This window comes from Propithecus coquereli, unplaced genomic scaffold (genome assembly GCF_000956105.1).
Source record: "Propithecus coquereli isolate 6110/MARCELLA unplaced genomic scaffold, Pcoq_1.0 Scaffold12, whole genome shotgun sequence".
Taxonomy (NCBI): Eukaryota; Metazoa; Chordata; class Mammalia; order Primates; family Indriidae; genus Propithecus; species Propithecus coquereli.
The window spans coordinates 15226192-15282632 of NW_012136080.1; the positions used below are offsets into that span (position 1 = coordinate 15226192).

General features: G+C 49.0%; 3 protein-coding genes across 3 annotated transcripts; 1 reads left to right on the forward strand and 2 right to left on the reverse strand.

Annotated features, from left to right (window-relative positions):
• Positions 1-10523: 10523 nt before the first annotated feature.
• Positions 10524-12819, reverse strand: FOXL2 (forkhead box L2). The gene has a single exon (XM_012663936.1). The coding sequence runs from the start codon at positions 12419-12421 to the stop codon at positions 11291-11293; it is 1131 nt and encodes a 376-aa protein (XP_012519390.1). The 5' UTR covers positions 12422-12819; the 3' UTR covers positions 10524-11290.
• On the forward strand, positions 12629-24163 carry FOXL2NB (FOXL2 neighbor). Its single transcript, XM_012663450.1, is given in 7 exon segments — positions 12629-12700; positions 12878-12966; positions 13044-13156; positions 15065-15098; positions 15316-15419; positions 15997-16256; positions 24059-24163. Coding segments are annotated over 7 exon segments (777 nt in total).
• Positions 24164-53671: 29508 nt separating this feature from the next.
• On the reverse strand, positions 53672-54463 carry LOC105826089 (proline-rich protein 23C-like). The gene has a single exon (XM_012664003.1). The coding sequence runs from the start codon at positions 54461-54463 to the stop codon at positions 53672-53674; it is 792 nt and encodes a 263-aa protein (XP_012519457.1).
• Positions 54464-56441: the final 1978 nt, after the last annotated feature.

Below are 56441 nucleotides of genomic sequence, written 5' to 3' on the forward strand. Positions count from 1 at the left end.
TAAACATTCATTGAAAATCATTATGGTGACATTTTAAAACAATTAGAACACAAAACTGCAAATTCTATTTATAGTTTATTAATTCTGAGAATTAGACTTATTTTTGCTAAAATACATAAAGACTGGAGGAATGTCACCAAAATGTTAACTGTGGTTACCTTGTGGGGGATGGGTGGGATTATTGTAATCTTTGTGGGCTTTTTTTGTACATCTTAATTTTTTCTATTTTTGGTAGAGACGGGATCTCGCTCTTACTCAGGATGGTCTGGATCTTTTCACCTCAAGTGACCCTCCCGCCTCAGCCTCCCAGGGTGCTAGGATTACAGGCGTGAGCCACCGCTCCAGCCATCTTAATGTTTTATTTTCCTCATTTTCTTCAATTTGAATTATCTTTCTAAGGGGGAGGAAAGTGACAATGTGAACAGTCCTAATACATAGCACTGAAAAAGCACAGGTATGGTTACTTATTAATTTTTACCTCACTTTGTCTAGAAAGGATTTCAGCAGGCAGAAGTATATCTTCCCCTCACTGCCTAAGGCTTATTTCAAGAGCAAGGAGCAGTTTTGTCGGGCCGGCCGCTGAGTGCGGCCCTGTCAGGTGCGGGTGGGGTGCGGGGCCCCTTGCTGTTGTTGAGACGCTCTTAATGTGGTTGGGGAGACGAGTGCACTGCAAGAAACACAGGCAGCCGAGCGCCAAGGCGACCGTCGAAAGGAGTTGGAAGTGGACCGGTGGGGAAGGGCAGGCTTTTCTGGGCGCAGGCCGGGACCCATAGGCGCCAGTGACTACTATGCTGGCTGAGAGCAAAGGGGCCGGAGCACAGCCCGAGGCTCTCCCCGGAGTCCCCCAGAGTCCGCCAGTGGCCTGCCTGGAACGGCATGGCGGGCGCCTGCGGATTGCGGCCGCCTACGCCCCGCCCCGCATTTCCTCAAGGGATTGCCAGGGCCGAGCTCAGGCTCTATACGCAGTCCCGGGGTCCGAGCACCCAAGTCTTTGGTGCCGGCGGGAGCAGAAGTTACGGACGGGAAATACGCGAGGCTCTCGGCAGTGGTTGAAGGTGCGGCAGCCACTCCGGGGATGCAGCGAGGGTGGGGTCGCCTTGCTCTGCTACTCCAGTAGGTGCAGCTCCGGGGCGGCCCAGAGGGGGCGGCGGCGATGTCGCTCCGTGCCGGCAGAGGGCAGCCTCGAGGCTGTGAGACCGCAGGGCGACCTCGCCAAACCGCGGGCTCCCTTCCAGCGCCCGGACTCCGCGGGGTGTGGGGGTGGCCTTGGAGCCCGGAGCCCAGAGACCTCAGTCTGCAGGAGCCGGGCGCCCAGGCCCAAGGGCGCTTCGCGAGATGTGATCAAGCTACATACAGCCTTTGGGCAACCTCACCGTGCGACTGCAAGGGCTTGCGCGGGGCGGGGTGGGGGGGCGCAAAATATCTCAGGAGAGAAAGCAAGAAAGAAGCAAAACCCAGCGCACACAGGGAATATGTTTATAAGCAACAGATTCCAAGGGTGTAGAAATCTTTTTAATGCTGCTGGTGAGAGAGAGCTAGGGTAGTCTTCGCGTCCTTGGCAAGAGAAGTCGGAAGCTAGGCGTGTGATGGCTTCCAAGCCGCGTGTGGCAGACAGGGAGCGGGCAGGAGCCAGGCGATCCGTGCCGGGAGCGGAGGGATCCTGGGCTGGGGATACAGACACCCCTAATTGAGGATTCCAGCCCCGACCCTGGCCACTTTCTGGTTATTGAACTTGGGCAACTCACAGTACCCCTCTAGCCTGCGATTAATCACTTCTGTAAAATGGGAATGGTGGGTTCCAGGTCTTGTAGGGGCGTTAGGGATTCAAGACAGCAGGAGCTCAATGAATTCAACTTTCGTCACTGCTCCAGTTCTGGCGAACGCGGGGCTCCTGGGTTTGTGGCTGGGGTGAAAAGTTCCTTCCATTGCGCGTTTGCCTGACGTGGCTGCCTTGCAGACCCAGGTCCAACAAGCTTCAGGATCCAGTTGCGCATGGGCAGCCACTGCCCTGGAACCAACCGTCAGGAGCGCCTCCTTGGTACTCAGTGGGTTCCGAACTCTTCAGTTCTGGGCACTAGGGTTACCAGGCTCTAGAAGAGAGCGTTTATCAGCAAACGAATGAGACCCTCACTCCAGGCGCGGTGGGTCTTCAAGAAAGCCTGGCGAAGGGCCAAGGCCAGACGGACTCGAGGTCGCTTGCGGCGCTAAACAGACCCACCTATGAGCAGTTTCGGCAAACACAACCACGTTAAACAGCGGCAGGACCTTTGTATGGCCTAGATCTCTCACAGAGTGTGTGCAAATGAGCACCAATTTACTTCTCTTGGCTTGTTTCCTCATCTGTAAAATTCTGTACTCACCATCAAATTGGTATTAACTGACTTAACTGACCAACACTGAAGTGCACATATAGTAGTAACATTCATCTGGTGTCGGGCAGGTGGGAGGGGGGACGAGGGGATGGGTATTTACATATGTAATGGGTGCAGTGCGCACCGTCTGGGGGATGGACATGCTTGAAGCTCTGACTCGGGTGGGGCAAAGGCAATATATGTAACCTAAACTTTTGTACTCGCGTAATATGCTGAAATAAAAAAATATTCGAAAGAACAGCATTTCCCGGGGTAGTTGTGAAAATCATGCTTGAGGCCGGGCGCGGTGGCTCACGGCTGTAATCCTAGCTCTCTGCGAGGCCAAGGCGGGCGGATTGTTTGAGCTCAGGAGTTCGAAACCAGCTTGAGCAAGAGCGAGACCCCGTCTCTACTAAAAATAGAAAGAAATTAATTGGACAACTAAAAATATATAGAAAAAATTAGCCGGGCATGGTGGCGCATGCCTGTAGTCCCAGCTACTCGGGAGGCTGAGGCAGGAGGATCGCTTGAGCCCAGGAGTGTGAGGTTGCTGTGAGCTAGGCTGACGCCACGGCACTCTAGCCCGGGCAACACAGTGAAACTCTGTCTCAAAAAAAAAAAAATAATAATGCTTGAAAACTGTAAAGGCTTGTGTAAATGTGAGGCATAATTATGCCACATCAACCCTATTTGTACCTGTGCCCGAGCCAACAGGATAGATGCTAGAACAGTCTACAAATGTGTGCACATACACATCACGCATGTGTAAATGTGCATGCCTGTCACCTTAGACACACGTATGCATGTACACGCACACAGATACAGGACATCCTCCTGCAGTCGTGTGCATGCACACTACATATGCGAACATAACTGTCTGTGTTTGGAGACACATCGTGCACACCGCTCAGCCGACGCGTTTCTCCCGAGGTGGGTCAGTGCCACCCAGGGAAGTCGGGTCTCGGGTGCCGCTCTGGAGCGCCGAAAAGCCCGGATCCGGGTCTGTCGGTCAGCGCCTCGGCGCCGACGGGCTCCTTTATCTCTCATCTGCCGGCCGGTGGCAGCTCCAGTTTCAGTGGGGACTGAGACCTCTGGTGGGGGCAGGGAGGAGAGGAGGTGGTGGAGGCCGCTCCGCTCCGGGTAATTGAGGCTGCAGGGCCTCACTTCCTAGGTCTGTCGCGGTTTCTTTGCCTCCCTAGGTCACGCCCCCACTGAAGATAAAGGAAGGTCCCTGACCCATTCAGCTCTGGGAAGGCGGCGGGTGCCGGGTGTCGGGAGCGGGAGGTCGGGGGTAGGGGGATGTCTTACCCTCACAAGCCACCACCAAGGATTCGCCCACAGCCGGGGAGAATATGCTGTTGCTGGGTCCCTATGGGCTGTAGCGCTGGCCAGTGGCCCCAGGACACAGCAAGGTGTGCATGGGAGGCGCGCAGCAGCGTGGCTCCTGAAAAGCCCTCCACCACCGTACCCGCAGACCACTGGGCTCGTCCTCTTTCGAAGGGATTCTGAGCTGCGCAGAGCTTGCATGGTCCAGGTGTGTCTGCGGAGAAAGCGATCTCGTGCGTATCCCGGGAAGCCCAAGGCCGACGCCTGCAAGGGCAACTCTGCGGAGGCTTGAGTTCCACAGCGACCTGGGTTTCTAGATCACAGAAAGCGATAGAGTAAGGGTCACGAACGCTCTCCCGCCTTTTCTGCAGACCCGTTTGCCCAACAGGAGGGCGTTGCGCAGGTAATTTCAGACGCAGCGCTGGAGGAGACTTCTCCACCGCCACTAGAAGGCACAGAAGCGCCGCTGGGACTGACAGACACTACGCAGGTTCGGATCTTGCAGACAAACCGAGCCCAACGGTCGCGAACGCCAGAGTCGTAGCAAAGGTTAAGCACAGATTCCACTTCTAGGGATCGGGTCCGGTGGGGAGCCACAGCCCCTCATCCCTCCCCGAGGCTTTAAACAGGAAACATAATGCTGATGTGAACCGGGTCCAAGGAATTTAGTGGCAGAAGACTCTCAGGGGAAACGCAGATCCAAGCCTTATTTAGGCCCCTGGCTGGGGACAGCCGCTGGCTTTGTAGCCCCTGCTGCGGGTCCCGACGCCCACCAGTTGGAAGCCTCCCAATACGTCGTTTAAAGTGGCCAGTGAGACAACTCCCGCTGCCCACTCCCTCGGGATTCCACCGGGCCCTGACCCGGCCTTTATCTCCACGGTCAGCAGTCGTGGGGGCTTCAGGAAAGAGGACAAAGGCCCGGTGTCACTACGGGCGGGGGCTGGGTTTCCTGGCTCTCTGCTCACACAGCCTTTAGCGGTTGTTGGGGGGGGGGTAAAAAATGTGTTGAATTTCCTTTTTTCTCCCCTAGAACAAACAAAAAGCAAAAGGAATATTCCTCTTCCCTCCCCGTCCATAGAGATTAAAGTTTCCTGGGATCCTGCCCTTTTTTTTTTTTTTTTTTTTGCCTGCCTAGACAAGTAGTTTTCCTTCGTACACAAGGGAAAATACTGCGAAAGGTTTTATTTTATTCGATTTGATAGTAACATCACTAAGGACAACCCGGCAGGCTGAGGTCCCAACTTGGAGAATCCGAGTCCGCCTCCCAGGATGGCTGGAGCTTTGGCGGCCACTGACTTGTGCGTCTGGCGCCTCTGGGCGCGATCAGAGCCTCCTGCACTTCCTCCTGCCACCCCGCCGTCGAGAGCACCCTGTGCTCAGACTGGGCGAGTCATTCTCCCTCGAATTTTGTTTAGAGCTGGCAGGAGGGGCTGAGCCCACGCCCAAGGATCTGGGCTGGAGGTGCCGCCGACAGGCCAGAGAACGAGAGGCTAGAGGTGCGGGCGGCCCAGGCCTGGGTCTTCCCAGCGGCTGGCCCCGCACCGCCCTCGCTCCCCACCCGCGGGCGGAGCCTCTGCCGGCTGCAGCTCGGCCCAACCCGCTTCCTGCGTTTGCCCCGCAGGTTTCCCGTTTCTCCACAAAGGCCTAGGGGAACCTCGCCCACAGGCTGACCCCCGCAACCTCCCGCCCAGTGGCTGTCTTCTGCTTTTCTGAAAAAGAAAGAAAAAAATTCAAACAGTCCCTCGGCCCCGAGGGAGGCGCCGGAGGTCTGGGGGTGCCTGCTGGAGATCGGTGGCTGTGGCTGGGCCCAAGCGCCTGGGTCCGTGCCGCTTTGATTTGCGGGTGAGCCGGCCCTTTCTCAGAGAAAACCTAGTAAACCCGGGAAGACGGGTTGGGGGAGACCCCGACTGGGTCCCAGTGCCCACCGTCTTGTGCGTGCAGAGTTCCGGTGTTTACTGCGACAGCAACAGAGTGCACCTCACTCCCGCAGCCACGGAGTTAGGGCAGGGTGGATGCAATCGCGTGGGCCTGGACCCGGGCTCTTGGGGCGCGCGCAAGAGTGGCCGTGGCCGTGGCCGTGGCCGCGGCTGTTGGGTTAGGATGTCGAACCCTCAGAGTTACTACTAAAGGCTTTTCCTTCTTTCCTTTTTTTCTTTCAATAGAGGAAGGGTAACCATTATTGAACAACTACTATAAAATGGGCACTTTAACATTAGAACATTTATTTTGATAATCCCAATATATATACAATTATTTCTATTTTATAGATGAGAAAACTGAATTTCGAATGGATACTTTGCCCAAGCTTACAGTTATTACTGGGGTTTTGGCTTCATAGCAGTTCTTCCTGGCTGAACAGGCCCTGTCTTTGCCCCATCCTGCACAGGCCACCTCCTAGGAGTGACATGGTCCCAGAACAAGCTTGTCACAGCTCATCAGCAAGCATCCTATGCCAAAAACAGCCCGCACAGCTGCAGTTTCTGTGGCACAATGTGCCCGCAGCTCAGACCCAGACCTGTGCTTCTTTCTCCTCCCAGCAGGCTCCCCTTTGACCCACGAAGCTCCCTCACACATCAGGGAGCAGGGCCTGTGCCACCCTAAGACTGCAAGCAGGCAACTAGGCTCAGCTGCTCTCAGGTCTCTCCTTAAAATTTCTGAGGATGTTTGTCCCATAGATAGTTGGATGGCCTCTGGCTGGCCCTTATCTTTTCTTAGGACCTCAGGTTCCTCACATGTAACGTAATTTTGGGTTTGTGGGACCAAGACACTCTTTTTCTGACAGCCTGGAGCCTTCTCTCCAGAAAGCAGAAAGTTGCTAAGACTACTTGGTTTTAAGAATCCTTAATTTCTGGTTGTTCTTAAGGTAGAACTGGAGACATGAAGGGCACTCCCGCAGGCTCCATGCCCTGGTCTCCATCACATGGGAGAGAGGTAAGAGTTTTTGGTCCCGTCCTTTCGTACCAGTCCCATAGGCTACTCCAAGGAGCAGGGGCTGCCACACAGTGTCAGGGCCCCAGGGTCACCACTGGGTTAGATCCACAGAGTGGGGATAGTGCAGGGCTCCCGAATCTGACCAAACCGATTCCTGGCCCCAGACCTCCATCCCGGAGGCCAAGAGCCTGGCCAGTGATTCTGGTGCTCCAGGCCTTCATAAAGGGAAGAGCTCAGTAGAAAGCAAATTGTCTTAGGCCCGACCCAGATTTCTGGCCCATCCTTTCCTGCCTGTTAGAGGGCATGAAGCCTATGTCTGCCCCCAATTTCCACCCACCACTAGGGGGTGCCTCTTGGCCCAACTTCTAGCCTTGGCTTTTGGTAGACCTGAGCAAAGGCTGGATGCACCTAACCTCAGGTGAAAAGTCCCTTCTGCTGGGACACTGGGCAGTGAACTCTTTACTGATGATAAGGAAACAGGCCAGTGACACCCTCTGGAGTGCGGTGTGGGGCCATTCCCAGAACTCCCTAGGTCTCTATCCCACAGTCCCTTGGTGCATGTACTTCACTGGAAAATAATTCACCCAGTCTCCCTTGAGAACAGGACACCCACTCCCCAAACCACTTACTCTGACTGCGCAGTTTTAGGAGGGCAGAGGTGACTATGAGAATTGGTGTGTAAATGTGAGGAGGGGGCTCATCCCATCAGCCGTGAGTGTGAGGATGTTTACACCCCACTCCATACTCTTCCTTTATTCAATACCATGTGTAGTACTCATTACCCAGGACATTCAGAAATTGGCAAGGAATTTGTATCAAATTCTATTTACACCATATTTACAGCATACACTGGCAGACATACATACTTACACCAACGTGGGCTGGCCATCTAGACCAAACTGTATGCTTAGGCATAATTGCTACATATCAAAAACTCTCCGAAATACTTTTACCCTTTCTTAGGGAATTCCTTAAATCAGCTTCTTCAACAGAAACTCAAAAGTGCAAAGAGGGAGAGAAGAGAGAGGAAGTGAGAGATGAAGATAGTCTGCTATTGCCCCAAACTTTTAGCACTGGGGAAAATGACCAAAATTTAGAGCACTAGAGAAACCTATAGGGCTGGAATTAGACAGATGTCTTCCCGTGGGCATCCATGGGGAGGTGGGGTATGATTTGGCCCCCTTCTCTCACCTCCTCCAATCCCTGTGTAGACCCAGAAAGCCCCCACGGATTCCTTCATTTCGTCCTCCTTACTTGGTGAGGCTGCTGCTCTCCTTCCAGCCTTGGGTGCCTCTTGCCTTTCAGTTCTCAGAGGCAGAGTCTCTGTCCTGTATTGCTGGCCCAGGCCAACTTCCTCACCTCACTGGAGGTAGGCTGCTACCTGCTCACCAGGGCTCTGTCGGGAAGGCTTCCCTCCCCTGCTTTCTCTTTTCAGGAGAGCAGTTAGGGGAACACTGACAGCCAGCCTCAGAACAGGGAGCCTCTGCCAGATGAAGCAAAGGCTCTGTATGTATTTTGTTATCATTCAGCAAACCAGGAATATACACCCAGACCATAACTGCACACATTACCAATGAGGTATAAATGCAACATACACTGTGGTCCCAAAGTGTTAGCCATATGATTACTACAATGCCACAATCAGGGGCGGGGAACCTGTGGCCTTATGGCTACTTGTGGCTCTCAAGATCCCCAACTATGGCCCCTCGACAGAATCCAAACTTCACAGAACAAATCCCTTTATTAAAAGTATTTGTTCTGTAAAATTTGGATTCAGTCAAAAGTCCGCACTCAAGGATCCAGAAGGCCACATGTGGCCCTCAGGCCACAGGTTCCCCACCCCTGCGAGGTGAATGACAGATAGATACTTCCTATCCTGTCACCAATACACAACTGACACTGTGCACACACATTTGCAGCAGGTACAGACTACACAACTGCTCATGGGATACATGTTCACACCACAGAAAGCACAAACAGACAAGCACACAGCAGCACTCTTTCTTTTCTGCAACTCGCCTTAGCCAGCCAGACACAGTGTAGCAGTGGGGCACCAGAAGCACCCAGACACCAGGCCTCACCAGCCTCTTGGGCTTCCAGCCCCAGCTGAGCCTCCCTCTCCAGCCTGCTCATGCTCGTTCCTGGCCAGCTCCAGTCTCATTCTGAGGGTGATGCCACTGAGAATCCCCATGGCCGTGTCTTCCATCTGCTCTCTGTCCACAGTCTGGGGGTGGGAAATGACTCAGGGAGCAGGGGGCATCCTGAGCAGAAGCCACTTCTCCTTGGACTCAACTACAAATAACAGGGCTATCATCCTGAGGTTTCCATGGTCTGACCATAGGTCAGGGGAAGCCTTCAGTGCTCCCTGCCACGCACAACCACATGCCGAGATCTGTGCCATTGCTGTCCAGGGTAGGAGATGGAGGGGGCCGTGAGAGACAGTGGCTGGGCATGAGGTCTAGCCCCAGCTGCGCAGCAGCCTGTGAGAGCAGGCTGATACCTGTCATCCCACCAGAAGACAGAAGGCTGATCACCCCTAATCTGCCTGGGGGAACAAGACAGTAACTGTGTCAAACACCCGTGTACATGAGCAGAAGGATGAATCTTAATTCGTTATTTGAAGATCTCATTGAAGGAAAAGAAAGAAAAAAGATTCAATTTCTGCAGCCATGCAGTATGTTCAATCCTCTGTGGAACCTCCAAATCACTTATCCATATCTTAAGGTAGGTGAATTCTGATTATTAAAAATAATAAAGCAATCAGTCACTTGTTGCATTTGTACATAGGTTTGCAGCTTACGGCATATTTCCACAACCAGGATTTTATCTATTTGGAATAAACCCTTTAGGCTGTTATATTTGACTTGAAAAATTTAAAAGTATGAGAATAATAATGAAAACACAGCCCATACACCTAATACAATTGTGTAAGAGGTAAAATACAAACTTGCACGGATGCAAAAATAGAACAAGTCCTACCTTGTGAAAGTCGCACCTTGTGAATGAACCACGGCAGATAAAGTCTCTCTGCTGAAGTTAAACAGCCGCAACACAGCAGTGATGACACAGAAAACAAACGATCCCTGGGAAAACAAAGCGGCAGCGGCAGCCACAACGCCCCAACATCCCCGTTGCCCTAAACCTTTGTTTGGCTCACTCTGAAAAAAGATAAAATTTTGCTGAAAATCTCCCTCTTTTAAACTAGCTGCTGAACTGACGCGCAACGGAAATAATACAAGTCCGTGCTAAAAGATAGAACAAAAAATTTATTCGAAAATTGACAAGGCAAAAAAAAAAAAAAAACCAACCCAAAAAACCAAAACAAACAAATAAAAAACAAACAAACCAAAAAAAAAAAAAAAAACCAAAACAACAAAAGTGCTCTAGTTCTCTCTAGCAAATTTGGTCCCCCAAACGACAAACTACAGGACAACCAGGTCTAGGGTTTTTTGGCCAGCCGGCTCCCGGCTACAAGCCCGCGTTGGCCGGCCGCTGCCGGGTTTCACATTTCTCTTTCGGAAGGTGGGAGAAGCAAGATGTTTGAAAAACAAAAACCAGGGAGGGACTAACCATTCCTGCAGCGTGTGTCTGGCAGGCAGTGATCTCCCGGCATCGCGGGCTTGCATCGGAAGATCCGGGAAAATTTGTTTCTAATTATATTTTCAAACCGGGAGAGAGGGAAACTCCCCCACTTCGTAGATGAAACCACCTTTTACCGGGTATATTCTCCTACATCTCAGAACACAGCTTTTTGTAGGCCCGACAGGAACTCTACTGCAAATCTCCCAGAAGCGAAGACGAGGAACACTAAAGCTTTTGATTTTCACCTTTGGCTTTAGCAAATTCCAAGGCCACATACTTCCCCGGTTTCCCCGGTGAATTATTTTTCTTAAAAATTTTTTTTGGTTATCTAAAAAAGCCCCACCGATCTTTTAAGCAAAACATTAGCCAGCCGCCGGGCCTGGAGGTGCCCGAAGCCCCGGGATGAAGAGCGGAGGAAACGCAGCCTTCCTCCGTGCGCGGATGTGGTGGTGTACACCCGAGCGCAGGCCGCAGAGCCAGGCTGCCCCGGCTCCCCGCTTGGTCCCAACCCCCGCCCTGTCCTGGGGGTCCCCACGGCAAGCCGCTTCTGAACAGCTCCAAGAGGATTCGCAGAGCAAACAGACATGTTCGTCCTTCCCTTTCTCCGGCGGCGCGGGTCCCGTTGCTGGTCCAGCCCGGCGCTTTTAGCCAAGGATTGCGCGGCAGTCGGGCGGGGAAAGCTGAACGTGAGCGCACCGACCTGTGGGAGAAGGCCTAGGGGTCTGCGCCGCCGATGCCCGGCTGCACATCGGCCCGGGGCGCCTTCTCTCCGCGCGGAATTTTGGCATAGAGTGTCCAGCCCAGACGCTGGGGCTCCGAGAAGAGACGGAGCCTGTAGAAAGAGCGCGGAGAGGCGGCTTCAGGCCGGGGGAGCGCAAGGGCATACAGGTCAGGGAGGCGAGCACAAGAGGAGAAGCGGAGGGGACAAAGAGGAGCGAAAGGAGCTAGGGGAGCAAGGAAGCGCAGAGGGGCCATGGGCGCTGGCTCAAGAGGCGGCCCCAGCGGGCACGAGGTCCGGCTGACGGCGGTGGCTGCAACCAGGGCGGGCATCGCGCGTTCCTGCATCCTTGCATCTGTCCGCGCCGGCACGCGGTGGGCTCTCAGAGATCGAGGCGCGAATGCAGCGCGCTGGTCTTGCTGTCGTGGTCCCAGTAAGAGCAATGCATCATGGCGAGCTCGGGCTGCCGGGCACAGGCGAACTGCAGGCCGGGCGCACTGGTGGGCGCGGGCGCCGGGGGCGCGGCGGTGGCTGGACTGGCGGGGCTGAGCTGGCCTGGGGGCGGTGCGGTAGCCCCGTGGTGCGGCGGGGCCGGTGGGGGTGCGGCGGCTGCGTGCAGATGGTGCGCGTGCGGATGCGGATGCGGGTGCGGAGGAGGCGGGGGCGCGGCCGGCGGGCCTCCTAGGCCGTTGTAAGAGTTCACTACGCCGGGGGGCAGCGCCATGCTCTGCACGCGTGAGTACGGCCCGTACGAGGCGGCCGGGCCCGCCAGCCCCTTGACCACAGCAGCCGCGCCAGGGCTGCCTGGACCCGCGGCCGCCGCCGCCGCGGCCGCAGCTGCCGCGGCCGCAGCCATCTGGCAGGAGGCGTAGGGCATGGGTGAAGGCGGCTGCGGTAGCGGCCATGAGTTGTTGAGGAAGCCTGACTGCAGGTACTTGGGGGGTGCCAGGTAGCCGTAGCCGTCGGCCCCTGCGCCCGCCACGCCACAGCCGCCCGCTGCGCCTCCGGCCCCGAAGAGCCCCTTGCCGGGCTGGAAGTGCGCGGGCGGCGGCCGGAAGGGCCGCTTCATGCGGCGGCGACGCCGGTAGTTGCCCTTCTCGAACATGTCCTCGCAGGCCGGGTCCAGCGTCCAGTAGTTGCCCTTGCGCTCGCCGCCGCCCTCGCGCGGCACCTTGATGAAGCACTCGTTGAGGCTGAGGTTGTGGCGGATGCTATTTTGCCACCCCTTCTTGTTCTTCTCGTAGAACGGGAACTTGGCGATGATGTACTGGTAGATGCCGGACAGCGTGAGCCTCTTCTCGGCGCTCTCGCGGATTGCCATGGCGATGAGCGCCACGTACGAGTACGGGGGCTTCTGCGCGGGGTCGGGCTTCTCCGGGACTGTCCCACCGCCTCCCCCGCCGCCCTTGCCGGGGCTCGGCGGTGGCGCCTCCGGCTCCTTGACTGTGCGGCCGGTCTCCGGGGCCAGCAGGGCCCCCGCGGCGTCCTCCGGCTCGGGGTAGCTGGCCATCATGACAAAGCCGGCGTGCCGCTGCAGGGCCGCCCCTCCTCTCCTCTCTAGGCACTGGCGCGGTGAAGAGTTGGGTGCAGAAGTCCGCTCGCGGCCGAGTCTCAAACTTCTGGAGACTGCGGAGGCCTCTCGCTGCTCTTCTCTCTTCTTTCCCTCTTCTTTCCCTTCCCCTAGGGAGCGGCCGGCGGGAGTGGAGCTCAGCCTCTGGCCATGGGGAGTCCGCCCAACAGAGAGGGGCTCCGGCGCCGCCGCCCCTCCCCGCCCAAGCCAGTCCCCGCCTCGGTGGGTTTTGTTTTTTGCGCTCTTCCCCTCCCCCCACCCCCCGGTTTCCCTAAGCACGACCCGCGTCTCTGGCGGAGCTGCCTCCTGGAGTCCCTAGTGTGCCCGGAGCCTCGCTCTGTTCTGATTCGTATGGGCTCCGCCGAGTTCCGCTTGCGTCAGGCGCCTTCGCCCCTATAGCGGGGCGGCCAGCCGCGCACGGGCGAGTTCATCTCCAAGTCACTTTTTGTAAACGCCTCGCACAGCCTGGACCGGCCTGCCCCCACTCGGTGAGCCTCGGGGACCCGGTCGACAGCCGGGCTCACGCTCTCACGAGCCCCTGAAATCTTCCGGTGCTTGCTCTGAGGACTGAGCCGGGAGATACCGAGGGCTCCGGGGGGGCCGCCCGTACCCGGCCCGCGAGCAGGGAGCTCGGGCTCCAGCGAGGAGAGGCGCTCCAAGCCTCCTCGCAGCTTTCAGGTGAAAGAAAACGACTCCTTTGCTCTGCCCTTTCCTGCTGTCTTGGGGCTAAACTTCTAGCTCCGCGCTGGGGGAGGGGCGAGACGGCAAGGGGGCCGGACCGGGGTGGGGTGGGGAGAGCTGCTCTGTAGCTTTGGGAAAATCAGCCCAGAAACGCGTGTCACTGAACGAAGAAACCTCGGCCTGGCCTGTCCCTCGCGCTCTCAGTGTGACTGGGCCAGAGTGGAGCCGAGGAGAGGATCACTGGGAAGAGAGGTCCAGGGGCGCCGCCTGAATCGCTTCTTCCTTTCTGTACGTTGCGGGTGGATCTAGGAACCAGGCCACTCCTCAGAATCCACGTTGTGATTCTACAGGCTGGAGTGAGGGTTTCGTGTGTGCTTGAACAACACCAAGTAGAGGCCCCTCTGCTCTTGTGTGAACACAGGCGAGGATGTTGCCTGGGGCTTTGGGGGACTGTATATGTGTGTGCACAGGTGTCACATCCGGAAATCATGGGGAGGGTCTGTCTCTGAGGCGGGTGAGATGCCAGCTGTCCAGGTGCACGTGTGCTGGTCAAAAACACAGGTATGCACATGTGCAAGGTGTGATATTTGTATTTACGAGGTAAAGCATATTCATACTTACAGATACATAATGATATATTTGTATCAAATATCAGAGTGTGGTTAGTGGATATAGTACCTACTCTCTTCTCTTTTATTCTCATTTTTCCTTTCTTTTCTTTCTTTCACGATTCTTCTCTTTCTCCTTTCTTCCCAGTATATATATTATATCACAGCCTGGGAAGAAAAATAACAGGCTGAGGGAGGCACTCATTCAGATCTCTCTCATGATGACACATTTGTTCTAGTCTTTTCTCCAACGGCTCAGGGGTGAGTTCTCACCTCCCTTCAGCAGAAGTGTGATTGGGACCCAGTTAGATTATACGTACAGAGATTGTCTCAGGGAAAAATCAGTGCTGGCAAAAATAAGTCAGGTGTGTCTTTTAACAGTGCCCTTTAACTTAGCCCTAACAAAAAGTCTACAATCATAAAGTGTGAGAGAGTTGGCCAGTGTTTTGAATCCTTAAGCCCCAAACTCCTTGATGCTGAGGAGGAGGGGCCAGGATCCTTTGTGGAGGAAGGTGGACTGAATGGTATCATGCAGGTGTGTGTTAGTGATTGGCATGTGTGGCGTGGTTGGCCCAGTGCCTGTCACTACCTCTTCCTCCCAGGCTATGTAGTCTCTGAGAGTTCTCCTGAAGCCTGAAGAGCCTTCAGTAGCCTGTGGCTCCAGCATTCACAGGCCACCTACAAGTGCTGTCTGCTTCTCACCCTGGACTCTGATTTGCAGAGATGAAAGGAAGAGAGACAGGGTGATGGGGCTCTTTAGAATTCAGCATCTTGAAGATGACTCCAGGGAGATCAGCAGGGCAGCCCTGGCCTGGTCTCAAGGCTCTCCTGAACTCAACTCAGTAAATACCGACCTCCACTCCTTATTGAAAATATCCCTTCTAAGGCATAGTTATTGGGAGGAAAAGAAAAAAAAAAAAGCAAAAAGAAAATATCCCAAAGTAGGTTGGTTGTTTTTTTGGGCTGTCTCCCACTGCTCCCAATGTACATGGGGCAAACAGCACTGCTTCAAAGTCTCTGTGGCTGCTTCCTGAGCGGCAGTGCAGGTGTTTTTTTTTCTTCCTTACTCCCATCGGTGCCCAGGCTATGGGTGGGAGTGGTGAGTCAGGTTTGGGGCTGCTGCGGATTGGCCCCAGAGCGCACCCTCCCCGAGTGTCTAGGCAGGGGGAAAAACAGCTGGGTCTGGTCCCATCCTGGTAGGGGCTGCTCTCTCCTTTTCTCTCCTTTTTTTGCCTGACCACCCAGGCTGGCTCTGTGCCTCCCTTCCTCTCTTTCTCACTCTCTCTCCCCTTCACAGGCATTTCCGCTGCTCAGCCCGGCAGCAGCCAGGTGTAACAGCATTGTTGTGTGTGTCATCACTTCCCTGAATTCCACACTCAGCTCCCTTTTCAGCCTTTAAGGAGCATGTGTGTGTGTGTGTGTGTGTGTGTGTGTGTGTGTAGGTAGGGGGTGGGAGTAAAGGAAGGAGTTCCTTGAAAGGATTTTCTGAGTGGAAAGGAGTCCTGATCTTGCCAGATATTGATTTCTGACTGTCCTTTCGAGAAACAGAACCCGCAGCTCAGATAAAGGAGATGCCTGGTGTGCGGGCTGGAATCAGTCTCTCCCCATGATGTGCCTTCACACGGCTGTCTAGCATTCGAAAAACAGGCAAAACAGGCAATGAAATGCGGGGCCGGGGAGTGTGGTGCAGTGATTATCTCCAGGTCCGCTCCAGGCCTTGGGGAGAACCAAGGGGCTCCAGACTGGAGGTAAAGGAGCGGAGGGAGAGGGTAGAGTCCACTCCTTGTCGCACCCAGCCCGAGGTGGGTGAGGCGGGCGCTCCAGGAAGCCGTGGGGCGTGCCTTGGTTTACTTTTCAACTTTCTTCGGCAGGCTGGGTAGGGACCCGCTTCCTGGCAAGATCGGGATCCTGTCCGACAGAGTATATTTTGTCGAGGCTTTGCGGACTCCAGGATCGTCCCCTTTCCCCCGCGGCATTGCTGCAACGCAGTGACCTCCGGGCGGCGCCCACCTCCAAGGGCCGGGATCCCGAGCCGGATGGGGCTCTCCGTCACTTCTGCTCAGGTTTTCCAGGGTCCCGCAGCTGCAGCTGACTAGCCACCCGCGCCTCTCGCCGACTGAGCGCAGCGCTGCTCCTGCACCTCCCGGCAGACTGGCCCCGCGCCTCGGGGTCCCGACAGCCGGCGCGAGCCATTTACTCGACTCTGCTGGAGCGAGACGCTTTTCTCCCCAGGGCCGGGAATCCTGCAACAGCGGCGGAAGCTGCCCTCGCCTCGGGCTCCCGGCGGCCCGGTCCTGCCAGGGAATCGGGGTAGCGGCTCCAAGGCAGGCATCGCTTCCCTAGCACCGCTTAGCTTGGTCAGGGCGGCTGCAGGCTGCCTGAAGCAGGTCCCGCGGTCCCCTTTCCTAGCGGGGCCCTGAAACACCCACGGCGTCTCACTCCTGAGCGGGGAAAGAGGAACCGAGCCTGCTGCAACCCTCCCTTTATGGGTACGGCCACTGCGGCGCATGGCGGGAAAAGAGAAGCTTCAATGTGCTTATTAGTACATCCCCGCACAACTGCACACCTCAACAACTGTCAGCACTCCCTCCTGTCCCACCCCCACACCTACACCTCAAGGACTCCACGTCCCTTTGTTCAGGTCACGTTCCTCCATCCAATTCTTTCTTTCTCTGTCTCTCTCAGTCAACTCCGAATCCCTTCTAGTTCTCCTTTTCCCCACTACTCTCTCACACTCACCTCCTGTACATACTAGTTCAGATCCTGCACATTGATGGAAACATGTCAGACTGATGCTGGGACTCTAAGCCTCTTCACACACTGCACACCTGCCCTCTCATGACCCAGAAGGACCTCTTGGCTCCATGTCTTCAAGTCTGACGGAAGCCGGTTTATTCTCTGATGTTTTTGGCTTGTGGTTAGGGTGACTGGACCACTACCTGGGTGTTCCCATGAAGGGGTTACTGCCCGGAGTTCCTTTGAGAAGCTCAGGCACAGAACATGTCCCAGATGCACTTTAACACACACAGGCCACTCACACAGGATTCGTCTCTGTTTTGCAGCAATGCTGAGCTCGCAGCTCAGACTGACAGGCTGCAGCCCCAGGGGCTTGCACAGCTCTTGTGCACACACCCACACAACGCCAGGCCCGCAGCCAGTGGGTATTAGTCTGCCTGGTTGGGATTAGCAGAGTCATTTACCCAAATATGTGCTGGGGAGAGAGTAGGGGAGTGGAGAGACAGAAAGAAAGAAAGGTTGAGAAAGGGAAAGAAGAAGCCACTTCCCAGTCTGGGGAAGAACTCACAGATGAGAGCTGTTTCCAGTTGGTAAATGTCTTATGGAACTCCTCCCTCTCTCTCCTGGGAGGGCTGAGAAGTAGCAGGCCAGTGCTCTGGGCTTCTCCTTACCTCACCGATGTAATGTTGGGTTGTAAGTCCACCAGCACCTCTTTGTCCTGAGGAGTGTGCGTCCTACCCTCTATCAGGCAAACTGCAGGGCAGTTGTAGGCCTGTCTCATGATTGAAGCTAACTCAGGGAGAAAAGACAGAGAGGCCTGGTTCCTGGGCCAAGTGAGGGCCTCCTGCCTCCAAAAACCTCTGGGGTGCACCCAGAGAGAGAATTCCAGGGTGGCAGGAGCTGCTGACCAGCTTCCTCTGATATCCTCAGTGACTTTAATGGCCCGAATCCATTTTGTTCAGCCCCGGACAGTGAGTGCCTTGCCACTGGGCCCCAGACTTGTTTGGGAGAATGAGGTGTTGTTTAAAGTTGCCTTTCTCCACATCTAGACTATACAGCTTGATGTGTTTTTTACGTATAATGCACTATGTAACCACTACCTGGATCAAGATATGGAATCTTTCTGTTACCTCAGAAGGTTCCCTGTTGTCTTTTTCCAGTCAATACCTGTCCCGAAAGGTAACCCATATTCTGATTTTTATCACCATAAGTTAACTTTGCCTGCTTTGAGTTTCATATAAATGGAACATCTTGCATGTACTCTTTGGTGACTATTATGCATAACATGTTTTTAACATTCTCTGGTTTTGTTGCATGTGTCAGACATTCATTTTTTATTGCTGTGTAATATTCCACAATTTGCTTATCTACCCACCTATTGATGGACATTCATTTCCAGTTTGGGGATATCATAAATGAAGATCCTGTCCACATTGTTGTACATGTCTTTTTGTGAAAGGCATTTCCCAAGTCTTGAGTGAATATGAGGAGCAGGCATATACTTAGTTTTAGTAGATATTTCCAGTTTCCAAAGTGGTAGAACCAACTACAGTGATATACAGATACATAGACATGCTATAACAGGGCCTTTTCCTTATAGACAACGTTCTTTAAAGACCACTATACACCTGCAGCTATTATTATTATTTTAAAGTAAAAAATAGCTATCCTTTATTAAGTACTTATTTTGTACCAGGAACTTGCCATGCATCATCTCATTTTATTTTTATGAGAAAGTTGAGGGGCTGGTACTATTCTCATTTTACAGAGGAGGAAACCAAGTCTCAGAGAAGTTGAGTAACGTGCCAAAAGCCCCTAGCTAATAAGTGGCAGCTTGCCTTTGGAGCCCCAAGTTTCACCTCTGTGTGTGTACCTCTCTTTGTCCCTGCAAGGGCAGGAAGTCCTTCCTTTCATCCGACCAAATCTGGCTGCTGGTTAAGAGATCCATTTCCTGTTAGCCTCTGGTCCTTTCCATGTGCCTTCTCATAGCCAGGCTTGAGATCTCTGCACACACACATGTACACAGTTTCTCTCCCAGTGATGCATACTCACTGCAAAGAAGGGAATGGGAGCCAATTTAGTGAAAACTTCAGGGCTTACCAAGTCCTGGCTCAGCAACCTGGTGGTGTCCCTCTCAGGGAATTTGCAGAAGATTGGACCAGGGATCCATCTGTTTCTGGATGCTGTGGAGGAGAATTCAGAGGCATTCTTTCCCTGGGAAGAGATGAGAATTTGGTTCTTCTCCCAGCATGCTGAGCCAAGCCCACGATTGGCTTGAAGGACATCAGCCTGGGGCATCCCTCTGCAGGGTTTGTCCAGGGATGTTCAACTTGCCTTAAAAGAAGGTAGTAGCCTAGAGATGTACCTTGCCCTGGAAAGTGGTAAGTGGGGGAGGATGTGCGTGGTATGAGCAAGGAGAGAGCAGGAAGTTGGGGAACTGCATTTCTGGACAGAGTGCTTGACTGGGCCCTGTGGGAAATGGTCACTGTTGGGTAGGAGAGCCAGCATCCTTCTCCTTAGGACCACGTGTTACCAAGTCTCCAAGCCCCTGGGCTTGACGCAGAGGAGTGTGCCACCCTGTGGGTAGACACCATATGTGGGCTTTACACTCTGTGCAGCTGGCTCCTCCTCAGGCCCCTTTGTAGACTAATTGAGACTTTACTGGGCTCTGGGTTTGTAATTGCTGACAGGCTGCTGTGGTGGTACAAGCAGGTTTTTTTTGGGGAAGTGGTAGTCAGGATTTTGGGGCCTTGGGTAGGGACAGTCCAGGATCCTGATGTGCCCTGTTACAGGTACCTTCTTGGCCCTGGCCTTTTGCTTGGAGGCAGCACTTCTGAGGAACAGGGACTGGCAGCGTGTCTGCACAGGAAGGGACCCCCCTTGTGTAGGTGATGGGAACTCAGGTCCAGAAATACGCAGAGGCCACAGAGGTAGTTAGTGCAGATAGAAGAGAGGTCTTGATGTCTGGTACTGCCATCTGTGCACACCATTGTTGACAGGGCGGGAGGCACTACGGTGGAATGGCTAACATGGACCTCTGTTCCAATTTTTACTGATATCAGCCTTGAAAATTTTGGAACCTTGCCTTGCTTCAGAGTTTTAAAATTTCATCATTTTTTGAATAGGCAATGTGTTCACATAGACCAAAATTTAAAAATATAGAAGGCTTGCCGTGAAGTCTCCCTCCTACTTCTGTCCACAAGTCAGCCTTCCCACGGGCAGCCAGTGATCCTGGTTTCATGTATATCCTTCCAGAGTTGATGCACATACAAGTGTAAACACGTACATTCTCCTGCACTCCCTCACTTTTTGCCCATGGCAGCAGCTAATGCACAGTGTTCTGCACCTTAAAAATATTTTCATATTGGCTGGTCCAAGTGCAGGGGTGTTTACAACTAATTGATCACAACCAGTTACAGGTTCCTTTGTTCCTTCTCCACTCCTGCTGCTTCACTTGACCAGCCAAAAAAAAATTTCTTTTTCATATCAATGCATTCTCTTTTTAGAGCATAATATTTAGGTTGTTTCTGATCCTCTGCTTTTATAAGCAATACTGTACTGTATAATTTTGTCTATACCTAATTTTGTAGTTATGTGCATGTATTTATAAAAAAATTTCTAGAAGTGTAAGAGTTGGGTCAAAGGGTACATATGCTTATAACTTTGATAGCTTATGCCCAATTACCTGCCTTATAGATTGAAACAAGATATGCTGCTGCCAACAGTTTATGGCACTCCTGTTCCTCACAGCCTCACTAACACAGGTCTCTCTTTCTTTCTTTTTCTTTTTTTTAAAGAGACAGGGGTCTTACTATGTTTCCCGGGCTGACCTTGAACTCCTGGGTTCATGTGACCCTCCTGCCTCAACCTCCCGAGTAGCTGGGGCTATAGGTGCACTTCACTGTATCCAGGAGGTCTTTCTTTTCAGGAAAGAAATCTTACAGATATAGTTGAGGACCTCTCTGTTCCCTTCCTTTACCCCTCTCTGTCCCTTTCTCTCCTGAGGTGGTCACCATGGTAAATTTGGTGCTTAATATTCCCGTATCTGTTTTTGTACTTATACTATTATACAAGTGTATCCATTCCTAGACAATACTTGGTATAGTTTTGTTTCATAACTTCATGTAAATGGTATCCTGCTGTTGAAGAAAGACACGTGCTTGGTTTTTCATTCAACCTTATGTTTGTAAAAAAGTTCCTGGTTAATACGCAAAGACAACCTCCATTCATTTTCCCTGTGTCACATCGTACCATTGTATGAACACACTGCGGTTTATTTATCCATGTTCCTGTTGAGAGACGCCGGGTTATTTCCTGTTCTTTACTATTACCAGTAGTCCTGCTATGGAAGTTCTAATGCATGTCTGCTAGTGCTTATATGCCACAGTTTATCAAGAAGTGGGACTACTGGACCGACCGAAGGTCACAGGCATTTTCAACTTCATCAGTTATTGCTGAGCAGAGGCTCAGCGTTAAAACAAAGAACGATGCCTACACCTCAGGATGTCAATACTGGTAAGTGGGATGGCAGAGTGGGAGAAAATGTGGGCTGGGTTCCCAGAAGGTCGGGACTTAAATCCTGGCTTTGTGATTTATTAGCTGCATGACTTTGGGCTCACCCATTATCCAGACTTTCAGTGCCTCAGTTCCCTTATTTACAAAATGGTGATGATATTAATAGTTTCTGGGTTGCAGAGTTCTTGAGAAGACAAATGAGATAACTATGTGAAAAGATTTAGTATAGAGTATGCCATAAAGGAAGCACTAAAAAAATCCCAGTAACTATTGGTAATATAAAATTAATATAACTGTTAATATTAATATTTTATTATTAATATTATTACATTGTGTCTTTAATCCCTTTTTTTAAAACCTGTTATTGTGGCACATTTCAAACCTATAAAATAGGAGAGTACAATGAACCTCCATCTGTTTTCCTCTATAGCCCCACCCATTTCTTCACCCCTCCTCCACTAGATTATTTTGAAGCCAATCACAGACATCATGTCTATTACTTCATTTGTAAAGATTTCAGTTTATATCCTTAAAATATAGACACTTAAAAAAAAACATAGCTACCATACCAGCATCGTACCTAGAAATCGAGAGTGATTTTTTAGTATATGGAATACCCAGTTAATGTTCAAATTTTCTCAACTGTCTTAAAAAGATTTTACAGTTGGTTTGTTTGAGTCTGTATCCAAATAAGATCTATACATTACATTTGGCTAATATGTCTCTTAACTCTCTTTTAATCTATAGATGCCTCTCCTCACTTTTTTTCCTTCTTGCAATGTGTCTGTTAAAGAAAGTGGGCCACTTGTCCTATAGAGTTTCTCACAACTAGGGTTTTACTGATTGCAACCCCGTGGCATCCTTTAATGTGATGCTATGTCCTCTGTATTTCCTGTACATTGGTAGATCTAGAAGCTTGGTTAGGTACAAGTTTGTAATTTTGGCAAGAACACTTCACCGATAGTGTTGTATAGTTCCATCAGGAGACGGTGGTGCTTGGGTTGTTTCTCTTTTGAATTTTAACAGCCAGTTATGATCGATGCCTAGAGCCATTATTCATTAGGGTTTGCAAAATAGTGATATTTTAATTCTATCATTCCATCTTCATGAATTGACTATTCTATGAAGAGAAAGTTTTCCTTATCAACCATTTGGTTGCCCTGTGGTAGGGCCCATGAAGGATTGGCAGGATGAATGATGGACTCTACTTACATTTAATGACAATGACAATGGGACTCCAGGGGTCACTTAGGAAATGGCTAATTTTATGAGTTCTGAAAGATATTAGGCAATGTCTTTCATCCAAAAGCAGAAAGGAAGAAAAGAAAGAATGAATGACAAATGCACGAACTCCCCATCACATCATTTGTTTTTTTACATACATTTGTTGAACCCCTTTTCTGTGCAGTGGCTGCTCTGGGTGTAGGGATGCAGAAAGGAGCAATACATGATTTTCACCCACAGCGAGCTCCGGGTGACAGGTATGCAGCCTGTACACAGCTCTCCTAGCCCAAGACACAGGTGGCAAAAGAGGGAAGAGGGGGAGAGGAGGGATTTCACGCTGGGTAATCTGGGAAGGCCTCATTGGGAAGGGCCAGTCCCCCAGGAGAGGCCACAGTAGGGCTGAGCTGCCCACCAATGCCAGTGCAGGTGCTGAGCAGCATGTCATTGCTTTAATCAAGGGATACTTTCAGCTGCATACCTGAAAGATGCCCAGGTATGTGCTAAGTGCTCTGGCAAATATAAGAAAATACCTACAGTACTTTCTGTCCTTGAAGAGTTTTCTTCAGTCTGACTTGGAAGAAAGCATGCACATGACCCACAATAGATCATCAAGCATTGGGTGTAATTTAACAGATTTCCATAAGTGTTTACTGTATGCCAGAAGCATGGCTCTGAAGGTGAGCTGGACCTGGCCACGACCCTCAACAGGCCATTTGGCCATCTCCGCATATCCAGGTTCTGGATGCTCTATCCCTGTACACGCCTCCTTTCACCTGGAACTAGGGGTGCATCCTTGGCCATGTGGGCCTTCAGGCTGCCCTGCTGGGCATGGCAAAGGTGACTCGCCTATCAGCACCTTCTCAGCTGCTTGCTGTTCATCCCTCAAGTCCACTCAAAGGTCACCTCTTCTTGGAGGTCTTCCCTGGCGCAATCCTGTACATCAGCAGATTCCTATGGCACCTCATCTGTACTTCCTTTTATCCCAGCAGTTATTGCCCTGGCTGTAATTTATTTATTTCCCTCCACTAGACTGTAAACTCCCTGTGGGCAGGGACTGTGTTCTTATTCATTTTTGTATTCTTAGTGCTGGTGTATAACATGTCTAGTGGAAAATGTTTGTTGAATGAATGCTCCGGATTTCATATTTAGAGCTTCCTTCTTTTAGGTGAAGATTTAGTCTGGTAAGGGATTTAGGCATGCACTTGTTATTAGTCATTGACACTTTAGTATGAATCAGTCTGGGTTTAATGATAGTTCTGTGAGAGGTGGAAACTGGGGGCGATAGGGAATCCGGGGCAAATGGCAGGGGTCCACATGTGTGTGTTCGTGGGTAGTGATGCATCAGCGTGAAGAGGACTGGGGAATTCAGGATGGGAGAGGGCCTTGGGAGGCTAAGGCAAAGGCTGCGGGCAGTCCCACCAGGTTCTTGGGTGGAGTAAGGAAGGCACAGTTTTCCCGTGTGCCCGGCCTGACACACGCTCAGGGTGTAGGACAGTGACAGAGCGTGACGCGCCCCTCCGGGCCGGAAGTGGAGGTCGCCCCAGCGTAGGGGGCTTCCTCGCTCCTGTACCGGGCAACTTCCCACGGACGCCCGGCGGAAGCGGCGGCCGGGCGGCGGTCGGGGCCAGGGCCCGGGACAGGCGAGTGTTATCTTTCCCGGGGCGGCGGTGCAGGACGCCCGCGGGGAGTCCGAGCCCCGCACGCGGGGGCTTCCGGCCCGGCATCGCCGCGCAGGCGCGCACCCAGGGCGGCTGCCGGGCCTGGGCTCCGCACGCCGGTCGCCTCGCCTTCCTCCTGTCTTCTTGATGCCCCCAAGCATCAAGAAAAGCTGCTGGCTTTCCCGCGCAGCAAGACCCGCAAGCTGTCACTGCCACCGCTCTGCCAGGCCCTGCTGCGGACGCCTGTTCCGGGACAGGAATGAGCTATCTGCCCTGCGATGGCAGGACTGACTGCAGCTTTACTGTGGCCGCTTCCAGAGCCGAGTAACAGGGGCTTCTACGGCCAAAAGAAGGCATAGCTAAGGCGGTCTTTAGGCAGGGACAACTTTGGGGACGAGGTGAAGTCCCGATGGAGTGAATGCCTGGTGTGGGGATGGCTGGCACATTCACTAAGGACAGGCAGGACTGCCCTGGCTTTAATTCTCTATGAGAAATGGGTGCCCACGGGTCCTGGGCCTGGACAAAGGTTTCTGGGACGTTATTTGTGCTACAAACATGGTCTTTTCTTAATCTGAAGAGTATATGAGTGGAGTAACACGATCATGCATTGGGCATACCCCTGCTCACGGTTGCACATACACACTGCAGACTTGTGTGCCCACACATGCACGCACAATTGTGCACACAGATAAACGTGTGCTTATGTGTGCATGTGTGCACCGCCCCCCCTTTTCTCTCCATGTTGAGTCTTAGGAAAACTCCACATAGAATGCCTGTTGCATGTGGCAGTCTGTGGTTACCTAATGCTTACTGATATTTCTCCATTTTGCATATCTGGGAGGGGATTTCTGTTAAGATCTCACCAGATTTTCTTCGCTCCTGGGGCTTTGGGACAGATGTTTGCAAACTTTAAACTATACCAGCCTTTTGGAAGGGGGAAGCTTCTACCACATATGTGAGTTTACTTGAGATTGTCTCCCAAAGACTGCCTTTAGCTACCACCCGTGGTCGGTAGAATTTGGTATTCATGCATTCAGGTGAACATATCTGGGGCACCTCCTCTGTACTGGCCCTGTGCTAGGCCTTGGGATCTGGAGAAGAGGAAGGCCTTGTTCTTGCCCCTCGGGAAGTACAGTTTAGTGGGGAGTTGGATAGGTAAACAGACGAAAGCAATCTACTTTGATAAAGACTGTGATGGGGGAAGTCCTCCTGGAGGAGGTGATGCTGGGGCTGAGTCCTGAGGGATGAGTAAGAGCCAAGGAAGGTGTGGAGAAGGCATTCCAGAAAGAGGAAGCATGTGTGCAGAGGCCCAGAGCTGAGGGAAGGAGTGGTGCTCTCAGGGAGAGCACCTGTGGCTGGGTTTGGCAGTGCTCAGTGAGTGTTGGGGGGTGGACAGTGGATGATGAGGCTGCACAGGTTGACAAGGTCTGTATCACTAAGCCCTAAGGTGCCTCCTTGGGGGGCTTGGACTTTACCCTGATGCCGTTGGGGGTGTCAAATGGGAGTGAAAGAGGGGGTTTGTGTGTTAGACAGATGAATCTGGCTACAGTGTGGAGGATGGATGGAGAGGGCTCAACATGAAGCAGGGACTCCAGGTGAGAAGATGGGCCTGCGCTAAGGAAGGAGCAGGCTGATGCACAGATGGGGTACACCCTGAGAGACATTTAGGAGGTGGGATCTATGAGACTTGATGACTGGTTAGGTGTGAGAGTGAGGAAGGAGTCAGAACAACTCCCAGGTTTCTGACTTGGTCAGCTGGGCATAGGATGTGGCCATTCCTGATACAGGAAAGGCTGTAGGCACAGGTTCTTTTGGGTGAGATGATGATCTCTGGCTGAAACACATTGCTTTTGAGGTGCCTGAGGGACATCCAGGTGGAGATATCTGGAGGGCAGTTGGACATGTGAGTCTGGACTCAGGAGAGAGGTTTGGGAGTCATTAGCCTATAGATAGGACAAGATGAAGTCATTCAGAAGGGTGTGGAGAGAGAGAAGAGGAAAACATTAAAGAAAAGAGATGAGTAGAATTGGGGGACCCTGTAGAATCACTGAGCAGCAGTAGCCAAAGAAGTGGAGGAGACCAAAGTGTGTGGTGTCATGGAAGCCTTGGGAAGATAGTGGTCAGGATCCTCACTAAGACCCACATTCTCTACCTTCCCAGGCTGGGGGCGCTTTGTCCCTGCATGTGGTGATTGGTGCAGTATCTTAGTGGTGACAAAGTCTCCCCGATGGTGAAAATTCAGGTGCTGCAGTAGACTAGTTGCCAGGCAAAGGTGGGGGTCTTCTTAAGTGCTTTAAATATTCATTGTTAAAATTTATGCAACTCTTACTAGGTGTCAGTTACTTTATATACATTATCTCATTCAATCTTCAAACAACTCTTTTCATTTTTTCTTTCCTTTTTCTTTTTTTTTTGAGACAGAGTTTCACTTTGTCACCCTGGCTAAAGTGCAGTGGCGTGATCATAGCTCATTGCAACCTTGAACTCCTCCTGGGCTCAAGTGATCCTCCTGCCTCAGCCTCCTGGGTAGCTGGGACTACAGACGAGTACCACCATGCGTGGCTAATTTTTTTCTATTTTTAGTAGAGACAAAGTCTTGATCTTACTCAGGCTGATCTGAAACTCCTGAGCTCAAGCAATCCTCCTGCGTCGGCCTCCCAAAGTGCTGCTATTACAGGCGTGAGTCATCGTGCCAGGCCAAACAACTCTTTTCAGATAGATATTATTTTCCTCAATTTACAAATGAGGAGATTGTGGCTCAGAGAGGTTAAGTGTCTTGCCCAAGGTCACATAGCTAGTTAGAGCTGGAGCTGGGATGTGGAGTCAGATCTTCTTGCTTTACATACCTACATACCTCAAGTTGATGTTGTTGTTTTCTTTAACTGGCGTATGCTTTTTTTTTAGTACACATTCATCGGTGGCTGCTTCCTGGATTAGCATCTGGGCCTGGCCTGCTTGCCCACACCCTCCAAACCTCCAGGCCACGGGGACTTCAGAGAAGGCCTGTATCCCAGATTAGCCGCAAAGACAACATGGTCCTGAAGAAGAAAGAGGAGGCCCAGGCACAGCCAAGGCCTGTGATGGGAAGGGCTTCCCGAGAATCAGTGGGGAACTTCCTCCTGGGAAAGCCATGAGAGGGGCAGTTCCTCTCCAGGGCCAGGCGTCAGGGAGTCAGGGCCCCAGCTGTTCCTGCCTGGCCGCCTGCAGCACTGAGCGCCCACCGGAGACAGGAGGCCCTGCCTGCTCACGCCCCATTGTCCCAGCACCACAGTGCCGCTTCCCATGCGCCTCCTGTTTACACAGGAAGCCCTGCTCTGGGATGCCACCTCCCTCTCCTGATGGCTGGCTCCAAGCTTGAATTCCTCACAGGCAGCTTCAGTGAGTGAGGACTAGAGTAAGTTATCAATGCTCAGTGACTTTAAAAATTAGTATCGCAGAGTGGGTGAAAGCATGGCCTTGCAATGTGGTGAAATGGTGAAAGCATGCCTTGGATTTGAATTTGGGCACGCGTTAGCTGTGGGACCTGCCTTGGGTATTCATACCAACAGTATGAGTGCAGATTCCTCCTCTGTAGGATGGGGAGTGTCATGCCTACCTATCTCTCACAGGTTTTATGTAAGGATAAACAAATATGGAAGTAAAGTGCCTGGAACATACATTTGCTCAATAAATTATAGATCTCACAGTTGTGATTACTTGTTATTTACCTCCTATATTTAGTCGCACCAAATTTCAGCTGTGCTCCAAATGCAGGTGATGATTTTAAACTATGACCTCCAAATTCTGTGACACTTCTCCCATTGAGAGGTGGGGTCCCCTTCCCTTGAATCTGAGTGAGCTTATAACTACCTTGACCGATGTGATACAGCAGAAATGACGCTGAATGGCTTTGTTTTGGTTGCTAGAACACTTAAACTTGGAGCCCTGGGCCACCATGTAGGATTCTGACTACTCTGGAGTCTGGCAGGCAATGAGGATTGTTCTTCTTGAAGCACAACCAGAGGGGTGTGAATAGTTTTTTCCAGTTCAATAAAAGTTATTGAGTGGAGTTTCAAAATGGTGGGCTGAACTCGTACTGTAATTCCCTCCCTTACCGGCAAAAGATGGTAGAAAATAAATAGATAAAATAAGTACAGAATTGTACTTAAATTATGAAGCAATATTCTTGTTAGGCCAGAAATGGTGAAACAGTCCTGAAATAAAGAAGTAAATGGAAAGAGCGAGACCCCTTCTCTACTAAAAATAGAAAGAAATTGGCTGGACTACTAAAAATACATAGAAAAATTAGCCGGGCATGGTGGCGCATGCCTGTAGTCCCAGCTACTCGGGAGGCTGAGGCAGGAGGATCACTTGAGCCCAGGAGTTTGAGGTTGCTGTGAGCGAGGATGACGCCACGGCACTCTAGCCCGGGCAACACAGTGAGACTCTGTCTCAAAAAAAAAAAAAAAAAAAAAAAGAAGTAAATGGAATGTGACAACCATAAGCTGAAGTGCTTCTGAGTTGCATGCCCAAAACACATGTAGAATTATGTCTCAGAAGAGGTGTACACAATCAAGAAGCACCAACCAATAAACATTTGTCAAGTTCTTATGTGCTAAGCCTTTGTCATTATTATCTGTATATTTTTACAGCCTACAGTTACTCACATGTTTGCACTTTCTTTGCTCACCCATTCCTTCCTTCTGAGCTCAAGTTCCTTCTTCTTGCAGTACATACTTTCATTGTGCTTTCACCAAAGGTCTATGAGTAGTTGGTCTTTGATTAGATTTTTTTATTTCATTCTTCCTCTTAAATGATAGTATAGCTGAATATAGAACACTGAAGTTGACAGTTATTTTTCCTCTGCATGTGGAAGATACTTGGAATATTCCATTATTTTTTGGCATCTGTGGTAGCTATTGAGAAGTCTGTGGTAAGCCTAATTGTCTTTTTGTAGGTGATGTATCTCCTCTCTCCAGTTGATTTTAAGATTTCGTTTTGGTGTTCTGCAATTTTACTATGATGTGTCTAGGCATGGAATTATTTATATTTAAAGTGCTTGGGGATTGGAGTGATTCTTCCTTATGAGAATTTATGTTTTTCATTATTACTGAAAATTCTTGATGGTTATATCTTTTAATATTATCTCTTTCTAATTCTTTTTGCTCTTTCTCATTACAAGTCTGTCAAATCTTATTATTCTCTTCTCCTTTTCTTTTAATTATCTTTCATACTTTCATTGCTTTACCTTTCTATGCAATATTATGGGTGATTTACTCACAGATATTTTCTAATTCACTAGATCTTTTTTTCAGTTCTATTGAATCTACAATTTTTTACAGTCATTAAAGTTTTAATTTTGATGACTATATCTTTCATTTCTAGAAGTTTTATTTGGTTCATTTAAAAACTTCATTGGTATTTCATTATGGTTTCTATTTCTTCTCTTTTTTTCTTTTATTATTTTAAACATACTAATTTTATAGTTTTTCAGATTATTCAGTTATCAGAAGCTCTTGCAATGTCATTTCTCTTATTTGTTGCATCTGCAAACTCTTATTCATGGCAATTTTTTCTTTGTATGTTTTTCCATTTTCGTTGGTGATTTCTCTCCCTGTGAGAATCCTGTACTGCTTGAGTTGTAGGAATGGACCTACGGAGAGATTTTATTTGATTTCTCCAGGTGCCCTGGAGGTTTAACCAGCCTAGGATCTATTTTTTGTTTATTTACTTTTTATCATTATCTTTTTAGAGACATGGTCTTGCTCTGTCACCAGGCTGAGTGCAGTGGTGCAATTATAGCTCACTGCAGCCTCAAATTCATGGGCTAAAGGGATCCTCCTGCCTCAGCCTCCCAAGTAGCTGGGACTACAGGTGTGTGCCACCATGGCTCATTTTTTAAAAAAGTTTTGAAGAGATAGGGTCTCACTATGTTGCCCAGGCCAGCCTTGAACTTCTGGCCTCAAGCGATCCTCTCCCAAAAGTGCTGGAATTATAGGTGTGAGCCACTCCATCTATCTATTTGTTAATTTTTTGACTAGAGATTACTGTACCATCTGGGTGGTATAAGTCCAACTCCAAGCATCCCCTGGTGCAAGCACAGTGTTTTTATTTCTCCTGGGAGACCAGGAAGAGACAAGCTCTATTGCCATGTCTCTGGGCTGGTGGGGAAGTTTCTCTAGCCCTCTTTTCACTAAAGGGGCAGTTCTTCGAAAATCCTGACTTTATATAGGATTCTCACTCCTACCTTACCTTGAGCAATCCCAACACCCTGTTTCTTGTCCCTGTGAAAAGGTTAGAACTGAAGCTTCTCAACTTTGGGGGTTATTTTCCAGTCTATCAGCCCCTTGCCCCTATCTAGTCTCTGGCTTTCAGTTCCTTCTATTTCTTTATTTTTATTTTTATTTTTTATTTTTTGACTTCACAGCTGAGCTAAGTTCCTTCTATTTCTGATATCTAGGGATTTCTCTTTCTTGAGAGGTAGAAATTGAAAACAATTGAAAAATTTTATTAGCTATTTTTAAATCTAGAATTTCTGTGAGTTTGTAATGGAGACTTTTTTTTATGGCTTTGGGTCACAATGAACCTTTCTAAGCCCTTTGCATATGTCCTCTCATATCATTTTCACAAGAACCCCACAACACAAAAATTATTTATCAACTTTATCTTCCATTCATTAAGATATTGAGGCTTGACAAGTTTGAGTCTTGTCCCAGATTAGACAGGGAGGAAATGGATCTGTCCAGATTTGAACGCAGGTTTCTCTGATTCCACTTAATTTAGCATTTAGGAAGTTATTGACAATGACATCCCCATCTTTTCTTTATGAATATCTTCAAACATAATACATACACTAATCACCCAGATTCTAATGATTATTTTGCCATATTTTTATATATTCTACATCTACTCATTTACCTTTCTATTCATTTATCTTGTTTTTTAATGTATTTCAATGTAAATTGCTGACATCAATATACTTCACTCCTAAACAGTTCAGCATGCATTTCATTAGAGTTAAATATTTTTTTATGATTCTTTTTCTCCTTAGATACATTAAGGAATCCTAACTACAATTCTGCCAGTTTTGCTTAATGCATACACCTGTGCAAGGTAAATCCCTGTCAAGATGTAGAAAATTACTATCTCTGCAGGCAGTTTCCTCCTGTCCCTTCCCAGGCAATCCCTGTCCCTGCTCAGAGGCAATCACTCTTTTGATATTTTCCCCCATAGACAAATTTTTCCTGTTCTAGACATTTATGTAAATGGATTATTACCAGGTGTACTCTCTTGGGTAAAGTTTCTTCCTTTCAGCATAATGATTTTGGGATTAATTCATGTTGTGTGTATCAGTAGTTTGTTTTTATTGCTGAGTAGTACTCCGTTGTTTGGCTGTGACACAGTTAGTTTATCCATTCTCCTATTGTTAGACACCTGAGCTATATTCAGTTTTTGGGTACATATTATGATAAAGCTGCTATGAATATTTTTATAAATGACATTATTTTAATAGTTTGTATGACATTGGGGAGAGAAGAGTTAGTGTAGCAGCCAGATTACGGTTAGTTGAAGGAGGTGAGGAAGTGTAGACAGTGAACACAAACAATTTTCTTATTTTTTTTTTGAGACAGAGTCTCACTCTGTTGCCTGGGCTAGAGTGCCGTGGTGTCCTCCTAGCTCACAGCAACCTCAAACTCCTGAGCTTGAGCAATCCTACTGCCTCAGCCTCCCGAGTATCTGGAACTACAGTCATGCGCCACCATGCCTGGCTAATTTTTTTATATATATATATATTTTTAGTTGTCTCGCTAATTTCTTTTTAGTAGAGACGGGGTCTCGCTCTTGCTCAGGCTGGTCTTGAACTCCTGAGCTCAAACAATCCGCCCGCCTCGGCCTCCCAGAGTGCTAGAATTACAGGCGTGAGCCACCGCGCCCAGCCAGAATACACCCATTTTAAGTGTACCTTCTAGTAAGTTTTGACATGTTTGAACACCCATATAATGAACTCCTCATCAAGATACAGAATGCCTGTCACCCCAAAAAGCTCTTTTTGTAACTTCTTGGTCAATCCCTCACTATACCCCTAGCCCCAGAAAACCACTGATTTGCTTTCTGCCACTACGGATTATATTTGTCTTTCTAGAGTTTCATATGAGTGGCATTATACCCTATGCTCTGCCTTTTGTATCTGGCTTCTTTTGCACAGCATAGTATTTTGTAGATTCATCCATGTTGTTGAGTGCATCCATAGTTCATTCATTCCAATTTTTTCTCAGGTAATTTTATTCCATTGCACATATATCTCCTAACTTACTGAATAGGTAGTACAGACACATGGTTCAAAGTTTTAAAAGTAGACAAGTCTTTCCCACCCCATTTCCTAACCAGTCATTTTCTCCTCATAGGCTTCCAGTATTACCAGCTTGTTGTATATCCTTTCATGCAGTTAGAATCAAATGTGTATGTGGGATCTTCCTTTAGAAAATATATCTAATTTTGCAAATGTGTGAGTATCATCCTTGAAGTGGAATTGTTGGATTAAAGGGTAAAGTGTGTGATTTTGACAGATATTGACAAATTCCCCTCCATAAAGGTAATGCAGGCTGGAAGTGGTGGCTCATGCCTGTAATCCCAAAACTTTGACAGGTCGAGGCAGGAAGATCGCTTGAGGCCAGGAGTTTGAGACCAGCCTGGGCAACATAGTGAGACCCTATCTCTACAAAAAACAAAAAAATTATCTGAGCATGGTGGTGCACACCTGTAATCCTAGCTACTTGAGAGGCTGAAGCAGGAAGATTGCTTGAGCCCAGGAGTTCGAGGCTGTAGTGACCACTGTACTTCAGCCTGGGCAACAGAGTGAGACCCTGTCTCAAAAAGGAAAAAAAAAGGTAATGCAGGTGCCTCCAACTTAAAAAAATTTTTTTGAAAAATTTTCAAATGTAGAAAAAAGTTGAAAGACTAGGATAATGAATATGTGCATGATATAGATTTTTTACATGTCGTAAGTTTATTTACAAACATATCTAGAGTTTGATCCATTTTTCAAAGAGATCACACCTCTTAAAACACTCTTGATATCTGTTAAATGGATGAACTAAAACATCCTGTTTCTTAAGCAGTTGGTGTCTTACTATAAAAAAAGGTGTAGCGAATCCAGATCCAAAGTACAAAGTCATCATAATTAGCGACTGCCACTTATTTTCTGCTGAAAATGGCACATTCTTCCCTGGGCCCTCCTCACAGTGGCCCAGTGGACCACAGAGGCTGTGGGCCTCCAGGCCCTGTCCTAGCACAGTGCTGCTGGACGCTCTGCGAAAGGCACAGAGACCAGAGGCGGAAGAGGTGGCGGCACCACACCAAGTCCTTTCTTCACGGCCTTGTTCACCTGTAGTATAGACTTTTTTTTTTTTTTTTTTTTTTTGAGGCACAGTCTCACTGTGTTGCCCGGGCTAGAGTGCCGTGGCGTCAGCCTAGCTCACAGCAACCTCAAACTCCTGGGCTCAAGCGATCCTCCTGCCTCAGCCTCCCGAGTAGCTGGGACCACAGGCATGTGCCACCATGCCCGGCTAATTTTTTTCTATATATTTTTAGTTGTCCAATTAATTTCTTTCTATTTTTAGTAGAGACGGGGTCTCACTCTTGCTCAGGCTGGTCTCGAACTCCTGAGCTCAAACAATCCACCCGCCTCGGCCTCCCAGAGAGCTAGGATTACAGGCGTGAGCCACCGCGCCCGGCCTAGTATAGACTTTTGATGGTGATGAAAGCTGGCTAGTTTAAAGAGGATAGAGATGTCTAAGTCTGCAGAAAAAAGTGAACCCGTAAGATTGTCACTTTGCACATACAGGGGGTTTCAGCTTCACACTGTGAAACTCGGTGAACCTGCTCTCAGTCACACAGTGTCCGGGGCCTGCTGCTTGCGTTGGCTTAGAGGTGAAAGGTCTTTGACCACCCAGGTGGGGTTGTTCAGAATGTTTCTCTACAGAGTAGCTTGTTACGTTCCGACCTGATTTGGACAGGGCAGGGGCTCTAGTCCGGGATGTGGGTTTGGTGGGGAGCTTGGCCCACAGATGCCATATGCTTGAAAGGGGAGTGACTGGATTGACGAGGGCATGAGGCCTTTGCGTGCGTGTGGGCGTGCGTGTGAACAGTCCGTCTCCACACTGTGGCTGGTGTGGGCCTTGGAATGTGCCAACCTTATGCTTTTGCTCCAGCGGCTTGAAGGTACAGCAAACCACCTTGGTGCATGAAGCCCAGGCTGGTCTGGCTCTGCGGCCTCTTCTGAGTAGTTTTCACCTGGTCCCTTGCTCTGCGCCCACGCTGGTGTTTCAGCTCCCATCATTCTCCTTCCTAACTTGTGCTGTCTGCATCTGGAAGCACTCCCTCATGCCCACTCACCACTCAGCTCCCTGGCTTCTCCCAGGTAACATCGATTCATTTCTCAGGATTCAGCTTAAGGGACACTTCCCCGGGAAGCCTTCCCAAACCCCACATACGGCAGAGCCTCTGGACTCAGTTCTCCTATAGTGTTTGTCACTGTTTGTTCTTATATATTTCTCTGATTTCACCTTAGTGTCTGTTTCTCCTTTTACCCCACAAGCATCATGCAGGCAAGGGTTGTATCTGTTTTGAACACCATTATATTCTCTGTGTTCTAACAGAGATTGGCCCTTGGTAGGTGCTTGGTAAATGTTTGCAAAGTGAACACATGAGGCCTACACATGAGGCGCAAGCGTGTAGTTTATAGTCAGAACTGGGAGTGAATTCTATTTCTGCCTCTTGGCAAGTTACCTAACCTCTTTGAGCTGCAGTTTCTCCATCTCAAAAATGGGCATAACAACACTGCCTCTTGGAGCTGTTGGAAGCATTTGGAAAGTGCTGGGCAAATAGCAGGTGCCTGAGCCCTGGTAACTATCATGGTATCATCTTTGATGTGAGGCCAGTGAACACATTTGCTCATGGGCAGCTTGTGCTCCTGGTGACTGGTGACAGCTGGCCTCACTGTCTGGGGACAGGTTGGGCCACAAGTGGGGGCTCAGTGTCCCCCTTCCCCAGGAGATGAGGGTGACGCTGGAGCTAAGCTTTGAGGAGGTCATTGTGCCACTTGGCAGCTGCCTACAAGACCTTGGAGGGCAGACAGCCCTGGAGCACTTCCAGTTATTGGCCTGGAGGGAAGCAGCAGGGAGCCATGGGAACGGGGGAGGGGGGAAGCCAGGGGGTCCCAGGAAGCTGCAGGCCTGGCTGGCAGGCAGGCGGAAACGGACTGATGAGAATGTCAGGGCTCTGGAGGGGATTGGGTTTCTGCCGCCTCCAGCTGCCCTAAGCTGCCTCTGCTGTTTTCCAGGGGGACCCAATTACTACTCTCTTGTGGAGCCAGGGCCACCGGAGATCCCAGAGATCCTGAGGAGATAGGAGGCGGCTCCCAACAGGGCAGGAGGAGCCTTTAAAGCCTCTCCAGCCATACACCTGTTCCTGATCGTCTGAGATTTGGGGCCTGGTTTGAGGAAAATGCTAGGACTTCTGATCATGGTCCCTCAAGTCTTCACGGAACCTCAGGCTTTCAAAGTGGTCTCATAAGTGCTGACTCATTTGATCTTCTGCACAGGTTGGGAGCTGCCTGGACAGGGTTTGTTGGCCTCTTTGCACAGGCAGTGACCCCGCAGTCCAGAGAGGGGAAGCCAGTTAAACTGGCTATAGTCACCACTGAATAAGTAATCCAGGACTTCTTTCTCTACAGAGCCTTTCCTTGTGCCAGTCAATCAAACAATTAAAATACAGCTAGCCATAGGCCCCACCATGCCCTATTCTGTCCCACCAAGCTTTTATCCCTTGTTTACATTACCTGCCTGGCCTTTGAAGGTATTTGAGTAGCAGTCCCTGCCCAGCATGCTGCATGTGCCCAGCTTTGTCCTTTGTTGTGGAGGGAACAGGGGAAGGTGGAGTGTTTTCTGACCCCATGGAGTGGACGGCCAGACGTGCCCTCCAAGAGAACAGCCTACAATCCTGGGTATACCATCAAGAGGCCATGTGATGCCAGGCCTGCGAGTGCTGAGCTGGGCCCTGAGTTGGACCTCCACAGGGGACTTGGCGAGGCTGAGAGCAGGGAGCGCATTCTAGTAGGCAGTTTACGACGGCAAGTATGGAGAATAAAGAAGGTGTTAGGGTTTCATGGGATGGAGAGAAGGCCTTTCTGTGTAGAGGGAATTTTGGAGGTTCATAGCTTTGAATCCATTCATACTTCAAATGCTTACTGAGAGCCTGTGTTAGTCAGACGCCAACTAGGCACTCTATGCACCTTATCTAATTTCATTCTCATTACAGCCGTGGAGATAGACATTTTCCTCATTTTACAGATATGCAAGTGTAAGTACACACATGAGAATATTGAAGTTAAATGACTTACTCAAGCCCAATATGACTCCAAAACCCATGCTTTTCCCATACAGAAGGCTCCTGGGAAGGTGAGTTTTGGGTACACAAGGGGCAGATGAGAGGATGAGCCTTAGGAGGCATTGGAGGTGGTCGGAAGTGCATACAAAGGCAAGGAGGCAGGACCAAATTGGCTGTGTGTGGCAGTCAGGGAGGCAGAGGTTTGATTGATGCAGAACTTCCTGCTCAGCCCCTAATACCTCCATCAAGGGCCTTGTCTGGACCACTCAAGGGCCAAGCAGCTGTCTGATATGGCTGTCTTTCCCAACATGCTAAACTCTGCTCCAGCTGGGCCCATCTGCAGACTTTCTGCTACTGCTGGGCTCTTTTCTGGCTCTCCACCTCTGCTGTTCCCCCCACCTGAGCATCATCCCCTATCCTCTCTACCTATCCAAATCCTGCCCATCCCGTATGGTCCACTAGAAATGTTAGCTTCTCCTGGAAGCCCTTCCTGACCACTCCAGTTGCCCTGGTTCTTAGTTGAGCATGCCTGGGCCCCTTTCTGAAGTCTGTCTCATCTCCCCAGTTTATAAGCTCCCCATGTTAAGGCAGGGCCACAAATCCTACCCACTCTCCACAAGCCCCACAGGCATCATAGGCAGTGGTAGCCTGTTGATGAAGCATTTATTGTGGGCTGGGCAGGGGGCCAAGCCCTTGAACGTATTTCCTGATTTAGCTCTCACAGTAACCCTATGATGCAGCAACAAGGCAACTATTCCCTTTTGAAGACGATGCAACTAGAGACTTAGATGCTAAATAGCCTGCCTAGAGGTGGAGACCACCCTTGACTCAGTCCTGCTCCAGAGCTCATGCTCTTGACCTCTCTGCTTGCCTTGAGCATCTTGAAGCTGGAGCAAGTTTTTGGATCTGAACCAGCCCTGGATATAGAGGTGACTTGAACAAGGCCCCTGCTCGCAGGTACCCATGGTAAGAGATGTAAATGGAGAATAGTGGGCGCCCAGCAAGGTGGCTGGCCTGTTTGCAGATGCCTTATGGCACACCCTCTCCTGTTTTTCTGTTCTTTCTTTTGTATGCTGGTGGTGTGCGTGTGTGTATGTTCCTGTAAATCCAGTGCTGCCTTTAATCAATTTCCACTTGGAAAATGAGCCAGGGTGGCCACAGTTTGAGGAGGGTCAAAATAAGCCCAACTGGGGCAATGAGGAGAGTTTGGGGCTCCTTCAGCAACCCCTGCTGCCTACAGCTCAAGGGTCCTGGCCCCACTGGGGCCTTGAGGCCCCCATCCTCCTGCCTAGGCGGGATGAGCCATCCTGGAGGCAGGCGGCGGGCCAGGAATGCAGCCTTCTGGCCAGCTCCTGCCAGGCAACTCTGGGAGGCCCCCCAGCTCCTCCAGGCCATGACTCTGCTGGGGAAGCTGGGGATTAGGGGCCTAATTCCACCGAGAATCCTGTTTTTCTTAGCTTCACACAGATTGCTTTTTAGGAAAGGCCTCTCATCTAATTAGCCTGAGTCAACAGCTCCATTTATTTGGACACGTGATGTTATGAAACGGGCTGCTGCCCGTGTGTTTTCATACCGCATATCTGGGCTGCCCCTCCAGGATGGCATCGGGAGAGAGGCACTGCAGGCCGTCTGGGCTGGCAACAGCCCAGCCTGAGAGGGGCTCCAGCAGAGGCCGGAAGGGAAGCCATAGGTTTGCTGGGGGTGGCGGGGAACTGTGCTCTCTCAGATTTCATAACAAGAAAGTGACCCACCAAGTGTCCACATATCCAGCTTCCTCTCCCATTGGTGTTCCTCAACCAAAACAAAGGGATTAGGGGTCCTTTGACCAAAACGCCTTCCTCTGTTCCCTATCAGAATCAAAAGAGACTTCTACAAGGGGCTTTACCACATCCAAAGGCACCTAGGACTTTTTGAGAAAAGAAAAGCAATAGTTACTATTATAGTATTAACCATTTACTATGTACAATGTGCTAAACCCATCACATATTAAATCTCTCTCTCTCTCCCTCTCTCATACACACACACACACACACACACACACACACACACACGGTTTCTCTCTCTCTCTTTCTTCCCCTACTCCTCTGCTGTCCTTATCTGCCTGGTGAAAGTGGAAGCCCCTCTCCCCTCTCCTGTATTCAATCCCCTCCTCACTTTCTTCCCTCTCCCCTGTCTTTGTTTATCCTTCCAGATTCTTTTCTATGCATCTCTATGCATATACATCATATATTATTTCTAAACCTAAAAATATTCCTTCAAGGAAAGTATTAATATCCCCATTTTACAGATGAGAAAACTGAAGCAAAGAGGCTAAGTAACTTGTCCAGGGTCACACAGCTAGAAAGGAGCAGAGCTGGGTTTGAAATCCAGGCCTGAGTGACTACAGAGACTGATGGGCAATCCCTGTCCCTCTGGCACCACCCTGACCCCAGCGTGTCTGGGGCTTTGGCCTTAATGACTTGTAGTGTGCTTCTTACCTGTGTCTTCTCTTGCTGATTCTCTCCATGTGGTTATTATTTTTGCCAAATGGGTCAGTCAAGGTGGGCACTCAGTACAGTTATGCCACGTGGAAGTCACTTTCTGCCCTGCCTCTGCCCTTTCCCTGACCTGGAATCATGGCCAACCTAACGGTTTTACTTAGATCACTTCTGCTTTGTGCATCCAGGGCCAGATGGAAATAAATGCCAGCAAGGGTGACCTTGCCACCATTTCCCCAGGGTGTGGTTGGTCAATGTGCACACACCCCAAACCACTGAGCACTTGAAGCTGAGAGTTCATCCCTATTTGGCCAAATAGGACATTGTTGTGAAGAGCAACAGTTCAGCACAGAGTTTCGGGGGCACCTACCACACGTAGGGAGTCTGGGAAGGTAACTAGTCGTCGCTTACTCCTGCCTGGGAGATAAGTCCAGTAGGAGGAATGGGCTCCTAAATGTTTTCCTTTTTATAATGGGGGTTCTTGACCAGGAACTGCCGTGTGTGTGTAAGATACTAAAATTCATTCTCACAATTGTCGTAGGCTGAAAAAGTGGAGGACTAGGAGAGGTAGGAGTCAAAGACATTGCTGGATGGATTGAAAAAACAAATTCCAGTGCTGGGCCTGGAAGCTTCTTAAAAAGGTAATGGGACCTTTTTTCCTGTTGAACTTTCAAACCTTCTGACCCTGTACTTTCTGCTCTGGAGTTTATCAGGGACACGGGGGCCAGGAGTGTAGCACGACTAAAGTTACTGGGACAAAGCTGGAGGCAGGTCAGCGCTCCACAGGGGAGTCCCAAGGGCCTGCAGGCAGCCACTGCCACCAAGAACTTCTAAGGCCAAAGAAGGGAAGCCCCGAAACCAAACATCCCTGCACCGTTCCAGGCAAATGTGTTCCTCATCAAGGCAGATACAAACAAAGTTTATTAAAAAGCCTTCTAAAGGGACATTCCAAATCACCAGCAGGCCTCCTCGAGGTGACTGTCCATTCTTTGGCGAACTCTCATTTCAGCCTTGTTGGAGCTTTTCAAACACCGAGTCACCAATGTATCCGGGAAGGAAAATAAACAGGGGGCTCAGGGTGACCTGGCTCTCAGCACAAGCCTGCACTTTCTGACACCACAGCCGGCGGGGTTGATAGGAATGACCCGGGAATAGAGTACAAACAGGGCAGCGAGGCCTCTTGGCCTGTGGGGGTGGGTGCCCCCTCTTTGTGTCCTAATGGCAGCCCACCAGGAAGAGGAAGGGCTCCTGTGGCTGCAAAGATGGCGGCTTGGAACGGTGGAATGAGCTCTGGACCAGGAGAGTCACATGCCTTTTGCATTCTGGGAGGAGAGGGCTCTGCCGCCAACGAACTGGAATTTCCTCATCTATAAAATTGGTGGTTTCCCCAATAAATGGGAGTGGCGTTGCTCTGGTTGGAGTGGGGCATAGGGGCCCCAGAGCCTGGCCCACAGCATGTAGGGGTATCCCGTGGATCACTAGGGCCCTGCAGAACGTGGTTTAATACCCCCGCTCCCAGAATTTAAGATTCTATGATTTTAAAATAATCTGAGTGTACAAATGGATCAATGAGCAAGTTGTGACCCAGAACTCTCTGTCTCCATTGCCATCCCAGCAGCCAAGCTACCATCATCTTTGGTAATTGCTTCTTTTTATTTTTTGGTAGTTTATTCTTGCTTACATGATCGTTTGATTTATGTCTGCCTCCCCTACTAGCTTATACACTGTGTAAAGGCAGGGACGAGCTTTTTTGTATCCTTAGCATGCATCTTACCTGGCCCTCAGTAAATATTTGTTGAATACCTGACTGAATGACTTTATTTTGAACTTTTTACTCATTTTTAGGGCTGTTGATATAATGGCTGGAGGCTCCATTCTAGCTTGCTGCTTTCCAAGCTGAAATCAGGTATGCCATGCTCAGATGACTCTGCATTCCATGAAGTCTGGGGGCATAGAGGTCTTGTCTATGCAGGGTGAGCAAGGGGGTCTGAGGGAACCACATGCTCTGAGATGAGATACGGACACACAGCAGGGCAGGCGAGTATACACACACACCTCTGACCATCCTTGGTCGGCTCTTGCTTCCTTACTCAATAGACATTATCTTTATTTGGAGAATCAATTATGAAATCAATCCTTTACTATTTCTACAATAATGTAGCTAATAAAAAGAAAAGCTATTTTGATGGTATCTGGTTTTCAGCTAAAAGGAGGGTCAAAATAGCAATTTTATCAGCTGCCCTTTGAAAGTGCTTCTCTTGGTCACAGTAGTTCACAGGGGGAAACACGATGATTCCAACCCTGTTCTTGATATTGGCTCCTGCCCAAGGTGACAGATTGTGTTACCTCTGGACCAGGACATCTGTGGGTAGCCAGCAAGGTCAAGTCAAGGTTGCAGCATGCTGTCTTTGCCATCAGAACATGGCCCAGTCCTCCCCCATCATCTGTTTCAGTGAAATTCCACTCAAAATGGTGGGTTCTGGGATTCTGGCAGAAGTGGGCCATGGGAAGAAGCCCCATGTCCTGGGCTCTTGATGCAAGCTCCTCTTTCAGAACCTCTTCTCCTAAGATGCTTCTCCAAGAAAACTACGCCAGCCCATTGGTGGCAACTCTGACTGTTGTTCCTGCCCCCAAGTAGATGCTCAGGCCCTTGAGGGCCATGGACCTTCCATTTCCCACCCTCCCCTGTCTGGGCCTTCATAGGTTCTTAGGATTTCCCTGGTGGGGCAGAGGTATGACCATGACATTGTTAGAAATAAAGTATTGGGCCAGGTGTGGTGGTTCACGCCGGTAAGGGAGGCCAAGATGGGAGGATCGCTTGAGGTCAGGAGTTTGAGACCAGCCTGAGCAAGAGCGAGATCCCAACTCTACAAAAAATAGACAAATTAGTTGGGCATGGTGGCACATGCCTGTAGTCCCAGCTACTTGGAAGGCTGAGGCAGGAGGATCACTTGAGCCCAGGAGTTTGAGGTTGCAGTGAGCTATGATGACAACTGCACTCTAGCCCTGGCAACACAGTGAGACCTCAGAGAGACTAAGTCTGCTTCCTAGACCTGCCACTTCTGGCTGAGAACTTTGGACAAGTTAAGTAATATTGCTGAGCTTCAGTTTTCTCATTTATAAGACAGGGATCATAATAGTAGTTATAGTACTTGCATAAGGTTTTGTGATGCGGATTCAATGAAGTAATGCATATGAAGCTTTCAGTTCAGTGCATGGCAACAATACAATAAATGCCAGTTTATGGAATGAATGAAGGGTCGAAGTGTTCCTCTTTCCTGGATTAGGGGTCAGGGGAGATGATGGCACATGATGGAATCCACTGGAGGTGAGTTCTCAGGCCTTCTCAGTTCACCAATCCTTTGGATCTGATTTCCAAAAATGGAAAATAGACACCATTGTCCTTTACTGCCATCTTAGACATGGCCCAGATTTAGAACCTACATATTTTGCAGGTTAAATGTCATCAGAAGACGTAAAACAGATTGCAATATTCCTAGCCAGCAGCCCCTTATTTGCATATGTATCACAGATACAAGTAGTTAATTTTATTTGTTGTCCCATTAACTAACCCTTTTTGTTTAAGTGTATTTTTTGGGACTCTTAATCCATCAAAGAGGTGTTTAAAAGGAACTCATTAATTGTTCCTGGGCTCCTAAGAGTAAACAAAAGCACAGATGCCTCACTTTCTTAGGCTAAAACTCCAACCACCCTGCTTTGATGTGCTAACAATTCCTAATGAGGTCAGGAAAACAGCGTGTGCTCCAAAGAAGTTCTTGTGCACAGTCAGGCCATCGGCCAAAGGTGTGAACAAGATTGAGAGAGAGACCCTGCTGATGGAGAAGCGCAGGGCGTGGCCTGGCTCAGAAGAGCTCTGAGATTTATGGCTACTTCTTAGGCTGCCATCTTGTGGCAGTTGCTCTGAGGTGAGTCTGCCTGTGGCTAACAGGGCTCCTAACTTCTCCAAAGATAGGCTCTCCTGTGATTATGTGTACTGCTTGATTATGTGTACGTTCTCCTGTGTGTATGTGGACTTGCATACATCTGCATGTGTGGCTCCGGGTCCTAAATCCAGCTGTAGGAAAAGTGAAATGAACCAGAGGACCTCAGAATGGGGCCTTCTCCAAGTGGGACCTTCAGGCCAGCATGGTATGACAGGTGTCTGGGTGGTATGTCCAGGGCAGTGTAGCGTCAGGGCAATAGTAAGAGCTACCATATATTGAGCATTCACTATGTGCTAGATGTGGCTGAGGACTTCCCCTATATTATTTCATTTAATCCAAACAATAATCTTCTGAGCTAAACCCAGTTACTTCCCACTTTACAGATGAAGAAACCAAGGCATGGAGAGCTTAAGGCATCTGCCAAAGTTACAGCAGTAGTTTGTGGTAGAGTTTGGACCCAAAATAAGGCCTTTTGGCACCAAAGCCCATGCTCTAAACCCCCCCTGTGCAGCCCTGGGTGGGATGTGGAGCCACGAAAACCCGGGAGCCTGTCCTGGCTTAGCCACTTGGGTTGTGTGAGCCTGGCTCAGTCACCTCACCTTTCCCACCCTGTCTCCTCATCTGCAAAATGGAGCTTCCGCACAGGGTAGTTGCAAGGATTCAATGAGATCACCAATGTATTTAGCACAATGTCTGGCACAGGTGAGGGCTCAGTATGTGGGTTTCTTCCTCCTCTAACCTCCCCTGCCCCTTGGTTTGGGAGGGAAGAAAAGAGAGGGCTGCCTGTCTAGTTGGTCCTCCTGCCATTTCAGCCTCCTTTCCCTACCCTGGGCTCCACAGGGCCTTTTGCACAAACACCAGAAGGTCCTTGCCCCCTGGCAGTATGACCCATTTCTTAGTTCACTCATCTTGGCTACATGGGAAAGGCAGCACTGGGTAGTACAGAGCTCTTGACTAGAATTTAGGATTTCTTTGTTCTAGTCCATTCCCGACTCTGAGACTTGGGTGACTTCTATCTCTCTGGGCCTCAGTTTCTCCATCAATGAAATGGAGGAGTTGTTTATACACAGGACCAATGTGCACATGTGGCACATATGCAGCCACTCCCTGGTTCTGTACCCACTGTTGATGTGATTAATCAATTGTAGCATCTTGGTTGGTGATCCTGGATGTGGCTGTAGAGCCCTCCAGACACATGGAGGCAATCGCTATCAACTGGTTGCAGTTGAAATGATGATTAGAACCTCTTGGATATTCCTGGAAAAGTCTATTGTCTAAGGACCCTTACAGCTCTGTTATTGTGACTCTACTACCTGAATCTTTAATGATCTGGGGGGCGGTGCAAAGAGCATGGGTCTGAAATGAGAGGAATTGATTCTAGCTCTAGTCCCATATCCTAGCAGCTGTGTGACCTTGGGCAAGACACTTATACTCTCTGAGCTCTGTTTTCTAATTTGTGAAAAGAGAAGACTAACATATCCTCTGGCCTTGGGCATTGTTGTGAGACTGAAATCACTGGAGCCTCCCTAAAGGCAGGGGCTGGGGCCCTGTCATTGCTGTCCCCCCTGTACTTAGAATAGGGCCCGGTCTGAAGCAGGCCCTCCCTGAATTCTGGTTGAAGTGAAGCACAGTGGCATATTAAACCTGTAGAAATGGAAGGAACTACAACCCAGCAAATTATGTCTCTAGAAAGTGGTTCTCAGTCTTTACGGAGCGTAATGCTAATCAGGGGAGCCCTTTCAACATGCAGATTCCTGGGCTCCACTCCAGGGAGCTGATCCAGGACACCTGGGATAGAACCCAGGAATCCCCAATTTCAACAGGCTTTCCTGGGAATTCTGCTGCAGGTGATCCAGCATCCACTCCGTGAGAAACATGGCTCCGGAGTTGGGAGGCTCAGAGTAGAAGTTAAAATAAATAGAGCACAACCTAAGTGTCCATCAACAGATGAATGGATAAAGAAAATGTGGTACATATGCCCAATGGAATCCTATTCAGCCAGAAAAAAGTATGAAATCCTGTCATTTCAGCAACATGGATGGAACTGGAGATCATTATGTTAAGTGAAGTAAGCCAGGCATAGAAAGACAGATATTGCATGTTCTCACTTATATGTGAGAGCTAAAAAAAATTGATCTCATGGAGATAGAGAGTAGAATGATGCTTACCAGAGGCTGTGAAGGGGCGTGGGGAGAGGGGGATAAAGAGGGGTTGTTTAATGGTTGCAAAAATACAGTGGGTACGAATAAGATCTAGTGTTCTGTAGCACAATAGAATGATTATAGTTAACAGTAATTTATTATATATTTTGAAATAACTTAGAGAAGTGGATTTGGAATGATCCCAACACGAAGAAATAGTAACTATTTGAGGTGATGGATTTCCCAATTACACTTTGTATACTTGTATCAAAATATCACAAGTACCCCATAGATATGTACAACTATTATGTACCCATAAAAATAAAAAATTAAAAAATAAACAGAGTCCTCAGTTTGCTGCTAGTTGTTCCCCAGGAGTTGAATAGAGCAGCATTTTGGAGTTCCCAGATCTCTGCACCATAAGGGAATCACCAAGAAGGCACTTTCCCTCTTATCCCAGTAAATGGGAGTGTTGCGGGTGTAGGTTGCCAATGCCGCTCATCCCTAACTATCCTGTGCGGACCATGTGTAGCTCTCCCCAGCTCCGTCCAGGAGCCTCAGACAGGGATCCTTGAGGGAGGGCAACCAGCAGGTGGCTGACTGGGGCTCAGCCAGGGTTATCTAGCTCAGGTGGGATGTGCGAGTGTGTGTGTGTGTGTGTGTGGGGGGGGGTGTTGGGGGAGGGAGAGAGAGACAGACAGAGAGACAGAGACGGGGGCGGCGGGGGGAGCGGCGGGGGGAGAGTGCACGTGCTTTCTGGTGGTTTTGCCTGTCTATGTGGTTCCCAAAGCAACTGAGTAGAAAGTACAAAACAAATGTAATGTTTGGGATCCTTTTTTCCGCATGTTGCTAAACATGCAGAACACTCGTGAGTGTTTGCAAACACTCATGTATTAGATGGAAATGAAAATGTTTCATCTTAGGTTTCAGTGTGTAATGATGCAGCTTGAATGTAGACGACTAGCAAAAAATACTTTTGGATGATGTTATTTTACTTTATAGTCATAATCATCATTGTTGTCACCATCCTCATCATTCAGGCTGAATTCATGACTTATTGAGAGAGAGCTGGATTTTGAATTCCCATTAAAAATCCAAAATAAATCCAAATTTTGAAAAATTATGCTTTCTTTCGTTCCCTTTTTTCCCCATAGCCAACAAGTTCTGCTAACTTTACAGGCTTCTTATGAGGATTAAATGACTTAATATGTGAACTGTGCTTACCATAGTGCTGTAAATTCTCATAAAATGATCTCCATTCTTCTTCATTATGACTGCTACCACGATGACTACTACTACAGATACAATCATGTTAACATAAATCCAACTAGAGCAAGTCCCTGAATTATCCCAAACCAATGGGGACTTCTGTCCTACAGACATTAAATTCTCAGCCAACGGAACACTTGTACTTTAAGAGAGGAGCCTTGTGTACCTTAGCCACGTGGGAAGGAGGCCATGCTGGACTCTCCTGCCTTCAGAAACAGGACTTGATGGGCACAGCCTGATTTCTCCCTCGTCTCCAGGAGTCAGAATTTAGATCAACTGGTGGTTGTCAGACAACTACATGGCCCACAACTAGTGCTTCTTGAGTTCTTTTTCTCCATGTTTTTGGTGATGCCCCTTCCCATTCAGATACTCAATTGTCTCTGCTTCAGAGAATTCTGCATGCTTTTCCTTCTCACTTGCTGCACCAAATCCATCAGGCCCCAGGGAAGAGCAAGACACAGTTAAAGTGGTATGAAAGGTAACAGTAAGTATATCCTATGCCAGAGGGTGCTTGTGCTTATTCCTAGCTTAGTGATGTTCTGGAGAGTTATGGTTGTCATACAAACACCTTCCAGAGAAGTGTTACCTGGGCATCGCACTCCACTAGGACACGCTGATTTCGTACCCAGCCTGTCGAACACTCTAACCAGCCTCCTCTCTTGAGCTGCCCGCCGCCCTAGTTTGCGTGGCCTTTCTCACAAGTGAAACCAGATGGCCAGGGTGGGCAGCGAGGGAGACCCACAAAAAGACTCAGGGAAAACTGAGCTTCTGGTCCCACCCACTGCCCCAAACTGCTTCTGAATCGGTTCATCCGTGAACAAACCCCAGAATTCCTTTTATCTCCTAATCACCAAGAATTCGATCCTTTATTTAGTCCTGAAACTCGGAAACTAATCTTTTATTTATCTCTACCGTAATCCCACTTCAGGCTGTGTATGGAATACACCGCTTGGGAACAAACCTCTAGGATTTCAGAGGGACCCTCGGTCGGGGAAGCGTAAGGGCTTATGAGGGAAAGTAAAACCAGGCCCAGGATGTTTTTGTTCCATGTGCGAACTGGAGGAAGAATGCAGCTCATTTGGGCTTGTGTGATGGGGAATGAGCCACAGGCAAGCTCCCTGATCACTAACCACAGGAGAGGGCGGGAAATGGGGCTGGCATGATGTCAGGCAAGGCGAGCTGGTAGAAATGACTTCCCAGGCTCTCTTGAACGCTGGCTTGGCCCTCCAGCCAGGGCGAAGAATCATTGACAAAGCATCATTGCTGCTTGGAGTGTGCCGAGCAGGCTCCGATGGCCATCCTGCAGCCTAATTTCTCCCTTTCTGGTGGATCAGGAGACAAACGCACGGTCCATGTGGCAGGTGGGTGCCAGCCAGTGCGCCCAACCGGCTCTCCCCACCTATCCTTCTTCAGCAGACCGACTCCCGCTGGGCCCCAGAAAGGACCACCTGGCTTCTGGAGGTCTCCCACCTCTGCTTGGATTCAACAAATATTTTCTGAGTGTCTACTATGTGCCAGGCCCAGGGCTGGGGCTGGCCTTTTGGTGCTGAACAGACACTGTCCCTGCTATCACAGAGCTCACAGACCCTGTGGGGAAAGCAATCAGGGGGTGAATAAACTGTCATTTAATTAAAATTATGACGGAAGGAGGGGAGGGGCCACATTGGGGCTTTGGGAGATCATAATGGGGAAATGGGCAGGCAGAGGCAAGCAAGCCAACTGTTGGGGAACGGGTAGGCATTGGCAAGGTGCAGAGCTGGGGGCCCAGGGAGCCTTCACAGACTCCTCCACTCTTTTTGGTTTTTTGGCTTCTCCATGCTTCCCTCCAAACCTTAGCTCCTGACTCAGGCCTCAGGCACTTGGCATGCATTCAGGACTCCACTTCTAGAACCTGCCTCTGGGTCCCAGCCCCTGCAACCACCTCCAGAACTAGCCAGCTGCTCTGTCCGTCCTCAACCTCCTTCTGGGGAGGCGGCTGCCCAGGCTTGGTCCTTCTTTCACCAATTCACTCTCTTATGTGTTCATACGTCATTGTTCACACGCCATGTCAGTCCAATCCTACGGACTTTCCTGGAACCTGCTGGCCCCCAGGGGCTGCGGCCCGCTTTGTTCATGCATTCTCTCTCAGAAGCATGCTCCTTCACTTCACTGACATTCCCTCAACTAGGGCCGGCGCTGCTGTGGGAACTGGCTAAGTGGTAAAGGAGGGCCAGAAGAGGGCCTGGCGGTGGGATGAGGGAAGGCTGAGGAAGTCAGCCGGGTGCATTGCCCTTCTGTCTACTTCTACCTCTCTTGCTCTTTCCCATGGGTTTTCTACCCTCTCCTCTGGCCTGTCATGGGTGTTTCTGGGCTTTAGGTTCAAGAGAGAGAGCTGGGGGCGCCCTTGGAGATCTTCTACTCTGATACCTGCCCATTTGACAGATGGGGATAATGAGGTCCCCAGAGGAGGAGGGATTTGCCCAGAGTGCCACAGCTCAAGGAAGTGATGGCTAATTACTTCTGTTGTTCCAGAGTCTGCGTGCCTACGGCTTACTCCTTCCCAGTCATAAAGGCTTTCTTGAAAGCTGATGCTAGTTCTCTCCTCGGAGTGGAACCCTGGGGCCCTCCTGACCACTCTGCCCTTCCCTGCCCTTTCACTTGGTGTTGCCTGATGGTCTCCAGGGAGGGTTTTGCAGGAAGTCTCAATGTCTTCCTGCCCTTGGGCAGGGGAGCCTGGAGGGGACGTGTACTGGGATCCTCAGGGGACTGTCTCCAGAGTGGGCCCTTTTGGGCTGCTGTCCTTTTGGGCCTCATTAGAGACAGCATCTTAGTCCATCAAGGCTGCTATAACAAAATACCTGAGACCGGGTGGCTTATAAACAACAGAAATTTATTTCTCACAGTTCTGGAGGCTGAGGAGTCTGAGAGCCTGTTTCCTTCTTCATAGATGGCACTTTCTCACTGTGTCCTTACATGGGGAAGTGTCGAGGGAGCTCTCTGGGGCCTCATTTTATTTATTTATTTATTTATTTCGAGATAGTCCTGGCTCTGTTGCCTGGGCCAGAGTGCTGTGGCATCAGCCTAGCTCACGGCAACCTCAAACTCCTGGGCTCAAGTGATCCTCCTGCCTCAGCCTCCCGAGTAGCTGGGACTACAGGCATGCACCACCATGCCCGGCTAATTTTTTTATATATATATATTTTTAGTTGTCCAGATCATTTCTTTCTATTTTTTAGTAGAGACGGGGGTCTCGCTCTTGCTCAAACTGGTCTCAAACTCCTGACCTTGAGCGATCCACCCGCCTCAGCCTCCCAGAGTGCTAGGATTACAGGCGTGAGTCACTGTGCCTGGCCTTCTGGGGCCTCATTTATAAGGATACTAATCCCATTCATAAGAGTTCTGTCTTCATGATCTCACCAACTCCTAGAAGCCCCCACCTCCTAATGTCACATGGGGGTGAGGATTTCAATATAAATTTTGGGAGCATACAAGCATTCAGACCATGGCGGGCAGTGAAGCTTCACTGTTAGGAGCTGTGAAATCTGGGGCACTCCATTTTAACATCTTGTGAGTCTCAGTTTTATCATCTACAAAGTGAGGCTAAGAATAGGGTTAGCAGCAGTTTGAATGAAGTCATGTTGAGAAGTGCTGGGTACATAGCAGGTGCCCATAATCAATTGCTGTTATTGTAGTTCTCTGTTCAACCCTGGCCCATATAGTCATGGCTAGAGGTCAGAGAAGGTATAAAAGCTCCTGGAATGCTGTGTCCAGACACCTAGAGGTAGGGGGCAGAATAGGCTGATGGGCCAGGCCTCTAACAAAGCCTCTGGGGAAATAGGTCTTCTCCCTCCTACCTGACAGGTACGTGGAGGGTGGAGTGGAATTAGAGGGACACAGGTTAATAAGCAGTAACCTGGAGTCTTTGCCAATTTGACTGGAAAAGGAAGAAAACTCCAGTAAATGTCTGAAGGCCCCTTCTAATGAGCATGGCAGGTACTGATGGTTCAGTTATTCAATCTTGTCTGGTTTGTGGACAAGACTTCCATGTCCATGAAGGCGTGACTCACAGGACTTTGAGACTGTCATGACAGTAGGGTCTGGGCCTCAGCCTGATGAATGGATTTGAAAGGAACCCAGCTCAGAACAGAGTTCCTATTAGAGTCAGGTCTCTGTGGGAACAGGGGGACAAATGATTCCCAGGCTGGATTTCCCTGGGCACACACACCAGCTAATGAACCTGCCCAGAGAAGTAGTTTCCCATATAATGTCCCATTAGAGCAGGGGAAACTAAGGCACAGAAACCTTGGTTGACACGCACTCTGTTAGTGGAGCAGCTTGGACTACACTCAAAGTTTGTGAACCCATATTTCCTCCCCTTTCTTTTGTTTTTGGTAAGAAATTTGACTTTTATTCTAAAAACACTGAAAAGTCACTATTGTAAGTTGGAGAGTGAGATGATCTGATTTACATTTTAAAAAATACTGGCATAGGGCCTGGTGCGGTGGCTCACACATGTAATCCCAGCACTTGGGGGGCCTAGGCGGTAGAATTGCTTGAGGCCAGGAGTTAAAGACCAGTCTGAGCAACAAGTGAGCTGTTGTCTCTACAAAAAATAAAAAAAAATTAGCTGGATGGGATGCACGTGCCTGTGGTCCCAACCGCTTGGGAGGCTGAGATGGGAGGGTCGCTTGAGCACAGCCTGGGCAACAGAGTGAGACCTTGTGTCTAAAACAACAACAACAAAACCTAGCTTTATTGATATATAATTTATAATACCATAAATTCACCCTCTTAAAATGTACAATTCAGTGATTTTTATTTTATTCATAGAGTTGTGTAACCATTACCACCATCTCATTCCGAACATTTTCATCACCCCAAAAAGAAACCCATAGCCATTGGCAGTCATTCTCCATCACTCCTTTCCCCCAGCCCCAGGCAGCCATAATCTACTTTCTGCCTCTATGGATTTGCCTATTCTGGAAAGTTCATATAGATTTAATCCACTGTTTGTGGCCTTTTGTCTGGCTTCTTGCACTCAGCATGTTTTCAAGTTTTATCCGTGCTATAGCATGTATCATTGCGTCCCTCCTTTTCACCGCTTAATAATACTCTGTTGTATGGCTATACCACATTTTGTCTATCCATTCATTAGTTGATGGACATTTGTGTTTCCATTTTTTGGCTGTTATGAATATTTGTGCACAGGTTTTTGTGAGGACCTGGGTTCATTTCTTTTGGGTATATACCTAGAAGTGAAATAGCTGGGTCATGCGGTAACTCTGCTTAACATTTTGAGGAATTGCCAAACTGTTTTCTAAGGTGGCCATATCATTCTACAACCTCACCAGCAATGTATGAGAGTTCCAGTTTCTCTATGTTCTCACCAACACTTGTTGTCTTTATAGCGTTAGCCATACTAGTGGGTGTGAAGTAGTATCTCATTGTGATTTAGATTTGTAGACTACTTCCCTAATTATTAATGATGTTGAACATCTTTTCATGAGCTTATTGGTCATTTATATGTCTTCTATGGAGAAATGTCTTAAAATTCTTTGCCCATTTTTAAACTGGGTTACTGTTTTTCTCATCTTTTCTTTATTTTTTGATTGAAACGGGGTCTCACTCTGTTGTCCCGGCTAGAATGCAGTGGTGTCATCATAGCTCACTGCAACCTCAAAGTCCTGGGCTCAAGCCTTTCTCCTACCTCAACCTCCTGAGTAGCTGGGACTACAGGTGCATGCCACCACACCTGGCTAATTTTTATATTTTTTGTAGAGATGGGGTCTCGCCATGTTGCTTAGCCTGGGCTAAAAACAGTCAGCCATGAGACCCCAGGCTGAAAAGTAACTGTTTTAATCTATTCTAGGTTATACTTGTCCTCTCCATTGAAAAGGTTAAAGCCATTAGATCTGATGTGTGGTAAGCTGAAAGATAGTAAGATTTACAATGTATGAAAATATATAAAATTATTTTAAAAAATGTTACCCCTAGCACACATGAAAAATTGCATCATCTTACTAGTAATTAGAAAAGTACAAAATTTTAAAAAGGAGATACGATTGGCAAATAATTTGAAGTCTGGTGATATGATGTGGTAAAAGACTGCTAGAAATTGTTTAAACCGTTGCGATCACCCCGGAGAACAAATTGGCAGTATCTAGCCAAACTGTAATGTACATATGCCACCCGTCAATACAACTTCTAGGTATATTTTCTAGAGAACCTTTCTCCAGATGCCCAAGACAAGTGCAAGGATGTCTATTACAGCATTTTTTGTAATAGTAAAAACTATAAACAAATACCCATTAATAAATCAATGAATAAATAAAATATGGCATATTCATATGATGGAAACTAAAATCTTTAGGAGAAATGAACTATACATATTTATAAGTCATGATCTCAAAAGTAAAGCTGAGGAAAAAGTAAACTGGAGAATGTGATGTCAGTTATGTAAATTTTATTGTTCACAAAACAACATAAATACTGCTTATTTACATCTATACACATGTATATGTAGCATTCATATATTGACTGGAATGATATCTGCCAACTTCATCTGATGATGTGACTCCTCTAGGAATGGGGGAGAGGAATGGAGATCAAAAGATATGAGGTTATCTATAATAATTTCCTTATAGTAAAAAAAAAGACATTAAGGAAATAGTACTAAGAAATAACTGCCAATTCAAGGTGGTGGACTCATGAGCATGACAAATTCCCAAAAATAAATTAGACTAAATGTCCATGCCGTGAAACTGAGTGTGTCCTAGGGAGTAGCTGCACCTCTTATCACACTGAGGGGAAATCAAGGTGACGCCTAAACTGCCCTGAAATTCAGGAATACCCATTTGGTTGTTAAAGTATATGCAGAATATGGCATTGCACGAACTGCTTCTGGAATGAAACAGTGTCACAGCTTGTTCCCTTCCTTCCCCCACTAAATATTGCTTTCACCAATTTTTAAATTCTAATGTTAGAAACATTTCCGAAAGGTCCAGTGCGTAACATTTGTGTGTCATTTATTCATTTACTTATTCTATATGCATTTATCTTGATTGACCAGGTCCAGGAAAGGTGTTAGGGAAAACAAAATGAGGAAAATAAATTGGTGATGAAAAGCATCTAAAAGAATATTGGGGAAAATCACACAGGCAAATCCGTAATTACAAAAAGAAGAAAAAACAACAACCTGGGTTGGAGAGAACATATAGATGCATGGGGAGGTGATGAAGAAAACGGATAAATCTGAAAGAAAATGGAGATAAGTTTGAGGCAAGAGTATGGGCAAAACTGAGAACAGAGTTGGCTGAAGGTAACAAGCAGAGGAAACAGCTCCTGCAGCAGGGGCAAGGGATCTCAAAATCCATGACTGCCTATCTCTGTTTTACTCTCCCTGCTGAATCTGCTTTTCTTTTTGAAGCCCTCGCCAGAAGAAACAAACACACCAAGCCAAAACAAACAAAAAACGCAGCTGCTCACTGTCCACGAATGAAGATGTTACCTCTCCAAGTGGTAGCATGTGCTCACAGCGGGTCTTGGAGGATCCACCAGAACCCACAGCCGGTTGGCGATGGACTGCGGGAGGCGGTTCATTCACGGAACAGGCGTCTCCGGGCCTTGCACGGAGGGCTGGGAGAGCGCTCGGGGCGCGCGTGGGGACCTGGACTTGGGGAGGGAGGTAGAGGTTGGAGTGGTGAGCTGGGGAAGGGCTCCAGAAGGTGGAATTCCAGGTAGAAGATGGGGCGTTGGGAGCGTCTCCCTGGACTAGGGCTGGAGACCAGAAGACTGGGCCCTGGGATGGGGCCCTCAGGGTCGGGGCTGGACACCCGGCTAGCAGAGGGCTGGAGCTCAGCGGCTGAATCGGCTGGAGGGGCCATCAAGGGTGCCAGGAACTCGGGCTCCGCGTCCTCCTCGAAGGCCTCTTTCAGGGCGGCGAGCTCTGGGATAGATGCGCGGAGGAATGCCTGCTCGACGACGACGTCCTCCCCGGGAGCGCCCAGAAAAACGCCGGGTTCCACGCCGACAGACGAGTCGCCCTGCCCTCCCGAGCCTTCGTCGACTGAGCCCAGGAGGACCTCGGGGACCAGGATGAGCGTGTGCCCTTCGAGTGACACTTGCAGGACCGAGGATGGCGCGGGCTCTAGCACCAGGTCGACGTCGTCCAGGGGCACTTGCAAGGCACAGCCCTCGGCCAGGACCACCACGGAGGTGAGCGCGTCCGCGCCCGGGGGCCCCGCCGAGTCTTCCGGGCTGGGGACCGCGTCGGGCTCGAGGCCTGCTGGCTCCTCTGATCGGGGGCGCTTGGCAGGGCCGGGTCCTCCCTCCTGCGATCCCCACCAGGGCGCAGGGCAGGCGCTGGGGCTGTGGGGCCGAGTGCCCATCACCTCGATGGCGCTGCGGGCGGCGCTCCCGGGGCCTCGCAGAGAACTTGGGCGGCGCGGTCCTGCACGCGGTGGCGAGTGTCAATGACAGGTGAGGCGCGCTGGGGCGGATGGGGCGCAGGACCGCGCGACGGGGGGGCGAGTTCTTGGAGCTCTAGGGCGCCTCCCGGGAGGGCCGCAGTCCAGCTACTGGGAGACTTGCGCCCGCCACTGGCGTCGGCCTCGTGTGTTGGAATCTGCAGCCTTCCTCGCGCAGACCCGGATGCGCACCCCGGTGGTTAATAACGTGAGATGTCAGATGACCTATGGGTGCCAAGAGGTCTCACTGTAAGCCCCGCCTGCAGATTTGCTCCGCCCAGGACGTGGCCTTGAGGAAACTGGGTCGGTGCAGGGCAAGAGTGGGTAAGGTTCTCAGTAAGTGTATGTAGGGAAATACTTCCTGGATACTCCCTTGCGGCCCATGGCCTTTATCGCTATTATTTTTGTGAAACAAACAAACAAACGAACAAACACCAAAATAGCCAAAACACAATTTCATAAACTTCTTGATTCCTTTTATAATTAGCCTACGTTAACATTTCTTCTAAACTATTCCAGGATGCTATGAAAAGAGCATTACCTCATATTCATTGCTCCTTCCCGATCTCACCGACATGGTTCTAGAAATTTCTTTCCTTTATGAGAGAAATTAGGAATGCAAATTTTACTTTGGTAAAGGAGCTTTTTAAAAATAATAAAATGAAAGTGACTGCAGGTTTTGTTGGAGGCCAGGCTGTGATTTTAATAACAGAAGCAAAAAAATTACCATAATGTTAATTTTGAATTTAAACTTGATATTTGATCTATATTTTATGAATGTTTTTAAGAATTAGTTGATCCTCACAAGTGAAGCTCAGTGGAGAGGAGAAACTTTTACGGAATTAAATACCTGGTTTGTGTTGGATAAGAGAATTAAATACAGTCATGCTTAGCTTTATAACAGGAATCTTTGATTTTTTACCTATATGCTTATGGCAAAAAACTGTGGAATTTCTGGGTAGTAGTGTGTGGCACCTTAACAATAACAGATAATGCTAAACTACTTTCTCTTTCTTTCTTCTTCTTCTTCTTCTTTTTTTTTAAGACAGAATGGTCTTGCTCTGTCACCCAGATTGGGGGATCAGAGCTCACAGCAGCCTCATACTCCTTAAGTAATCCTTCTGCCTCAGCCTCCCAAATAGCGAAGACCTCAGACAGGCACCACCAGGCCCAACTAATTTTTTTAAAAAAATTTTTACAGAGACAGGCTCTTGCTATGTTGCCCAGGCTGGTTTGAAACTCCTGCTTCAAGTAACCCTCCCCCGTGGGCCTCCCAAAGTGCTGGGATTACAGGCATGAGCCACCCCCTCAGCCCAAACTACTTTCCTTAGTAGTTGCCCTAATTTATATTTGTGTGAGCAGCGGGTTAGTGTTCTCTTTTTGCCACATCCTTGCCAACACTTAGTATGATTAGATTCTAAGTATTTTCCAGTCTGGTAGTGTAAAGTGGTATCTCGTCATGTATTTATGTTGTATTTCTCTGATTGCTCACGAGGTTGATCATTCGACCTATTGCTGACTATTCATGTACCATCTTATGTGTAATATGTGTTTATGTCTTTTGCCCATTTTATATTATTGATTTTTGGAATTTATTTATTATTTATGTGTGTTGAAATTCTCTTTTCCGATTTTGTGACTTGCTTTTATTTACATTCTTTATAGTGTCGTTTGGTAAACAGAAATTCTTAATTTTAAAATAGTTTCAAATTCATTAGTTTTGTTCTTTATGCTTTGCAATTTTTGTTTAAGAAACACCCTGTTCCAAGATCATTTTTATATCTTCCCAATATTCTAATCTTTACCTTTCAGAACTAAAGCTCTTTACCCAGATGTAATGGACAGTTTTGTAATCATGAGATAGCAATTCAATTTTAGTTTTTCCCCATGTGCAAAACCA

Bases quoted from the DNA above. Each gene is read 5' to 3' on its own strand.
- FOXL2 (XM_012663936.1), bottom strand. From the start codon at position 12,421: ATGATGGCCAGCTACCCCGAGCCGGAGGACGCCGCGGGGGCCCTGCTG.
- LOC105826089 (XM_012664003.1), bottom strand. From the start codon at position 54,463: ATGGGCACTCGGCCCCACAGCCCCAGCGCCTGCCCTGCGCCCTGGTGG.